Genomic DNA, 71455 nt, shown 5'->3' with positions numbered 1-71455 from the left:
TTATTTTAGTTGTATTAGTATTATTATTTTAATATTTACATTTTTTCTCCTCCCTTGTTTTTGAATACTGTTTTCAATTTAGAGTTACTATCTGATATCATATGTACATACTACTTTATTTTTTACTGTTTAGGTTGTTTCAAGTCATTTTTCTTAATGAAACAATAAAATGCATGATTAAAATAAATAAATAATTATGTACTTATAGATTAAACTACCTTTGAGCTCATTAGAGTGATGAACACATAAATGCATTCATAATTATAATCCAATAATATAATAAATATTATTCTGTAATTCTGCATTATGAGTACTTTTACTTTTGTTAGTGTAAGTATATTTTGATGCTGATACTTTTGTACTTTTTTAAAGATATTTAATGCAGGACTTTTTCATGTAACAGAGTACATTGAGGTATTACTACTTTTACTTAAAGTGAAACATGAGTACTTCTTCCACCAATGCCATTTTATGCTACTTTATACTTCTACTCTACTACATATCAGAGGCAAATATTGTAATGTTTTACTCCACTACATTTATTTAATAACTTTTGTTTTGCAGATTTAGTATCTTTTATAGCGTCTCAATTTATATTACCATTTTTTACTTTGGCGTTTTATAAAACTGTATTATAAAAATGATGGGAATGATTGGAATGTCGTTAGTTTTGCAGGTATTTCATTAAAAATTGAGATTAAAACATAGTTGAAGCTGAAGACAAACTGTTGGATCAAATCATGTTTATTAATGTGTTCAGGAAATCCCCACAGAAACAGTTTACAGGGGAACGTACAGATTTACAATCATTCTCGACAGAAGTGCCAGCTTAACCCCCGTGGTTCGACACTGAGAACGCCTGCTAACCCATTCCCCTTCAACAGGTCTACCACCAAGTCCTTCCAGGTCACCGACCAGCTACCGGCAGAGTACTCGACTTTTGTTTGTTGGTCTTTTATCGGTCGTGAAGTTACGCGGCGCTATAACGTGTAGTCGCCCGCCAACGCCCCAGACGTCTGAACTAGCTTTCCTCTCTTCGTGTCGGGGCTGTTCACAGTTAAAGAGCCTTCATATTTGGTGCCATTCCTTCATCCCCAACCAGGAACATTAGACAGCCGGATGCTTTCAGATTTTCAAAGTAAAACTGCCAACCGTTGGTGAGAAAACCCTCATCAGTCAAGGATACTTTCATATACAGGATTTGTCATACTGCTCAAATGCATTTGGTTCAGCAGTCAAAGTACAAATAGAAATGCTAAAACTAGTTACAGAAAACAAAAACACATGTAACATCTCTTAAAGGAATAACATGTGAAGCTTGTGAATGTATCAGGACACCTGTCTCAGTTAACCGGAAAAACTCTGTGTGGTAGGAACACTGTCAGAATTGTACTGAAGGTCCAAAATCCAATTGAATCCAGGGAATTAAACGCTAGCTACCCAAAATAATTGACACGAATTGCATATACTCTCAGATCCTAATTTTAAATTTAAATCGTTGGCTTTGTGCTTCACGGTCTCGCTTGCTGGGGGGGGAGAAAGGTAGTGTTCATTGGAGAACCATTGCTAAGAATAATCTGTTATATTCCAATATAATAATAATAAAACAAACAGCATGATTTTCAAATGACACCAGAATGATCGAGGATGGGCCTTTTTTTTTTTCCTTTTCTCTATTTTTTTGATTTGCTTCAACCTGATACAGGTTAAGATGCAATTTACTGAATCTCTTACTGGTGGGTTTGAGGTTTCAAAATCAAAAAGGAGGTTAAAATGAACATTTAGCATTCAGTCTACATCAGGTGAACGTTTCTAGTTAACATAGATATATACTACAGGGAGGTGGGGGTGGGGGGAGGAGAGCTTGCACCCTTGCTCTTTCTTTGCCGTATGAAAACCATGCTTCCTCTGGAGAGTAAGGGTGGGGGAGAAGGGGGGCCGTGCAAGACTTGGAGTGGGGGGGCAGGCTGAGTGGGGCGGAGGCTGAGTTTGGTGGATGGAGAGAGGGGCTTGAAAACCAGACTGCTGATTCCACAGGAGGTGTGTAAAAGGCACGCCAGGGTCACTCCCAATCCCAGCCAACATACGCAGAGACGCCTTCACACCCACACACACACACACACACACGCACACTCGCTGAACACACAAGGTACACACACGCACGCCCACACACACACACAAGCAGCACAGGCTAGAGCCCCAAGAGTACTGACGAGGGCCGAAAGCAGGAGGGGGGGGTGGGGGGGGGGGATGAAGGAAGTTGTTGAAAGAAAGAGCTGGGGGGGTTGAGAGTTGGGTTAGATGGGAGCGATGGGAGCGAAGGGGGGGGGCCTGGATCCGGTGCTGCCGCTGTGTTGGAACAGAAAAAATAAACAACAAACAAAAAACAAAACTGGTGGAATGGATCATTTCTGGTTCTTCAGCTGGTTGGAGAGCCAATCCAGGCCCTCATACAAGCCGTCGCCGCTGGTGGCGCAGGTGGCCTGGATGTACCAGCTGCGCTGGCGAAGGGCGTGCAAGCCCAGCTTGTCTGTGATCTCTGCAGCGTTCATAGCGTTGGGGAGATCCTGGAGGAGAAGAAACCGTCCGTCAGGATGCAGGTCACAAATACAGAGACCTCTACGTCTATTGAGCAATTTAAAGGGACAGTGTGGAGGATTTGGGGACATCTAGTGGTGTGGTTGCAGATTACAACCAACTCAGTATCCCACTCCTCACTTTCAAGACTGCAGTAACGTGAGCCGCCGAGTGCTAAACGGTGGTAACGTTGTTCAACTCGCTCAGAGGCCATCATTACCATAATAACACTACTATAGGAGCAATGAAAGTCAGGACAGTGGATGGCTGTACCACGGTCTAGCACTCTGCTGCTCACGTTACCGCAGTTTCACAAGTGTGTGGGAGAACTACGGTGGCCTTCAGGTAACGTTAAAGCGTGAAAGGCTCTCCTAGGGCTGCACGATTATGGCCAAAATGATAGTTATAATTAATTCAATCAATTTTGAGATCACGATTATTTATCAAGATTATTCATTGATCTTAGGGACAACATATTTTTATTGCACTTTCAGATCATAAACAGAGCACTGCTTTCACTTCCATGTTGGGTTACATTGCTGCTAATCTACAAATCTTTGCACCAACATGAGACTTAAAACAAGGTTCTTCACCTGAATTCAGAGCATTTTGCTTTCGTTGTAGAACAGAGAGCCGAGGGGCAAATCAAGTAATCTACAGTATATTACTCATCTACTCTGGACTGCAGCTGCAACATTCAGGAACGTTTTTCACAGGCTGCAGCTGTAGCGTGCGTACACAGCAGCGGTCAAAAAGTCTAAAATATCTTGAACGCCCCCTGGTGGATGGTTGTTAGTTTAGGATTTGATATGCAGTGGAGTTTTCCATAAGCGGAGCACGCATTTTTAAATGTCAATATTGCAGTTGATCATGTTCATTTAATTGTGGGAAGCCAAAATCGTAATCATGACTAATATTCGATTAATGTGCAGCCCTTAGCTCTCCATCGAGACCGTGTTTCATCTGTCCGTTCTGGGCTACTGTAGAAACATGGCGGAGCAACATGAAGGGCTCATTCTAAACTAACAAAAGTTTCAGGTGATTACTAAAGAAAAAACTATGAATATTATTTTCCATTCCTGCTCATAGATCCCCTGAAATCCTTCACAATGTTCCTTTGAGACGAGATAGCTTCTCAATCTCAGTTTTAATAGTTATATAATAAGTACTCTAATCAACAGAAATGTGACCTCACCTGTTTATTTGCAAAAACGAGCAGAACGGCGTCTCTGAGTTCGTCCTCAGCGAGCATTCTGGACAACTCCTCCCTCGCCTCGTTCACTCTCTCCCTGTCGTTGCTGTCCACCACAAAGATAAGCCCTGCACACAAAAACACAGTTCACTGTTAAGACCAATAAATACATATATCCATATTATTAGTTAAATCACAGACATGTTGCATTGAAATCATCCATCTTCTGCTTCTGAAGCCTTTTCCTTCTCACACATCAAAAGCTGTGATTTTGTTCCCTTGATAATTCATTCTGTACAAATTGTTCTCGCTGCTTAAAAAGTCTCTTTGACCTGAAAAAGAGCCAAACTCTGTGGATCTAATGTGCTGATAACATTTATTAATAACCCTAAAACATTGAAGGATTATACAGATGAACTAGATATTTAAACATGAACTGCTATAAGTCATGTACACAGCTCAGATATCAAGTTTCCTGCGTTGCAGTCAAGTGTAGAAAACAGCTCATGACAAACACTTGAATCATGTTATCTGACAACTTGCTCCTATAAATTATGTAAATGCAGCATTTTGAGGGAGCAGACACTTTATGCTTTTAGTGAAACGCATCAAATCAAACTACAAGGTCGTAGTTTTCTATCTTGTGTGATTCCGTGTTGACATTTGACAAAACATGAGAGCAAAGAGGATCTAGTCTATGTAGTGTTTGAACGCTTCCTGATTTATGAGCCAGCAGCACGGTTGGTAAATGTTTCATTATCCCTGTAGCTTACTAAACACGCAAACAAGTTATTATTATAGACAAAGTTGCCACATTGACAACACTAGCCTGTAAAGGAGCTGGCACTTGCACCAGCAACTGTACGCAGCACCACTCTGTTAAATTACAGACTGTTTGCTATGTTGAAAATATCACTAGAACAAAAGCATCATTACTCATTGAAAGCATGGCGTCTAATGGTGCCTTTAAATGTGTCGTGTTTACCGTGTTCACAAGGAGAGTCCATATGAACGCCCGGCTCTTATGTTATTCACATCGTAAGTGAAAATATTCTGAAAGCTCTGAGTTCACGAGTTGTGACGTGTTTGTTGACGTTGTCAGAAATGGCGGAGGCCATGGAAGTTCATTTTTCAGTACATAGTATCGTATATAGCTTTTCTTGGTAATTTCATATGACTGAGGAAAATGTTGATATTCTCAGCGGTCTCATCTTTTCCCTCTGTCTTTATGCCTTTACATTTCCTGCATTATGTTACCCGCTGCAGTGTTCTCACGACTTTAACCACTTGAACACCAAACATATCGTGTACACGACGTCTCATGTTGTAAATACAAATTTTGACGAGTTTCATTTGAAGGTAGCATAACACCAAAGTGTTTTTTCTCATTTTTCCATGTGGTATCAAATTAACCTCACTATTAATTTGAAAGGTTTTAACACACTAAACTGCCAGAGAATACAAAAATATCTCACTCATTCTGCACATGTTGTCTTCAAAGTTAAAGTCATACAACATTGCTTTAAAAAACAAAAGACGAAGTAGTCTGGCTTCTACTGACAGTTTTATATGATTTCATTGTTTTTTCATGGAGGTATTAAGGCACTATTTTTCCCATAGAAGAGCTGTGGGTCACGACCTTTTTGACTTGTGACCCCTGAAAACAAAGCAGCATTTACTTGTGAACCCCCATCACAGGTTATTATGGTCTCAGTATGGACATGAATTAGCAGCTCAACTGGGATTTATTTTCATCTCAGATTATTTATTTGAATGATTTTAGAGGCCTGAAGTGATGAAAGTTTTTTCAGAGAAAACTAGAGAAGTCAGAAACTTTTTTTCCTTTTTTCCTTTCTTATCCTTTTAATCATCTTGCGACCCTGAGATTTATCTCAAATCCCCACGCGGAGAAACCTAGAAGTAGAGGTTGTGATATTTTCCCGTCAGCAAGTCAATGGGTTTGTGTAAATAAGCTGGGATGCAAACATCTGCATCTTTACGTGCTGGGGAAAACACCAATATATTCTCAAGTATGGCACGCAGTTTCTGGAATACTGTTTTTGATTAATGATGCGGTTTCTAACTGTCATTACCGAAGGGATTCACACGTTCAATTTCACACTTGGATGCTCAATATGTGGATGGTGATGTTTGCTGCAGATGGATGTTTGTCTGGTGCGTGCATGAAAAACGAGAAGAAGCTAAAGCAGGACCAAATGTGTTTGGGTGGAGCTGCTCAGTCAGCTGAAATCACAACAGATTTCTGCAGGAAAAACATTTTTAAACTATTTTACCCGCAGGTTGCATCATTAGGAGGAAACACTAGACAGTATTACCCTACAGTGTGTGTGTGTGTGTGTGTGTGTGTGTGTGTGTGTGTGTGTGTGTGTGTGTGTGTGTGTGTGTGCGTGCGTGTGTGCGTGCGTGCGTGCGGATTCAATTTCAGGAAATAGTATTGGAGTCACACAATAAGCCCTTTGAGAGTTGAACAATGGCTTCTGAGTCACTGGCTGAATAATTGTCAGATCATCTTTTATGCACCACTGAGGCCACCTATGGGCAGTAACGTTCACCGACACTGCTGCATGCCAATATAAAGTCCTCCTCACCTTGAGTGTTCTGGAAGTAGTGGCGCCACAGCGGCCTGATTTTGTCCTGACCGCCCACATCCCACACTGTGAAGCTGATGTTCTTGTATTCTACAGTTTCAACGTTAAAACCTGGACAAGAGGAGGAGAAACATGGATGAGTCACAGCCACTAAATGGTTGAAAAACACATGTACAATTCAGAGTTTTGAATGCTGACAGCCAGGTATTAAAAAAACTCGATATCTAAAACAGTTTAACATTTATATAAATATAAATTAGATTGAAATCAAGTTAATTTAAACTTGTAGTTCAGTGTGAGTGTTTACATAATGTTTAAGTATTGAAAGCTGGCATTTCCTTGTCCTTTTTTTTGATCAAGTAGTTCCTGATTTATGTCATAATGTTGACTGTATTTCATTTAGGCAAAGTTCTAGTACAGCTGATTGTGTTTAGACAACATTTAAGAACATTGTTTTCTTTAGTTGAAACTGGTTTTAGAGAAAAACATGTTTACAGCCAGGCATTAAAAAGCTCAATATCTAACACATTTTACATTTCTATAAATATGAATTAGATTGAAATAAAGTTAATTTAAACCTCTAGTTCAGTGTGAGTAATTAAGATAGGGCTGGGTATCAATGCTCATGTGTCCATGAGTACAAAAACTGTCAAGTACTAAAAGGTGGCATTTCCTTGTCCTTTTTTTTTGGATCAGATAATTCCTGGTTTATATCATAAATCCTAATATTTCATTTAGGCAAAGTTCTAGTACAGCTGATTGTGTTTAGACGACATTTAAGAACATCGTGTTATTCTGTTGCATGACAAACAGGTTTTAGAGGAAAAACATGTTTACATTTATCAAAGTAGGGCATTATGAATTGTGAAGTCTTGACACTATTATCAAAAAAAATATCTGAAAATACCCAGCCCTATACACAACAAGGAGTAAAACTGGTAAAACACTCAAAAAAGACAACTGTGAAGTGAGCAAAATGGATTAATACAATTAAAAGATATCCTTACCAATGGTGGGAATGGTGGTGACTATCTCTCCGAGCTTGAGTTTATATAGGATGGTTGTTTTTCCAGCAGCATCAAGCCCAACCATAAGAATCCTCATCTCCTTTTTGCCAAACAGGCCTTTGAATAAGGTTGCAAATACATTCCCCATGGTGACGAAGCTGTCAGAGAAAAGAAGGAAACAGGGTTAGTTAGTTTCAGTGTAGAAAACGTCACGAGGGAAAGAGGAAACAAAACTGTGCCATCAAGTTAAACACCAGTCAGTGAGACTGGTATACTGGTATAGTTGTACACTAGTGGTATAATGGTATACTAATGTGTAATGTATTAATGCTAATGTATATAGTATATTATCGCACATTTTGCTAATGTATATAGTTTGTTATTCTACGTTTATATCTTAGATTTTGTTATGTTAGTTGTAGTATTTGGGTATATTTTTAGTGTATTCTAATATACTTTGTATTGTGTATACTATAGATATATTCCTCTAGTGTTGATAAGTATATTGTATTTACTGTTCTGGTGCATTGCCTGGTTAACCTGCTGCTGTAACACAATCATTTCCCAATTTGGGGTCAATAAAGTACATCTATCTATCTATCTATCTATCTATCTATCTATCTATCTATCTATACTATTGGTAAATATAATATTGTATTATTGTTGGACAGCTCATAATGGTACAAATAAATGAACAGGTTGACAGAGGTGGCATGTAACTGGTACATTCACTCAAGTAGTGTACACTTAAGTACAAATTTGAGGTACCTGTAATTGAGTATTAGGGCTGGGCAATATATTGATATTATATTGATATTGAGATATCAGGTTTTTGATCATGGTTTTGATATCATACTTTTACACAGGTATTGTTTATTCCTGGTTTTAAAGGCTGCAGTACAGTTCAGTGATGTAATTTTCTTAACTTACCAGACAGTTTTAGTTGTTCTATTATTTGCCTTTACCCACTTAGACATTTTATCCACATTACTGATGATTACTTATCAAAATCTAATTGTGTAATTATTTTGTAAAAGCACCAATATTCAACCTTACAATTGCATAGTAATATCAATAGATGTATTTGTTCAAAAATATTGTCATATTGGAATTTCTCCATATTGCCCAACCCTATTGAGTATTTCCATTTTTTGCAACTTTATTCAGATGTTGATGTTGTTAAGAGTCTTAAATACTTGACAAATCTCCCTTTAAGGTACATTTAGAACTGATTAAAAACGTGTGAATAATTTGTGATTAATCACGATTAAATACTTTAATCGATTGACAACCTTAATTATTATAGATTAAGCTGCCCAGTAGAAAATAAGGGAATTGAGATTAGCTACACATTAATACTTATAACCCAGTAATATAAAATACAAAATTCTGAGTACAATGAGTACTTTTACTTTTGGTACTTTGAGTATATTTAGAAGCCAATGTTTTTGTACTTTTACATAATACGATTTTGAATACTTTTAGTATTTTTTACACAGTAGTATTGTTACTTTTACTCAAATAAAACATATTTCTTCAACCACTGCAGGTTGATGTAGTGGGACACAATGAATGTAACATAGGAGATGTTTACTTAACCTAATGGCTTAACGTTAAAGGTTTATGTCTATACAGCTACCAGCCAGCTCAAACCGTCAACATCCAACATTATCTAACTTTTCCCTGCATTAATAGCTGTTAGCGTCGCATAATTTAAAGTGAAATCTCACTAATTAGAAGCTAAAAATCATGTATATTCAAGATTCAAGATGTTTGTCATGCCGGTTATACAGGTACAAATGTGTGAAATGCTTTTTGCTCGGAAGCTCCATTAAAAATAATAAGTTATATTACAATTACATTACAAATACTTTAAGTTATATTACAAATATGAAAGGAAATACTTTGTACAAGGGCATAATATGAATATATACAGGCATATTAAGAACATATACAGTATATAGAGTATAAGATATATTTTAGTGTGAGAAGGTGTCATATAAATTATCTATTTAAAAGTCTGATGGCCTGGGGGAAAAAGCTGCTGTCATCAACCTGCAGTGGTTGAAGAAGTATTTATATGTTTTATTTGAGTAAAAGTAACAATACTACTGTGTACAAAAAAATACAAAAAATACTATATAACCAGCAGCAGCTCCGTTGTTAACCCAGATAAACTGGACATTAATTCCACATTGATATTATATTGATATTGGGATATCATGTTTTTGATATCGTAAGTATTGTTTTTCCTGGTTTTAAAAGCTGCAGTACAGTTCAGTGATGTAATTTTCTTAACCTAACAGACAGTTCTAGTTCTATTATTTGCCTTCACCCACTTAGACATTATATCCACATTACTGATGATTACTTATCAAAATCTAATTGTGGAAATATTTTGTAAAACCAATTTTGTCCTAATATCAATAGATGTCAAAAATATTGTGATATTGGAATTTCTCCATATTTTACACAGTAGTATTGTTACTCAAATAAAACCTATACATTCTTCTTCCACCACTGCAGGTTGATGACAGCGGTGTATTTGGTCGAGTAAAAGGCCGGTTTTCTCTGAACCAAAAGGGGCCTCAATGAACGTAACATACGAGATGTTTACTTAAGCTAATGGTTAAACGTAGAGCTTTATGTCTTTACGCGACCAGCCAGCTCAAACCGTCAACATCCACCATTATCTAACGTTTCCCTGCATTAATAGATGTTAGCGTCGCATCATTTAAAGTGAAATCTCACTAATTAGAAGCTAAAACATCATATATATCCAGCAGCAGCTCCGTTGTTAACCCGGATAAACTGGATGGCCGGCTGATCAGCAGATAAGGAAGGCCTGTTCCAGCTGGCAGACTCTCTCCCTGAGACTGTGATCACTGGCTGCAGCAGGATAATGTTACTGAGTGTGTGAGCCGTCACAAGACGACAGCTAGCAGCGAGAAACACGTCGACCTCAAGCTGTAAAGACACACAATCCACCTGAAACACCGAGTAAAACGAACAGTAAACGTGTAGAGAATCATTTAATATTACAGATATGTTTAATAAACGACGTTAGATGAAGTAAAGCTGGTTAATAAAAGCAGATTACCGTTAAACCTCACTAAAGGGCGGATGCTACAGCTAATGCTAGCATGCTAAGCTACCGTTAGCATGCTAAGCTAATGTTAGCATAGTAATCTAATGTTAAAATGCTAGCTAATGTTAGCATGCTAAGCTAAAGTTAGCATGCTAAGCTAATGTTAGCTTCGTTAACGACGTCGACACATTTCGGTGATATGTTTTAAATCCGGTATTTTGAGTCCACACCGACAGTGATAACTATATATATATATATTTTTACCGTTAACGGCACCGGAACTAGCCTTTAGCATAACGTTAGCTGCTTTAAGCTAGCATGCTAACGTTAGCATCCGTTAGCATGCTAGCTCGCTAGCATCCGTTAGCTAAATGCCGCGTCACAGTAACGACAGAGAACAACCGTGAATCCGGCTAAAACAGGTAAAGAAACCGAGCAGTTCGCTGCAGTAACAGTTGGTACAGATACTCTGACATGTTCTGTGTTGAATTCGGCGGGTTTTAGAGGGTATTACCTTTATAAAGAGACAGCTTCTCGATCTTTCCGTTATCTTTCACTGTCACTCCAAAATGGCGTCTTGCGCAACCAGGGAGACACCGGCGTACATACGGGTACTTCCCACTATCAGAGGCTTGACCAATCAGAGAGTAGATGGTGTCACTGATGACCCGCCCCCCTGATGTCCAGCTGACCAATCACAGCGTCGGATGATCTCTGTGTGCACAGTGGCACAAAATGTCGAGGAAGTGAACCAACAGCAGTTTATTAGAGTTTCAGACTCAGCTGGACGACAAGAGACAAGATACAAGATTCAAGAGACAAGATTCAAGAGACAAGATACAAGATACAAGATACAATATACAATATACAAGAGACAAGAGACAAGATTCAAGAGACAAGATACAAGATACAAGATACAAGATACAAGAGACAAGATACAAGAGACAAGATTCAAGAGACAAGAGACAAGAGACAAGATACAAGATACAAGATACAAGAGACAAGATACAAGATACAAGATATAAGATATAAGATACAAGATACAAGATACAAGAGACAAGATATAAGATATAAGATACAAGATACAAGATACAAGATACAATATACAAGAGACAAGATACAAGATACAAGATATAAGATACAAGAGACAAGATACAAGAGACAAGATACAAGATACAAGAGACAAGATATAAGATACAAGAGACAAGAGACAAGATTCAAGAGACAAGAGACAAGATACAAGAGACAAGATTCAAGATACAAGAGACAAGATTCAAGATACAAGACACAAGATACAAGATTCAAGATTCACTTTACTGTCTTGCATTATAGGAAATCTGGATTGGGTGAATTAGCTACAGGGACCAAGAAACATATCCAAGAGCGTAATAATAAAACATACACTGATATTTGAATGGATTTGTAAACCAGGAAGAGACTCACAATGACCACAAAGACACATAAAATGACTACAAAGAGACCAAAACAACTACGCAAAACCACAAAACGACTAAAAAGAGACACAAAATGACCACAACGAGATACAAAACGACCACAAAGAGACACAACACCACAAGACAACTACAAAGAGACACAAAATGACCACATAGAGACACAAAATGACAACAACGAGACACAAAATGACCACATAGAGACACAAAATGACAACAACAAGACACAAAACGACCACAAAGAGACACAAAATGACCACAAGTAGATGCAAAACGACCACAAAGAGACAGAAAACAACCACAAAGAGACACAAAATGACCACAAAGATTCCAAAACAACTACAAGGAGACACAAAACGACTTCAAAGAGACGCAAATCAACCACAACGAGACACAAAATTACTACAAAGAGACACAAAATGACCACAAAGAGACACAAAATGACCATAAAGAGACACTAAACAACTACAAAGAGACTCAAAACGTCCACGAACAAATGCAAAATGACCACAAAGAGACACAAAGCTACTTGTAGATGCGTAATGACTTACAAAGTTACACAAAACAACAACAAAAAGACGATAGACAACTATAAAATCGGCATGTCTTGCTCCTGATAGGTGGTGTCGGGGGCCCTTTTTGGAGGCCCATTGTCTCATAATCTGCCCATGCATGTGGTCACAACTCCAGCTTGGGAAAATGTTGCTGATACTGGATTGTTTTGTCAGCAAAATACACTAAAGGGCCTATAAGGGCCAAAGGTATATGTGGACAGAGGTGTTCTGTTGTTTCATGGCTCGGGCTAGGCCCCTTAGTTCAATAATACATCAGAGATTAGTGTTCCTCCGACTGTGTGGCAACACTTTGTGTTTGTCTCTTTTCCTGTTTCAACATGACAATGAGTCCCTGCACAAAGACAGCTCCATAAAGAAACGCTGTTCCCAGTTTGGTCTGGCCTGCACAGAGCCCTGACCTCAACCCCATCCAACACATGTGATTTTTTGATAAAGGGCTATAAATATAAATAAAACCGACCGTACTTAAAGGTGCAGTGCGTAGGATCTGGCAGCATCTAGCAGTGAGGTTGCAGATTGCAACCAACTGAAACTCACAATAAAAACACAATGCATCTTATTTTCATGTGATTATACACCAAAGAAAACATACTTATTAATATTTTATTCCATTTCTGCCAAGAGATCCTCTAAATACTACACACTGACATGCATTAGTAAAATGAGTCCTTTCTTTGTGTTCGTTCAGTCAACCGTTTCCAGGCAGGACTCAGCCCTGTATTATCCTTTGTGTTGACATTCTGCAACTTCGGAGCTACTGGACACCTGCTGAATTTCAACAAAGATCCCTTTCTAGACCAGAACCAGGTGGATTTAAGCCACTGTGCACTGTTATGCTCCAGATGGATCAGCCTTTCTATAATCCTCACATATAGAGAATCATGTTAAAGAGTTAGAGAGATAGTCTACTAGTTGTGATGTTGTGGGTGGTGGGCCACGTTTAAATATTTACTATAGGAGGAGCTGCTTCAGCGACCACCGTTAGCTCCACATTCCTCAAACATCATTAGAAAGGAGGAAAAAAAGCCAGAATTTTAGAAATACTAAGAAATGAGTCTAAATCCCCCCCACAAAATATTTTGACCAGACATCAAAAATAAAGTCTTAAAGGTCCCATATTGTAAAAAGTTAGATTTGCATGTCTTTTTTTAATTATAAAGCAGGTTTAAGTGCTTTATAAATACTGGTAAACTATCAAAACGCTCTGTTATACAGAGAAATACACACAGCCCATATTCAAACATTGTGCGTTTGAAACAAGCCGTTACGATTTCTGTCCATTTGTGATGTCACAAATATACAATATTTAGACCATTACACGGTTTCAAACATAAACATTGTAAATGTGTCCCAGTTTATTTCCTGTTGCAGTGTATGTGATTAACATCAGCTGACAGGAAGTAAACATGGACCCAAGCTGTTGCCTAGCAACGCAATTCCATTGAAATGCACTAAAACGGAGCGTTTCAGACAGAGGGTGAATACAGGTATATTCAGGCGGACAGTATGGGGAAAATAAAGTTTTTTTTATACATTAAAGTATATAAACATGTTCTAGTAGAAACACAAAATACAAGTATGAACCTGAAAATGAGCACGATATGGGACCTTTAATTCATTTTTGCAGATATGAAGGACTCATTCTAAGCCGACGGCGTTACCACAGTTTTGTGCTCGGCGGCTCACGTTACCGCAGTCTTGGAAAGGGAGGAGTAAGTGGAGGGGTACCACTAGATGTCACCAAATCCTACACACGGTCCTTTTAAATGTTGAATATAAACACTGTCTACTTTCCTAAAGAGGAATTCCCAGACTTGACCTCAGCGTCCTCACTGGTAGCTGAACCACTGTAATAACTCATGATTTCTTAATGTTAACATTTCAAATGCAAAATATTCAAAAAGCACCAGATGTGCCTTTGTAAAGAGAGTTTAAATGAAATGTCTCAGTCTGAGTCATGTGATCTGATCACGTGGGAAATCCTGTTCTACATGTGATTCAGTCACATGACCTTTCTTTGTGCTACTTTCTTTATTAGTGTTGTAAATAGGCCGTAGGTCTGATGTCAGTCTACGGCAGCATGGGAGGAATTTTCATCAGCTTGTGTGTCTTCAATGTATCCTCACTGCTCTCCTCCCATGTTCCCATGTGGACACGATGAATGAAGGAGTCAATGATTGGAAAACAAGCAGAAGTGAGCAGCTTCTTTACCTCGGAGGTCATTTTTTATTAAGATATAAAATGTCAGTAACGTTCAAGTATTAATGTCTTGAGGGCTCACATTGTATCATGACAGTTATTCGTTGTTTTAAGCAGCTTCACTCGTTCTAAACGGCATTTAAAAACATGACAAACTCTAGTTTCCAGATCACAGAGGAAACACAGAATGAAAGATTGCCCCACAAACATAAAGGCATATAGGGCAAGATATAAATATAGAAAAATCATCTTTACAAGTAGAAAATCAGCTTTAAAATCACAACGTACCAATAAGCACTGGTTGTCCTACGTTATATTAATACTACCAGTCATATCAGCAGCACATCTTCAGGTACATGCACACACGTCCACATGTCTTTAGAACAATCGATGATTAAATTAGTGCAAACAAGGAGAGAAGAGAACAGAAATGTCCGTCTCATTCTCTCAGCTCCAGCTTGCCGTCTCTGACTCTCCACCTCCAGCGCTGACATCTGTCAGGAGCAGGAACGCAGCGCAGCCACAGACAGGACTCTCTGATCTCTTGTTCAAAGGACACCGTCTTCCTGTCCAGGGTCTCCAACGTGAAGGCTTTCCCTGAGATCTGTTAATGATAGATGAGATCATTCGGGTATCAAACCTCTCTGCTGACTGAGACGTGTCTGGAGCATCAAGTATTGAATCTGGTTCTCTTATTCTTTGATGAGATTTAAATCCAAATTCTGCCAGATCATTTATTTAAAGTTCTTATGTGTGATAACGTTGGCTTCTTTCTAGCCTTGTAGAAAAACCATACAGTATATAAGAAGCGGACGTAGTCACCGTGACCAAAGAACGTGTATTGCTAAGAGGTGAAAGTCAATGGTTTGTTCCATTGTAACTGTCTCTTACCTGATCACTGATTCCGATAGCAACGTGTCCCACTTTGACCTGCCGGCGTTCACGAATCCTCAGACACTCGCCCTGGACGTTCTCTATCCAGATGTCAACACCTGGAGAGTCAGAGCAGTGAATAACAATATAAAAACAGAAGTTGACCAGCGTGTAACATAATGATATACAGGCCTGCCATCTCACCTTCGAAGCAGTGCGAGGAGTGCTGATTGGCTGAGGTCAACCACTCCATGTGTCCGTCTGTCTGACTGTTGCAGGAGGAAAAGACTCCAGAGCTCAGATCATCAGACGAGTGATCAGACTCCTTCAAAACAGAGAGAAAGGTTTGGTTTTCATGGTTATGATTGTATCCACATGTACAGTACATCTGCATCTGTAGACACTCACCTTCTCTGAGGCATCCAGCTGTGATGAGTCCGAGCAGCTGAAACAGGACGGAGGGTCGTCTCGAGGTTCAGGGGACGGGGTCTGGATTCTGGTGCCGATGGCTACATCTAGTGAGAGAAAACATACTAGTAGTTTAGTACCAGACAACATGCCGTCCTTCCTTCCTTCCCACTAAAGCACAACACCGGTGTCTTATTTCATGTCTGAGTGCATCAGGTAAACCTTTCAAAACAATCCATTACTTCAATAAATTTGCTGTTAAAACTACGTTAGTGTAACGTTAGTTGAATTTCTGTTTTGTTTTTTACTTCATCAAGTGGCTTGATAATGCCTGGCCCCCAAAGTGAAACTTTGCCGATCCTCAACAGGCTCTGCCGCACACATGCAGACCGGTGTTACACCGAAATCTGTGACCACAGAGAGCCAGCAACACTTGAGAAAATGTGACCCCATTGTACCTGTTGTTTACTTTTCTTTTAGAGTTTTGCGAATATATCTTTAAAGTAAAAATATTAAAATACATTTATGTTTTTAACAATTTAGTTTTGTGTGTTTTCTGTGACGTATTTGCCTCATTTATTACACAGGTACAGTGGGGTCACATTTTCTGACAACAGCCATCAGAAATGGTGACCTCATGTGTTGCTGGCTCTCTGCGGTCACAGATTTCGGTATAACACCAGCGCCCGTCTCCCTCCACGCCGCCACCGAGTGAGAGAACAAGGAGCCCCGGCAATCGGTTCACCAAGATTGTCGGTTTGATCCTCGGCTCCTCCAGTCCACATGTCAAAGTGTCCTTGAGCAAGATACTGAACCCCATATTGCTCCTGAAGGCCGAGCCATCGGTGTGTGAATGAGTATTTAGATTAGATCCTGATGGGCAGGTTGGCTCCTTGCATGGCAGCCTCTGCTATCAGTGTATGAATGTGTGTGTGAATGCTGACATGTAGTGTAAACGATCTGAGTGGTCGGAAGACTAGAAAAGCGTAGTATAAATACAAGTCCATTTACCATTTAAATAACGACGCGGTCCGTTTAATTAATTGTATTCTTGTAATAAATACATAAATGTCAATTAGATGGTGATCTTCATTAGAAATGATGCACGAAAACTTTGATAAGTAAAGTTGGTGGAGTTCCCCTTTAAGACAGCGTGTTCCTTTAAATGTGCAACAGAGAGGAAAAGCTCTGTAATCACTGTGAGACGCAGTATCCTAATAAAATGTAAGTGATTCTGGACGTGTATCCAGTCGACAAACTGCTGAAGAGGAGAATGTATTACAGTTGCTGAGCTGTCGTCATGACGCAGACTTTTCCTGACTCACCGTCTCGGAGGTATTCCAGCTCCGGCTCTGATCCCCATGAATTCTCATTTGTCTGTTGGCCTTTTTGCAGCAAAGGGAAAATTCCCCGGAGAGCACGGAGATACCCTGTAGACACAGAGGAGTCCCACTCTTCCTCCTCCTCCTCCTCCTCCTCTTCATCTCCTTCCTCTTCCCAGTCCCCCTCATAGTCCCCGTCACTCTTCAGCCACTTCTCCTGATCTTGCTCCTCCTCTGCCATGTATATATCCACCTCTGAACCAGAGCAGGAGTCCCAGTCTCTTCCGTCTGCGGCGTAATCATCCTGCAGGGATTTAGGCTCCCATTCCCTCGTTAAGGAGTCGGCCTCCACTTCAGAGTCTGAGTCACCATCCGCCGAGTCATTGCTGTCCTCGTCCACTGCGGTGGTCCTCCAGGGACTCACCCAGTACATCGGGGCTGATGGTTTAGTTGACAAAGAGCAAGGGGCGTCCTCATTCTGGCTCTTGTTGTGATGCAGCTTCTCACAGGCACTTTTGACGGACCAGGGACTCAAACCTCCAACTGTGGAGTAAATGTAGAGCCTTCAGTGATGCAGGTAATGTCACAACAACAGTAAGATACTAGAGATTGAACATTTTTGGTTGAAACACTGTTTTCATACCTAAAAAAACAGACATTTCTATAGACAATGACGTCTCTTCAACGGCCAATACTGTATTTGGAGTTCCTCAAGGCTCAATCCTGGGTCCTATTTTATTTCCCCTATACTTGCTCCCTCTCGGGGATATTATTCAGAACAGTGGCATCTCATTTCATTTTTCGATCTACAGTTTTACTGTGCATTTTAAGACATAATACAAAACTGACATTCGACAGAGACATTCAAAAAATATATATAAATACCGTTTATTATCATCATTATTATACAAATAAAGATGATTCCTGAACATGTAACACGCCGACCTGCTCTGAGGGCCTTGGTGGTTTTCCTCCGGAGCTCCTTCGCCGACGCTCGTCTGTCAGGATCTTTCTGGAGTCCGGCTCTGAACACTTTGGCCGTGAAGTTGTTGCAGTTGGACGGCACCTCCCACAGAGGAGGAGGCTCATCGACAATCTGACAAACACATGACAGGAAATGTGAGAAAACCTCAGTGCAGTTCTTCCCACTTCAGGGTGAAAACATCACACTTCGCTCACCTGGAGACACAGCGGGTGGGAGTAGTAGCGTATCCACGGGTGGCATCCGTTGAGCATGTGCAGTAGCATACAGCAGCTGCTCCACACGTCCACCTTGGCGCACAGTTGATCCCCTCGTGCCACCTCGGGGGCCATGTGGGTCTCTGTGCCGGGGAACGCCGCTCCTACAACGACAAAATATCATTTTAATCTCTCCATTAAAAAACGTAGAATTATAGAGAAATGGTAAATTTATAAAAGCTACAAGTAACTCCTTCTCTTCTTTTGTATTTATAAACTGTATATACGAGTATAGCGGCAAGTCGTTCCTATAAGGTCAACAAAATGTACCACATGTTATAACTTTATTGTCTATGAACATGTTTTATATTTGTTATTTTAAAGGTCCCATATTATAAAAAGTGAGATTTTCATGTCTTTTATATCATAAAGCAGGTTTAAGTGCTATATAAATACTGTTAAACTATCAAAACGCTCAATATACAGAGAAACACACACAGTCCGTATTCAGAAATTGTGCATTTGAAAAAAGCCGTTAGGAATTCTGTCCATTTGTGATGTCACAAAAATACAATATTTAGACCATTACACGGTATTAAATGTCAACATTGTAAATGTGTCCCAGTTTATTTCCTGTTGCAGTGTATGTAAATAACATCAGCTGACAGGAAGTCAACATGGACCCAAACTGTTGCCTAGCAACGCAATTCCGTTGAAATGCACTAAAACGGAGCGTTTCAGACAGAGGGTAAATACAGGTATATTCAGGCTGACAGTATGAGTAAAATAAAGTTTTTTTTAACATTAAAGCATGTAAACATGTTCTAGTAGAAACGCAAAATACAAGTATGAACCTGGAAATGAGCACGATATGGGACCTTTAAAGGCCCTTCAAGGGACAGGTATTGGAAATTAGCAAAAGCAATAAAAGCTGTGATACATTGCATTGGATAATTGTTGTGCAATTGTTGTGCAAAATGTAAACTGTATTTGTCCCGATCAAATAATCATTAAATAAATAAACCATGTCCAGTAATGTGATCAATAAATATCAGTATTTAATGTTTATTTGGCCACAGTTTATTGGTGACTGGCCTTAACTCACCCCTGAACGCATTGGTGCTCCATCCGTTGTCATCGAGTGTCTCTGAGAGACCAAAGTCACAGAGGAATGTGTCTCTGCAGTCTGCAGACAGCAGCACATTGTCAACTGGAATAAAATCAACACGTAGGATTTAGTGGGACGGCTTGTTTTCATTTGGTGCTCATTGTGAAACAGTTGAACCAGGAGGCTGTCGGAGTGACGGGTTCACAGAGGGCCAAAGTAACATCTTCTTCTTCTTCTTCATGATCTGATATGATGAGACTGGTTAATATGATGTTTAATGGCTGAGTGAACACAGAGGGCGACGGACGGACGGACGGAGGGGCCTAATTTGAGCGAGCCCCTTCCTCTTCAATCCTCTCGGCGAGGATTACTGAGGGTTTAGGGGTGAGGTGTCAGTTTAGGATTAGGAACCAACACTGGGGATGCGATCTGACAGTAGAACCAGCAGCTAGAGGCTTTACTGGGCTGCTGACTATATCAGATCTACTACTGTGGGGTCTCATAACAAACTAAAGCTGAATCCACATGAATGCATATCAACAGCATTATAAAGAAGCCTTGTCCAAAGACTGCAGAAACACAGAAACCAGTAATGGAAGAAGTATTTAGATACTTTAAAAGCAAACGTAAGGGTACAAGTAAAAGTATTATATCACTGCTACACAGGGTGTAGAAAAAGCATGTTGTCCCCACTAGTTGGCAGGGCAAGCAAGATTATTAAACTGGATGAAGTTACACTTTTATGAAGGACGGAACCTGACTAAATAAAAATAAATCAATACATAAATAAATGACTCGATAAATAAATAAATATGTCTTTAAATGCTGCAAAAATAATATTAAAAAGAAGTGTAGCCATTAATTGATTGATAAAATGTGACATAAATTGATATTTATGTTTTAATTTGTTTAATTTATTTTTATTTATTTATCTTTGTATTAATTCCCTTATTTATTTACTCTTCCGTTTAATTTTCCCTTTTATTTATTTATGTATTTATTAATTTATAAATCCATTTATTTATTTTTTTTAAAGTTTTTTTTTAAAATTTTGTATATATTTATTTTTAAATGTATGCATCTATTTATGCATTTATTTACGCATGATTTTCCCTTTGCATTTCACCCTTTATTTATTTCCTCAAACTTCATATAAATATAAATAAATAAAAAAATTAATACAAATAATAAAAGGGAAAATTAAAAAAAATTAAATAAAGGGTGAAATGCATAGGGAAAATCGAGCATAAGTAAATACATACATTTAAAAATAAATATAAAATAAAAAAATAAATAAAAGCAAAAATAAATGGAATAAATGCAAACATAAATTTAAAAATTGCAAAAATAAATAATTCGATTTAAAAATTAATAAAAAATAAATACAGAAATAAATAAAGGGGAAAATTAAACAGAAGAGTAAATAAATAAGGGAATTAATACAAAGATAAATAAATAAAAAATAAATTAAAACAGAAACATCAATTTATGTCACATTCTATCAAAAAATCTGATATTGTGACAGCCCTAATTCGAAATTAGCAAAATGTACTCAAAGTATATAAAAAAAAAAAAGTTTAATGCCGGTTGAGGTGGAGCCAATTTAAAATAATTGATATACTTTTGGTAAATCTATAACACAGCATCATATTTTTATAAACTGATCACATGTTTTGTTTGTAAAATCTTAATCTGAAAAGTAAATAAAGCTGTCGAATAAACACAGTGGAGTACAAAGTACCATATTTGCCTCTGAAATATAGTTGAGTACAAGTATAAAGAAGCATAAAATGAGTACTTGTACTTGAGTAAATGGGATCTGGTGCTCAAAACAAGTGCAAATAAAGGAAGAGCATTATATTACCTTTGACATCCAGGTGGAGGACCTTCCTGTGGTGCAGGTGCTCTAGCGCCCCCAGTGACTGATGCAGGTAGTGCAGGGCCAAATCCTCTGGTAGGGACTTCATCTCTTTCAGAAGCTGGGCCAAACATGCTGAAGAGGTTTGGACAAATCTTTACTTTTAACACTGAAATTCACTGGCTGTAAATGTGTAATTATACTGCATACAAAGTAAAGTATTAGTGTTATTTATTATGGAAAGTGAAGGAAAGTTTACCTGGCTTCAGGTCCATGAAGAGCACAACGTTGAGGCCCTCCCTCACAGCCCCAAAGAGCTCCACAACACGAGGCGAGTTGAGAGCGCTCCACGTGCTCACCTCCTCGCTGCTGAAGTGACTCAGAGGAATCTGAGATCAGCGGACAACAATGTGCTGCAATCACTTTTAACTCAATCACCGTGTCGGTGCCGAGGAGACGTTAGGGTGGTGCATATATCCTTTTAATGACTCACTCTTTCTTGGCTTACCCTCTTGGCAGCACATGTGAATCCAGTCCTCTGGTCCCGGACACAGAGCACGTCACCGTAGGAGCCGTTCTGGATGTGGTGCAGGACGCAGTACTCCTCTCCCTCACGGTACTGACTGCTGCTGGGCTCGAGTAGCTGGAGGGTATAACAGTACATAATGACATTAAAGTAAGTTAAAGATTAGGAAGCCTGTTAAACACACCAGGGAACACCCCAATCTGTGATGTCACAGCAGGTGTTTCCTGTCTGTAGCCGAAGGGCAAAAACCTGCTGCAACTAAGACACTAAGTGCAGTACTTAAGTACAATGTAAAGGTACTTTTACTTTAATTAAAGCTGCTTTAATCAAAATCTTGTGTAAAGTGAAAGAGCTTGTTCATTTAGACAAATCACTAGACTTGACTCTGCAGTTTCTCTTAAAACTAAGAAGCGTTTTAGCACATTTGAGCTCTTTCTTTTGGTTTTCACTGATCTTATATCAGCTACGTTTCCAGCTGCAGCAGGCAGCTGTTTTTAGCCCCAGAATAAAAGGTGATAAATGTACTGAACACTACCTGCTCAGCAGCAAACAGCAGACAGAAGACTCCACATGCAGCCCTAGAAAATCAAATGCTTATATAGTACTAAATTTAAAGGACCAGTGTGTAACATTTAGGGGGATCTGTTAGCAGAAATGGAGTATAATATTCATAAGTATGTTTTCATTAGTGTATAATCACCGGATAATAAGAATCTTTTCGTTTTCGTTAGCTTAGAATGAGTCGTTTATATCTACATAGGGATCAGGTCCTCTTCATGTTTCTACAGTAGCCAGGAACGGACAAACCAAACTCTGACTCTAGAGAGAGACTTTCACGTTGTTACGTTACCTGAAGGCCACCGTAGTTCTCCGACATGCTTGTGAAACTGCAGTAACGTGAGCTGCAGAGTGTCAAACCGTGTCAAAACACTCAGCAGCTCAGGTTACCTCAGTCTGTGAAAGGGAGGAGTGAGCGGAGGGGTACTCAGCTGGTTGCAATCTGCAACCACACCACTAGATGTCACTAAATCCTACACACTGTCCCTCTAAAGCTGCTCTAATCACATTTTAATATGAACAATTCAATTTGCAATGTATTATGTGAAAGAAGTCGTTCATAGTGACAAACACATAGACGATAACCACCTGACTCTTAAAACTAAGAAGAATTTTTAGCATATTTGAGCTCTTTGTTTTGGTTTTATGGCCCACTACTTTACTCACACTGATCTTATCAGCTACGTTTGAGCCCAAAATAAAAGGTAATAAAGTCACTCATCAGCAGACAGACCCAGTTAGAGACCAGCTGGTGGACATAGCGGAGCATTTAGCAGCTAAAGAGACAGATATTTCCCCTCAGGAGTTGGTGGAGACCAAAAACAGAGCTAAAAGAGAGAGAATATTGGACTTATATTTGACAGGAAATACGACTCATCAGGAGCAGTTTGGTGTTCGTAGCTCATAATGGGCCTATGTGGGCATATTAATATCAGACAGTGTAAATGAAGTGGATGTCTTACATGGTGAAATATGAGTCCTTCATTGACAGGCGTGCTGGTCTCCCTGTCGTTCAGAGTCTGTTTGATCAAACCTCTAAAGAACGGTGAAACAAAGAGCTTTGGCAGCCGCGTCACTATGCCTCTGAGGCCGTCCAAAACTGTGTCAATGTCACTCATGTCCTCCAAACCAAAGGCACACTGGGATGCATTCACAGCGCTGGGGGTGTCGCTGGAATCTGAAACTCCCAGCAGGCTTTGAACGCACCCTGTAGAGTCTGAATCCCACTTGGAATGAGAGCAGGAGGTAAAACCGGACACCTGCATCCGGTCAAAGGTTAAACTTGACATTCTGGCTTTAAAACTATCAGGTGTTTGTGTGGCGTCCTCTGCAGCGCAGGACGAGTCTGACTCGCTCTCGTGAGTGTAAATAGAGTCAGAGTCCTGCTCCAGGCCGCAATCAGAGTCTGAGTCTCCTCTGTCGTCTGATAGCGACACATCCTCTAATCCTCTGACACACTCAGAGTCTCCATGGCTGCAGTCAGTAAACTGAGGAGGAGGCGGTATGATCTCAGCCGATGATGACGTCGTCTCTCTGCCTGTCGATTTCAGCCAATCAATCTCCTGCACCCACAGACCCTGGATGATTGGAGGTTGCTCTCCGTCCTCCTGGCTCCGTCTTCTGGGTTTCCTGCGTTGTTTCCTCTGGAGGTGATGGAGTGATGGGAGTTTGGCGGCCACGTCGAAGTCCTCGTCCTCCGTGTCACTCAGGAGGGCGGTTTCCATGCTGACAGACCTGCACATCAGAGGATAGACGTCATGTTCAGGGTACTAACTGACGCGCTGCAGGTTTAAGGATCAATACTCACTGAATGTTACTTAAAGCTCCTTAAAGTGTACATTTCTTTCTGTCATTATAGTGTCTACTCTGATGGCATAACACTAAGGCTACATCCACACTAATACCGACGACTGGATTTACGTCCAGACGAGTGTTTTAGAACCGTTTCAGAATTAATCTCCGTCCAGACGACCACGCCTGAAAACGTGTATCACATGACCATTCACTGGGTATGCATGCACCGGTGTAAACAGGAAGCAGCGCTGGACACAGGAAGTGATGCAAAGCGCTTGAATAATAGCTTCCCTTCCTGCACATGTAGGCATTATAAAACGTAGAATTTAACTGCACAACAGCTGCTAACAGCGGCAACACGGTCAGCAACGCTTGTAACTCGTTATCCATGTTGAAATTAAACTGCTGGTGGTCGAGGCTGATGCTCATGTGATGGGGCGTGACGAATCAGGGAAGGACACATCTGGACTGATAATCAAGAAGCGAACGTGGGCCTCCAGACTAAAACACAACCCAGCAGTTTTAAAACTAATACGGGGTCAGCAGCGTTTTCAAACGTCTCCGTTTTAGGAGCTAGAAAACGCCGGAGTAGTGTGGACGCTAAGCTTAAACGCAGCAAAAGTTATGCACCTTAAAATGAAAATGCATTAGTGTGGATGGAGCCTTTTAAGTCTTTTTCAAATCCAACACAAGGCCTTTAAAATGAGCTTTTTTGAGCTGAATTTCCTTTTAGACATACTGTACTGATGGTAGAGTGGATTGTATATCGGGAGGTACCTGTGCTTTTTGAGCAGCTGACATCTTGAGTAAGGGCACTGAGTGTTGGTAGGACTGAACTCCTGAAAGTCTTCTCCTGCGACAGAGAAACGTTCAGTTGCAACGTTACAGAAACTGCTCTACATGGCGGAGAGTTAAACGACAGGATTGATGTTTGTCTCTTAAATATCAGGCTAGCATCCAGTTAGCTTAGCACAAAGACTGGAAACAGATGGAAACAGCTAGCCGGGCTCAGTCTGGTAACATAATCCTCCAACCAGCACGTCTAAAGTTGACACTGTGACACGTTGTTTTTAGATGTTGGGATCGTTGGCTGAGGTGGGATAGACAGCAGATATTACAAAGCTGTTTGATACTTCTCTCTTTCTTTCTTTTCTTAACATATCAACAAACAGAGAGTATAAAATAAATAAAGCTCAGTAATTAACACGTAAGATCTCGTTTGTTTAGTCTGTAGAAGGAGGCAACCAGCGGAGACTCTGGCACATAACTCCCCTAATGGCAAATACTTGTGTGGATTAAACAACTGTGATATAGCATGTTAATAAATGAGCTTTAGAGGTGCTGATAGGTGTATTTTGTTTCCTTCGGACAGAGCCTGGCTAGCTGTTTCTCTCTGTCTTTATTAGGCTAACCATCTGCTACCGAGTGGTATCAATCTTCTCATGCAACTCTCCACCAGAAAGTGAATAAGGGTATTTTATATAAGTGTTGAAATATTCTTTTAAATTGTTTTAATTACAACCAAATAAAAGCCCAAATTGACATTTTAAGAGGCTGAAATATTCTGACTTTTACGCTGAATTCACACCAGGCAGCGGCGAAGTGTGGATCGCCTCAATTACTATATTTCTCTGCAGCCGAAAGGCGTGTTCATGTGTTTCAGGTGGGGAGAAATTCTTTGTAACGCAGGTCAGCGAGTCACAGGAGTCACAAGATCTGTTTACTGATTGGCTGTGGGTCCTCTCAGGTCGCACTTCGCCGCAGAATCGCCGCTGCTCTGGTGTGAATTTGGTGATAGCCTCTAGTTTATATTAAAAAAAACAAAAACCTGGATCCTACATGTCCCATAATGCAACTCAATAGCATCTCTTCATGCCCATTTCGTCCACTTGGGTGAGTTTATCATAAAGGTTTCAGTGCATGCTAAGAGAAAATATAAAAGGTTTTCATTCAGTAGAAAAGACGTGCTAATAAATTAGAGGTTTTTACCCAAATCACCCTAAAAATCCATCATGCATACGTTTTCATTACAGATATTACCAGTGGAAACCAACCCCAGTGATACTTTAAGACCCCCAGCCTCATCCTGCTCATTCCCATCATGCAACAGTCACTGATCCACGTACTCTCTGCCTGTGCCACTATGGAGACAAAGGGATTCTCCTCGGCCACGTGGCGCCCCTCGGTGATCATGTGTTTGGCGGTGCCGTGCTGCATCACCCGACTCAGATGTGGGGCGATGGCTTGGACCAGCGAGTCCTTCTCCTCCTCGCATCCCTGACTGTCGTCCTCTTTGCCAAGAAAGGAGAGTTCAGATCCTCCGGTGACGATGATGAACGGCGTGTTGGAGTTAAACATCTGGGGTATGGCCATTTCTCTGTCGCTGTGCATCTACGCTGTGAGAACTGGAAGAGAGGATGAAACACATCAGTAACATCTGTTTTAACCTTCTGAAGGTCAAAATCTTTAATCTCTAATCTAATATCCCAAAGACACTAAAGGACAAAATGTGAGGCATGAATTTGTTTCATCAATAATTTTTTATCAGTAACACTTTATAATAACCATCATTTGTAAATGGTGAATTGATAGTTAATTAAACCTAGTTAATAGTTATTTTCCTGTTAAACTATGAAACGATAATTCATGTTTATTCATTATTATATAACGCTATAATTTATGTTATTTAAAAAAACATTTGTTGCACACATTGTCAATCGATTAAAATATTTAATCGCAATTAATCGCAAATTAATCACTTTTTTTATCTGTTCAAAATGTATCTTAAAGGGAGATTTGTCAAGTATTTAATACTCTTATCAACATGGGAGTGGACAAATATGCTGCTTTATGCAAATGTATGTATATATTTATTATTGTAAATCAATTAACAACACAAAACAATGACAGATATTGTCCAGAAACCCTCACAGGTACTGCATTTAGCATTAAACAATATGCTTAAATCATAATATAACCACGAATGTCTGCACAAAATTTGGTGCCAATCCATTCAACAGATGTTGAGATGTTGAGATATTTCACTGGATATTTAGTACAAACTTTGACCTGCTGGTGGCGCTAGATGAAAAGTCAGAGGATCACCAAAGTCATTAGGGTTTATCCTCTGGAGACCATGAATATCTGTACAAAATGTGATGACAATCCATCGGGTAATTGTTGAGATATTTAACTCTGGACCAATGTGATGGACCTACCGACCAACGCTAGAGTGGCTAAAAACATGTACAGTATCAGCAAGAAACATCCTCTAATCATGGTAATATTATATTTTTTCTATATACTGTATTGTATTTTATTAATGTGTTTTTTCATGGTATTGCGGTCTGTAAAACTTATAAAACTTTCCTCGAGAGGCGGCAACACGCCCAGACCAAAGAGTATCTCAGCCCTGGTTGTCAGTATGTTTTAAGTGTCATTGATAATGTATCAGAGGCGTTTCCACACTAATGGAATAGCAGAAACAGCATATTCGTAATTGGCACTCGTTTGAATGTGGTGGCATTTGCCGAGGGCGGGCGTGAATGAACGGACACCAGCAGTGATCCTGGCAAGGTGAGTATAAATAGCACGCAGAGAGATTTGGCACGCAGAGAAGGCGGCCGCATGCCTTCCACTGCGCCGGGCCAGCTGTCGGAGTCTCTCTTCCTCAAACACTCGCCATGTTGACAGCGAATACTGGAGGGGATCAAAACACACACGCTTCCCACACATAGAAAGACGGTCCTCAAGTCCTCATACACAACAGAGAGATATCGTATCTGTTACGAGGACTTTCGTTTGATAATGTGAGGACGTGAAATCAACGTGTAGTTGTTTTGACCTAAAACTAAAACTCTAATTGTGAAGGTTACAGAGCTGTTGTTTAAATGCATAACGGCATGTTCTGTTAAATCTAACAGTTTTGTTCCTGTAGTGTGTGGAGAGCAACGATTTGTCCAAAACAGATTCATTCATCAACAACAAGAGTCCCCAGTAAAGAAATGGAAATCTCTCACGGTCAAACGTGACTTTAGTGTGAACAAACATGACGGACGACGGGCAGGAAGAATTAGCGATGTTAGTTTTTACTTTGCACTGAAAGTTCATGAAGGATGGATGGATGAAGTCACAGAGACACGTTAAATAAACACAAATCAATAAGTTGTTCCTCCATCTCTGAGCTCCATCTCACTACTACTTTATGCTTCACGTTTTGCATTAGCTCATGCATTAGCCGCGGCACGCCATGACGGCGATGGTCGTCCTTCCTTCTTCAGTCAACGTGGTTGTCTATTGGCTATCGTTCTCCACATCGTAAATATTGAACATGTTTAATATTTACGATATTTAAACATAAAGTAAAGAAACTTATGCCGGGTTCACACTACACGAGAATCAAGCTGATTTTGGGCCCGATTCGTCCCGACGATCGTCAGTAAAGTCCTGATTGTTTGATGCTTCTAAAGATGATCTTTCCAGATGTTCCTGTGGTGTGAGGTATGTTAAGAGTGTTTTTTTACATCCCCCGCCACATGATTTCAAATCGTAAATATTAAACATGTTCAATATTCACGATGGGATCCCCTGTTGTGTGAGGGGAACCCCGAGGACAGACGATGACGCAGTCACGTGGGAATAGCCAATAGAGAACCAAGCTGACTGAAGAAGGAAGGACAAACACCGCCATCATGGCGGCCGCGACTAATGCATGAGCTAACGCTAAACGTGAAGCATAAAGTAGTAGTGAGATGGAGCTCAGAGATGGAGGAGCAACTTGTTGACTTGTGGCAACAACACAAGTCTTTATTCAACGTGTCTCCATGACTTCATCCATCCTTCATGAACTTTCAGTACAACATCACTAATTCTTCCTGCCCGTCGTCCGACATGTTTGTTAACGCTTGATCGTGAGAGATTTTGTGAGATTTCCGTTTTTTTTAGTGGTTCATGAATGAATCTGTTAGTGTGGTGTTGTTGTTGCTTTTGGTCAAATCGTTGCTCTCCACACACGACAGGAACAAATCTATTAGATTTAACAGAACATGTCGTTTTGTGTCGGCTCGCTCACATTTTACACATCTGGTAAGATTTGAAATATCTTTTAGTGTGGGTCAGCCTTTAGATAAGACCAGATAAAGATAACATGAGGTACATAAACTAACAGAAGAGTAGAATAATAAATAGAAGAGCAAAAATGTGTACAAAATTAGTAGCCAAAGTAACAGTGGTGTGATTAATAATAACTCTAATAAACAATAACTTACTGGTATTAAAGTGACTCTATTAAATGACCCACTCTTCCCATGGTGCACCAGTAACTCCACTTCCTGTCGGCTACTCCGCTCGCCTCCCTCTGTGACCTGAACCCCTCCGACGACAGAATAAAAAGTCAGACCGACCGACCGACTGACGGTTTAAAGTTACCAGCCAGGTGAAACGTTACCTCAGTGAGTGACGATCAGAGGCTCGTCTTCTCTTCCTGTGTGTCTCAGGTTCAGGTGAGATCGCTGCAGTCGATCCTGTAGAAAGAGAAGAAGAAGAAGAAGACTGTGTGCCTCTCTGGTCGTCCTGTGTGTTAATGTCCAACTGTAACCTACCGGCTTTCTGCCCCACGCAGCCTCTGCTGATTGGTCCACCATGTGTGTGAGTTACGAGCTCTTACACCTCAGTCACCCCGACCCACTGCCCCCCCACAACACCACCACCACCACCCAACCCCCAACACACTCCAACACACCCTCAACACACCCTTCACCACCCACGCACAGCAGCCTCCAAACACTCCAGATGGATTCTGGAGATGCCCTCTGTGACATTTGGATATGTTCTGTTGTGCTCTTTTTAGTCTTCTTTCATTTTGCAGTGTTGGAATGTAACAAAGTACATTTACTCAAGTATCTGAGGTACTTGTATTTTTCCTTTTCATGCCACTTTATGCTTCTACTCCACTACACTATCTGACAGCTTTAGTTACTTTACAAATTAAGATTTCTGCACAAAAAACACATGAAGTGTTTATAAATGATGATGTTTTATTATAATTAAACTATCCAACAGTCAATATAATAGGTATTATAATTAGTATTACAATAGGTTGAGTTTGATTAATGAATATATTCAGAGTGTAATACTCTTATATAATAAAGAAAAAACAATGGTGTTGTTTATCTTCCTCTCCACAAACATATACAGTATGCTGTCCCACATAGAGATGACTATAATCTATACATTCCTATGGGAATTAACTAAATACCAGCGGAGGGTGTGTGTATGTGTGTATGTTTGTGTGTTTGTGTGTTTTAGGGGTGGGGGCACATTAAAAAAAAAGAAAATTAAGTATATTTCTTTTTCGCCCGGGTATCAGATTTGGTTTTGAACAAATTTGTGTTTTAACCGTTAAAAAGCTCCAAAAGTAAATATTATAAATATTATAAATTAGAGATGAAGTTTTATTTTTAGGTTGAGTTTGATTAAAGAATATATTCAGAGTGTAGAAGTCTTCTATAATAAAGAAAAAAACAATGCTGTTGTTTATCTTCCTCTCCACCAACACATATGCTGCCCCACATAGAGATGACTAGAATCTATACATTCCTATGGGAATTAACTAAATGCCAGCGGAGGGAGTGTGCGTGTGCGTGTGTGTGTGTGTGTGTGTGTCCCTCTCCCTGGCAACATCTGAATGAATGGGATCAGCGGCTGACCAATAGTGAGGCTGAGGAGAGAGTGTGCTCCACGTCGTCAGCGGGGTTTTTGTCCCTTTAGTCCTCTCTGCTGTTGGAGGGTCAAGTCAGCTAAACATAGAACTGAAAAGCTCTAACAGGTTATATAAAGCTGCTTCACTTACAGGAACTAATTAATTAATAAACTGTAGTTAGTTAGATTAATGCTGATGAGGAGCTTTGGAAGCACTAAAAACAAACTTCCTCTTATTCACTCAGTGTTTAGTGGAATAGTTTGACATTTTCTGAAATATGAGAGTTAGATGAGGATGTCAAAACCACTCTCTCGTCTGTTCGTTAATAGAGTGCTGGAGGGATGACGTATTTCTGTAGGCCAACCAGGAAGTTCCCTCGACAAAAAGACAATGAGATTATTCCCATTTGTTCAGCAAGATAATCTCCACAAATGAACACCACTTTTCAGATTTTTGAAGCGTGAATGCAAACACCAGAAGTAAAAAGCTAACATTATAAACGTTATAAATGAACCAAAGATTAATTCATAACGAGCTTCTTCTATACGCTGATCCAAGTTCTCTAAAGTGATGAAGTTCTTTGCGTCCTCCTGCAGCTTCAAAATGTCCTTCTCTTTTTCTTTGATGAGTTCTCGCTGCTTTTGTTCTCGCTGAACGGCAGCTTTTACCCGCTGGCGTTCAGCTTCCTCCTTTTCCTTCTGGACCCTCGACACCCTGAGTTTGAGCTGAAACTAAAATAAAATGAAACTCAAAACTACATTTTTATTTTTTTTCTAATTCACAATGAAAATAAATTGATTCACAATTTTTTAAATGATTTTTAATGTAAATAAGGTACCAGAGTTTAGAAAAAAAACACCAAAACAGACAAATAGAGGTTGTTTATACAGTATATACAGGCACCGGCCACTTTATTAGGTACACCTTGCTAGTACCGGGTGGTCTTCTGCTGCTTCAAGGTTGGACGTGTTGTGCGTTCAGAGATGGTATTCTGCATACCTTGGTTGTAACGAGTGGTTATTTGAGTTACTGTTGCCTTTCTATCATCTCCAACCACTCTGCCCATTCTCCTCTGACCTCTGACATCAACAAGGCATTTCCGTCCACACAACCCCCGCTCACTGGATCTGTTCTCTTGTTGGGACCATTCTCTGTAAACCCTAGAGATGGTTGTGCGTGAAAATCCCAGAAGATCAGCAGTTTAATACTCAGACCAGCCCGTCTGGCACCAACAACCATGCCACGTTCAAAGTCACTTAAATCCCCTTTCTTCCCCATTCTGATGCTCGGTTTGAACTTCAGCAAGTCGTCTTCCCCACGTCTAGATGACGTAATGCATTGAGTTGCTGCCATGTGATTGGCTGATTAGCTATTTGTGTTAACAAGCAATTGAACAGGTGAACCTAATAAAGTGGCCGGTGAGTGTAAGTGCCAGTGAACAGAGATTTTATTAATTTGATCTGATAAATATTATTAATTATTGATTATTAACTGGCCTCTGGCCTACTATCATTTTGCAAAGATGTCCCCTGGGTAAAGCAAGTTGAGTATCCCTCCTTTAACATCTCTTTTATAACCTATTTGAATCTAAACATAAATAACATTTTCACAAAATGTAGAACTTTAACATATATAATTAACATTAATATTTAGAGGACACATTTTAAGCAGTGGTTCTGGATAATTACTTTTTTTTGTACATAACCCTGTATTTGTGTTTGCTAAATTGCTTGCATCAAATCGCTCCAAATGACGTATTTTTAATTGAATTGATATTTGAGCTCTCTGCTGTCTCTCTACTCTACAAAGACCGCCGCCTGAGTTAAAGGGCTCTCTTTTCACAGAAGTAACCGTCCTGCAGCCGGTCAACAATGAGGCCTCACAGGAGCCGAGTCTCTGACCTCGTTTAGAGCTGAAGCAGCATGTGAGTCGCTCTTTGTTTTCAACTGAAGCAGAAGAGCAGAATGTTTGTTTCTGACCACCAGAGGGCGGATGTATTAAATAAAACCCTGTAGGAAGAGAGAGCAAAGTGGGACACACACACACACACAACCCCCCACAGCTGTGTCTCCACCCGTCTCTCTTGTATTTACTCCAGTCGTCATAACAACTTTCTGATGACTAGGAGCGATGGAGGCGGGGGGGTAAGAGGATATATGGAGGGAAAAGGCCAGAGGAAGTGTGTGGGCTTGTTGTGTGAGAGTCTGCACATCCTGCCAACTGATACAACTTCAAGGATGACCTCACTGGACTTAATTATCACATCAAGCAAACTGATATATTGAAGAACTTTATTTCCCCTCCTCTTCCTCCTCACAGTAAAATATTCCTTTTAAAGGGCTGCAAAAAATTTAAAAAATCACACATTATTGAACCAAGTATGTAAAAGTAGCAGTGACAACATGATGTGGATGGTGAGCGCACGTTAATATCAATCTGGATCCAAATTTATTCATAACTTCACAATTTCTCATGAACTCCTCTGTGAAAGCATCCACCCAATTACAGAAATCAAGAGCCGTATTTCTATACAATCTTTCAGTCTTTGGAAACTTCAAAATTCACTCTAAAAGCTAGAAATCACTCGATGACAACGTGTATCTACAGCTGCTGCAATGAAAACGCCTGGAAACACACAAAACAACGCAGTTCATCTGAGTCCCCTGCTGGTGGAGTGAGTCCTGGATTTGTTTCCTCACGACATCTAACATGTGTTGGCTCTTATTTCTTGGCTGTGTTTATAGAAATCTAAACTCAACTGTCCAAAAACGCCCGAAAATGTGTCATGTTTGTTCTTTTTCCAATGACGGATGATGAAATTACAGAAGGCACAACCTGTTCGTTCGGTCAGTCATCTTCTCATTGGACTTTAATTATTGCAAAAAAACTAAATCGCCGAATTGTAAGAAACTATTTATATCGCTGCTTTACATTAAATCAATCTTCACTTAGTTTATCCAGGGTCTTTCAATAAATCACAGACAAAATCAAATCAAAGACATTGAAGGAATATTTCACACACAAAATGACAAAATACTCTCCTCGTGTGTTGCCTTGAATTCTTGAAGAAAACTTTATTTTTCTCTCGTGTCTCTACGATGAACGGAGAATCAAAAGACGGAGAGAAGTCTTGATGAATTGAAGTAAATAAAGGCCGCATTTAACAACAGCAAAACTGGATCAAAACATCCGTTTACAAACTCTCACATAGCTCGTGCAGTTTAATCAAAGTCTCATTTATCCAGTCCTATGCTCACTACTTCCTAAACATCTCCACTAAAACCTCTATTTAAAACATTTCCACATAAACAGTCTCATGCTGGAAGTAAAGAGAAGAAACTCTGGTGTTTTTTGACAATAACCGCTGCCGCCATTTTGGACTGAAAAACGCTTATTATGGTTGCGTCCGAAATTCCACACTAACATGCTATTTAGTAGCTAAAACACTATGCGAGATATTTGAGTAGGTCCAAAACCTTAGTATGAAACCAAGAGGTTGTGACAGGTTACCATGGTTACACGTCTCCATTCAGTCATTCCTATGAAAGTTGCTCAGTGGCGGAACAAACAATTGGCTTTCACTTCTTGGCAATGTACGTTCTTTGGGTGCGCTACTCGTCTGTGTGAATCCAAATCGTTTTAAATAGTACAGTTTTAGTGAATATAGTTTTGCTGTTTTTAAACCTTTTTCACCGTTTTTTTTATTCTCCGTTCACCGTGGAGGCGTGAGAGACTAAGAGTTCCCCCTCAAGAATTCAAGGTAATACACAGGGTGAGTAATTGGTCATTTTGGTATTCAAGTATTCCTTTAAATATCAGGTCAACAACTTGTGACCATGAATCAATAAACAAGGAAATGCTGCTTCCTCACCGAGTCGGGGCCGTGGATGTTTAATAAGATTCTTCCTGGTTGGTGTAAAACATGAAAAGACTTTCTGCACACAGTTTTTCACTTGAAGCTAAAACATGAAATAACAAAACAAGTTTGAGTGAACGAGAGGCCGTCATGTCACCCGATGAGCTTCCTACTTCATTATAATGTCTTCACTGCCACCAAGTCTCCTCCACCAAAAACACTCAGGAGTGCACGGACCTGCACTTCCATGAATGAGAAACAGGAAGTGTCGTCCAGAGAACATGTTGATGTTATGGATCAAGATGGAAGAAGATCAGTGCACTTTCGTGACGGATTAGAGTCCGTGTTGGACAAAGTCTTTCTTTCTGTCCCCGGTCAAAGAGTCCCAGGTCAGCTGGGTGCGCAGAGAGCAGCCTCCAGCCTTCAGGTCACAGGAGTATCCAACAGGACAGCAGTGCTTTGAGTCGGAGCAGCAGACCGCCTGTCAGAGGAAACAGAAAACAATAGAACCATAAATATCTGGAACTAAAGGTCTTGAAATATGTTTGTGAATATAAGTAAAAAATAACAGATCAAGAATTGAATCAGACTACTGGATAACAACTTACTCAAGCTTAAGAGAGTAAACTGATTTAACCTAATGAATAACTACCTATTTGATGATTTAACACTGATTATCATTACTCATAATGTATATTTTATCCATTATCTTGATTTAATAATATGTGAGTTGCTGCCAGTTTCCCTCCATGCATGTGTAACATTTCGTTTTATTAAAATAGTAAATGGGACACAGGGTGTTCAACGAGGCAGAAAACAGGGACGCTAGAGAGTTTCTTTGGATCGTGTGACACGATGTTCACGGGTCACATGGTCCACATTCCTGAGGAAGACGAAGGTCTCACCATAAACACGCTCACCAAATCAGATATGAAGCGTTCATGTGAGTAGTAGTAGTAGTAGTAGTGTGAACGTACCCGGGCATAGGGGCAGCAGGCCCACTCCGTGGCCGACACCTTACAGCACGTCTCCTGCACGGAGCAGTGGGACTCCCCCGTGCCGTCACATGGTACGTCTGCGGCGACCTCGGCGCCTCTGGGCTCGGACGGTACCACTTTGCTCTGAGGGAGGGTGAGGGTGAGCGCGTCGTGGCTCTGCTTCTCGCACGTTCCGGTCTGCATGTTGCAGGTGTAGCCCTGAGGACAGCAGTGCTCGTGGTCGGCACAGCAAACCGCCTGAAGAGGAGACGCAACAAGAACATATCATTCAGACCGTCACTACGCTCACAGGGGAAGCAATTCAACACGTTATAGTGCTGGAAGTCATGCTGCTCTCTGATAAAGGTTTTATATTTGATAAACATATGAAGAGAATTTCAAAAACATCTTCCATCCTGATACAACACTGAAAATAATGGACAAAAAAAACAAAAACTTTTTTCAGAGGAAGGATAAAGACTTTAACTTGGTATATGAACTTATTACAATAAGCAAAACAGACTAGAAGACATGAATAGATAAATAAATAAAAGCTCAATTAAAAGGCCAGACTAACAAGGTTGGTTTTGAGTTTGCTTGTAAAAATAACATTTATTATACATGTATTAATATATACATTTATTATATATATATATATATACATATATATATATATATATATATACACACACACACATTTATTATAATATATATATATATGAATATATATATATATATATACTATTATATATATATATATATATGTATTAATAAATGTATATATTAATAAATGTATAATAAATGTTGTTGATATTTTTACAAGCAAACTCAAAACCAACCTCGTTAGTCTGGCCTTTAATATATATATATATGAATATTAGGAGTTGGTGCATCAAGACAAACAGCTGGTGGAGCTAATGCTCCATTAAGCAGAAGAAAAGGACACTACTTTCATCCATGTTGTGAAACAGTCTTTATGATTAATTTTAAATATAAAATGTCTTAGGCGACACTAGTTTATTCTTAAATGTGTGTCAAAGGGCTTTTTAAATGGACTAAAAGGCGTACTGCCAAATCAGAGAGGACTTTCTGTGCATTTTCAACCTAATTAATGTTTCTCATAGTTAATAAACTAAATGATCTTTCATCAAATTAAAAGCCTAACATGCGTATATGTGAAGTCAGAGATGTGCAGACCTTGACCAGCGGGCAGCAGCCCCACTCTCCCGTCTGCAGTTTGCAGCAGGTCGTTCCTGAAGCGCAGCTGCTCTTGTCGTCACATTTAACGTCCGTCACGGCGTCCGGCTCCGTCACGGCGCTCAGTTTGGTGAACCAGGGTATAACGACGTGGGGGCCCTTTGTGCAGGAGGAGCGGTGAGGTTCACAGGTGTGACCGGCGGGGCAGCAGTGGTTTTCAGCTTTACAACAGACCGCCTGAAGAACAAGAAGAAAACTCAATAAATCACATGTAAGTAGCTTTGTGTGTGTGTGTGTGTGTGTGTGTGTGTGTGTGTGTGTGTGAGAGGCTGTTTGAATGATGACGTACGTTCGGCAGAGGGCAGCAGCCCCATTTCTGGCTCTCGCCCATGAGGCAGCAGGTCGTGTCTTTGGGGCAGCTGGTTTGGGCGTCACACATGTTCCTGACCGGCCCAGTTGGACTGGAAACCGCTCTGGAACTGGGCTCCTTCTGCAGGGCCGGGATCTTCTGCAGCCAGGGCAGCCTGAGGCCTCCGTCGGGTTTATCACACGTCTGTTCAGCCACGTTACATTTATAACCTTTAGGGCAGCAGTGCTCATGATCGCTACAGCACATGGCCTGAAAGAAGAAGATTAAATAGCTCTTTAAGCTATTAAGTTTGGAGCGTTATTTAACCTCCTTCATGACAAGCTAGTATGACATGGTTGGTACCGATGGATTCATCAGAGTTTCTAGTTTCATATGACACCAGTATCTTCACTCTAGCTTTATAACTGATCGAAGTTGTGTTAATGCGAGTATTGGGAGTCCTAGTTAACTTCTCTCCTTCAGTTTTTATGTCCACAGGCTTCTTGTACTTTGGAATTTTTAATCAAAGAACCAGATATTTTCTAACAGTTGTTCATCTTTCGTTCTCATGATTCAACCTGGAGAGTTTCATGTCCATCCAGAGTGTGAAAGTGGTCCGGCTGTGAGTTAACTAACAGGACTTTTACATCCTGGAAGCCTTTAATAACTTTACAAGAACAAACAAACCCTCAGATGACACTGGTGTAGTTTGCCCTTAAGCTCTTCTACTGACCTGAGGTAAGGGGCAGCAGGCCCACTGTCCAGAGTTACTCCTACAGCAGGTGGTGCCTCCCGGACACATCGTCTCCTTGTCACATTTCTCCTCCTCCACCTCCGAGGTCAGAGCCGACACCTTCTCCGCCCAGCGGAGGGAAGGTAGGAAACCCGATGGGTCGTCACAAGTCTCAGCCTCCAGGTTGCAGACGGTATCATGAGGGCAGCAGTGGACGTGGTCGTCACAGCACACGGCCTGACAGGAACACAGAACACAGACCGATTTTACTGTTTCATAAAGCTTTAAAGTCCCAAACCAAACCTTGTTAAATACCAGAACATTTTCTGAGACGGACAAGTGACGGAAATCAAAAAACGCTCCAGAAAACAAATGCTGACTGTGTAGATCGCCCTTCTAAGTATCATCACTCGGGTGCTGTATTACCTGAGGCAGAGGACAGCAGGCCCAGCCTCCACTCTCCGTCTTGCAGCAGGTGGATTTCCCGGGGCACGACGTAGTCTTGTCACACTTGCTGTTATCGGTCAGTAAGGGGAAGGCGGGCACTTTGGCGAGCCAGGGCATCACGGTGCTGCCCGAGGGGTCGTCACACGTGGAGGCTTCGAGGTTACAAACGGTGCCGTTGGGACAGCAGTGCAGGTGGTCGTCACAACACACGGCCTGCAGGGAGGAGAAACAAACAAGCTGAATTACATATTTATTATTATTTAGCATCTAGTGTAATGTGCGTCTGTGCAGGAGAACTGACGTCTATTTCTGGACAATGAAACTGGAAAACGTGCAAAGACTGAATACAAGTTTGCATTACTCATATTTCTACACACGAGTGTTGCAACAAAAAAAAATTCCCCCGAGTGTCTCTGAGCCGAGATTAGGCGAGAAGCCATTTGTCGACATCACTGACAACTAAACCCTGCAGACGGGAGATGAATGGTGATCTGAGTGTATTCAGTGCAGCTGGACAGAGAGCCAAACACAGTCGGCCTGTGTGACTCATACACATCAGTATGTCGGTACCTTAGGTAGCGGACAACAGGCCCATTCTCCCTCTGGAGATTTACAGCAGGTGTCTCCATCAGCGCACGCCACGGAGTCGTTGCAGGGAACAGAACCGACTGAAAGACAAACATTATTATCAGAGCACACGAAAGCAAACTGTATTCAAAAGAGTAGCATTCCTAGAACATTGTTTAGCACAACTAAAACCCCTTTTTTTATTCCATGCATTCTTCCTTCCCTTCTTGTCAAAACCTGTTGCCTACATTACCCACAATGCAACTCAACCACCGACAGTTCAGTCAGAGTTTCAGGTGTGTTATGGTAGTAGTATCCTGGAGCCTCCAGCCTGCAGCAGAGATGAGCAGCTACAGAGGTGTCACTTCTTCTTTTCACTAAAGGCTTTAGTCACATATGTAGTAGATGCTCTCTTTTATAGTTGTCTCAACCAGATAGAACCAGACTCCCTTCTGTTTCATACCTCTAATAATCTTGCACAGGTGGAATTTGCACATTGGTTTACTACCTCATTTCATTTTATTTTAAAACAAAAACTGTAGTTTGCACACTTGCTATTGCATATAGTATGTTATTGTTACTCTGTCTATTCATCTATCTATCTATATATATCTAAATATAGCATACACTTAAACTGATAATGATTTTTTTAGGTGTCTAAAATCCGTTTTGCTGCTGCCCTACTCCATCTACTGTAGGTAATACACTGACTATGGAGAAGTACCTCTTACAAACACACTGAGAAACATCCAAACTATCCCTTTAACTGACAGAAAACAATTTTTTCTAATCAATTAAATAATTTAAATAATTTATAAAGCAAACATTTACTTGTTCCAGCTTCTCAGATGTGATGATTTGTTTCTTGACTCAGTCTTTTTTTATAAGTGTAGACTGAACATTTGAAGTTAAAAGCACATTTCAATGTGTGTATAGGTAACTGAAGACCTCACCGGCAATTAATCAAATACATAACCTACAAAATAATCGATAATTGAATTGTTGCAGTCCTCGTTTGATCAGGTAAGATGGCTCTTTATCTTCATTTAAAATCTCACCTAGAAACAATTTTATTTCTTAAAATGTTTTCTGTACTTCTACTGCATTTATTCTTTTTAATTTAATCTATTAAAATTGCTCCATATTTTAATCTTAATTATTTGGATTTTACATCCGTTGGTTTTATGTGTTTTGTGAAGCACTTTGTAACTTTCTTTTGAAAAAAGCTATGAAAATAAAGTTATTAGTTTGGAACATAAACAGCATCACAGCCAGAAACCAGAATTTATAACTCTCATATGAAAATCATTAAAATGTATATCTGGAGTGATTAAAAGAAAAACATGCAGTAGCATTTAATTGATCTCTCTTTGAGGTTCAGTACCTGAACCACATAAGATCAAAGTGCTGAAAACTATTTGATGCCAATTAAATATTGAATTTAAAGATCAAGAAGGTGTTGGGCAGTGAAAGTTCTGCTTTGATAGATTTCCCCTGAAGAAGACAACCGCCCCTCTCTGACCTTTTCTCTGTACGTCCAGCAGCTCCGTGACAGCGGCGGCGGGGATCTTCACGGTCATGGCGGTCTCTCCCCGGGCGGTCACACAGGCGCTCTGGGCGACGTCGCACTGGGTGCCTTCAGGACAACAGTGGACTTGATCTGAACAGCAGACGGCCTGGAAGAAAAGAGGAAAGTATCTTAATCAGTGTCAACGTATAGAAAAGATTAATCATAATCTACTGCACCGTGGCACAATGACGGCTGTGGGAATGCGGTCCTCATTAATGTGCAACTTTCATATTAATACATCTTGTATTTGCTTAAATGAATCAGATAATTGTTAATAAACAGCTGCTGTGATTTGAAGGAAATGATTCTCAAGAGTGTGATCTAGTTTGAGTTTTCAGACAGAACTGAGTGAACGGTGGCGTCCTGAAAATATCTTTAAATCTTATTTAATGTTATGCTTTTTCAAAACTGTTACTTTTGGACACTGACTGTTTATTGGGCATTGTTAACAAAGTAGAACTTGTGGGTTTTTCCTTTGGTTTTATTTATTTTTTTATATTTTTCTTTTGCTTTTTTACTCTTATTTTTGTTGTTGCATTTCAATTTTTTATGAAGTTTATTTTTGTCTTTAATTTTATTATTACATTTTATTTTAATCATGTTTCATTTCCTTTTTTTCCACCCATATCAGCGTACTATTTATCGTAAATAAATGTACCTAAATGATCGACAGATGAGCCGATTCTTCTGCTGTTTCTGACACCTTTTTCCCAACTTTGTTTTTGGGAAATACAGACGTAAAAATATCTTTCCGTTTGTTTTAAAGTGGAAACAGACAACTACCCCTCCCCCCATAAAATACATATTTAAACCTTTTTTAATGTTATGTTGATGTTAGCTCCAAACTGAGGGTCTTCCTTTGGTTTTCTTTATACTTTTGTTTTACTTTTTTTCTCTTATACATTTTTTTTAATTTATTTTTGTCTGTAATTTTATTGTTATATTTTATTTTAATCATGCTTCTTTTCCTTTTTTTTTTCATCCCACATCAGCAGATTTGTCAGCCTTTTGATTGTAAATAAATTGACCTATATTATCAACAGATGAGGTGACTGTCCTGCCGTTTTTGGACACCTTTTCCCCGACTTCTCTCTCAGCTTGGTGACTTAGTGCTACAGTGATATTATGGCTCTAAACACAGTTGTACATATTCCAACAGTTTACCACAACGACTTCTACACAAGATAGACTCCTGGAAATAACCCATCAGAATGAATGAATGATTAGGACTCTGGGTCTTGCAGGTTCTGGTTTGTTAGTTCAGGTGACTCACATTGGGCATCGGACAGCAGCCATATGTGCCGTTGGTCATCTGGCAGCACGTTGTCTGGTCAGGACACGATGACTTCTTGTCTGGACAGTCAACTGACAGGACGAGAAGTCAGAGCAGACACCAAACGATCAATACAGATGTTTCGATCAATCTAAAATAGATCCAATCCGTTCTCAGGTATATCTGCTCACCGTCGTTGGGTACAGCAGCGATCTTCATCAGCATCGGCACGCTCGTCTCACCAGACTTGCAGACCCCGTGCTCCAGGTCACATATAGTGTTGTCAGGGCAACAGTGGAGATGATCGCTGCAGCACATGGCCTGTTCATGAGTCAAATATCAAACAGAGAGTCAGAAAAATAATTAAAGTTTGTGGGTTTAGTAGGAAATTCCAGTTTTTTTTTTAACCGCTGAGGACACCAAACAGTGTTAAAAAAAATTGTTGAAATACTCCCAGGGGCATCACTGTGCAGCTGTGAAATGAAAACAACCGTGTGCAACAATCCACTGTGAAGATTTTAATTTGAGCTTCCCGGTAAAACAGTGCCTGACTTTGACATTAAAACTCGCTCAAATGTTATAACATCTTAAAACAAGCAGTTTTTCCAGTTTTCATATTATTATGTGGCCTGATTAAAACCACGGTAGGTAACATTCATTTTAGCTGCAACACAGATAAAGATGAGATGATGTTGGCAGCGCTGTTTGAAAGAAATGTAATATGTGATATTAAATGTTACTAATCTAACAGACAGATTATTACATCTGCAACATCCCTACCATTCTTTAATCTTGTTATTGAAGTAGCATGTATTAACAATGTATGATGTTGACTCTTATCCAGCCTTCAAGTCATGTTTTAAACAAGTACAGCCAAACATGAACATCGAAACAAGGTTAATCTAAGCATTTTTTTTATCTTTAATAAACCAATTAGTAACATGGATATCTCTCTATAATGGCGCCAAGACTGGTAAGATTTTCCCTCTGCACAAATTACTAGTAGTTAGTATTTTGTATGTGTGTTTTGGTCAGAACATATGAACAGATTCCCATTTTTTTTGGTGAATAGACAGACCAAGATACAATGAAACTGATATTTTTCTACTATATTTGCAACGGAGTCGTACTGAATGTACCTGTGGGTAAGGGCAGCAGCCGTAGTCTCCACTGGTTAGCAGGCAACATGTGTAACTATCTGGGCAGCTGCTCGCTCCACCAGGACACGTCACTGAACCGACTGTAGAAGCTACAGAAAAATGAGGGAAGAAACAAAGTCATTACATTAGTACAGTGTCATCAGCATACAGCCATAGAATCACAGATGGTTTCAGTGTCTTGCCATTTAAAATGTTTCTTCTTCACATGGGATTTTTCAAGTAGACCTCAGACCTGACATAAGTACGTCATGACTATCTACATGAGGAATTCCCCACCTGGACTATTCTCCCTCCTCCTGGCAGGCAGTTTCTCCAGCATGGGGAAGGACTCCAGAGAGGCAGCGACACACTTTGAGTGAGCGATATCACACTTTGTTCCTTCGGGGCAACAGTGGAGTTTATCCTCACAACAAACCGCCTGTAGAAGAGAAGAAAATCATTTCAGACACATTGTCAGAAAAACTCATTGTGGTCATTGTCCAATGACCACAATGACCCTGATGAAGACCTTTGTTGGTCGCAACATGTAGGTCATTTTAAACAATTATTGTCATGTCAAATAAAGGCATTTTAATTGTGTTCAAACACTACAGCGTGCCTTGGATTATTTTTGAGGAGGACTTGCATTTTGTACTTTTTTGAGACCATATTCCAGCCATGCAATGAGCCCTTCACATGACCTCAAATATATCTGTACTGGCCGACATATACACGGATAAGTTTCAGCTGATATATCTCTGCGGTTGATTTATTGGCAAGTCTCTAAAGGAAACAGAAATATCTTGATTTGCAGCAGAAAAGTTATTATTGAACTTCAAAGTAACTAGTGAAACAGTTTCTGATCCAGCGGAGCAGCTAGAAGAGCAGCTGGCAGCATCAAACGCTGACCAGCTGACCATGTAACGTGTTTCCTGATGTGAAGTGTTAGAGGTTTGTGTTTTAGTAAGTCATGTACATCACCTTAGCTAATGGACAGCAGCCCCAGGAGCCGTTAACAAGCTGGCAGCAAGTGGTTTCTTCGGGACATTCAGACTCCTTGTCCGGACAAATGACTGCTTTTACTCTCTCCTCGAGCTGCAACCATCACACATCACAGCCCACGCATACCAATGACAACAACACAAACAACAACATGTCAGTGACAGGACTGCAGATGTATTCACTTTATTCTTTCCTACACATATAATTAGTGTAAACAAATTCCACTGACATTATTTCAGATCAGTTATGGTCATGAAATATATTTAGTACAATTGTATAGCAAAACCACGGACACTTAAAGTCCTGGGCTAGTGGCCCCCCTAGAGATTGTAATGTTCATTTCACTGCAAACAAAACATCTAGAGAGCTGAAACCATTAGTCAATTGAGTGAATTGAGTGAAGCAAGACGCAAAACGTTACCCGGTACACGCCCAGGAAATTGTGATGGGCAGCTTTCACCATTTTCTGAAAACTTTGCAATCACCTGGGACAATCTCTCTTTAAATTCTGCATCTCTGTACTCCTATTTCTGTATTGTAAAGTGCTTTGTGCTGAGAGACGAAGTAAATACACTTAATTTTCCTGAAGCAGCAACAATATGTTTGTTTTCTGTGGCACCTTTAGGCTGTTTTTTCCTCTTATTTCTGAAGTTCTTTACTTCTACGTGTCATTTATGTTTCCTTTGCACTTTGTACCATTTTACATGTTACGGTCTAAAAGTGCATTTCAGTAAAGGAGAGCTTATTGTGCATAATTTTGTTACTGGATACCAGTTAAGAGAGATAAGCATCAACAAAGTGCAAACGCAGCAGATATGTCGACACGTGATGTCTGACCTACATTCTTCAAATAATTACATTTGCATGTCTAAAGGGTGAAGTTGAGAAAACAATCAGTGGCTGCCAGAACTTAATGCTCCACAGATTCAACACATAGCTCAAACTTCCCACATAACAAAAGTCTAATGAGCTCAGAAGAGACGGTAAACAAAATAATGACACGTGTTGGACTCAACAAAGCCCTTTTGTTGTAGTTACCTGAGGGACGAGCAGGGCCTGTTTGGTTGGAACACGCCTCATCCAGGGCAGGGAGACGGTCTTATTAACACATTTGGAGTGGACGAGATCACAAACCGTCCCCTCAAAGCAGCAGTGGAGGTGGTCTGAACAACACTCAGCCTGCAGGAGGATTAAAAGGAAAAGAGACGGTGAGAGACGACAAAAGGTTTATTGAAAAACACAGAACATGGAGCAGCAGAGTTCACCGAGTACACACCTTAAATTCTCTATTTACTATGTAATATAGACTCCTCCAAACACACCCTAATCTAGAAAACCTAATGAATGCATGGTACCATGTCATGCTAGCACACTTTTGCAATTCATTTTAAATAATTAATTAATTTCTATTTATGATTTATGACTAGAACAACTTGACACACAGTGCTGAGCTGCATCTCAAATTACTCTTCAGGTTCTCAGCTTTCAGATGATGTACACCACTTCTATGTGACGTCTACTGTTGACCTGCTATCTCCCCCTAAAGACCCCCTGGACCCCCCTAAAAGAGACAAAAACCAGCTCTATTGTGGGTCTCAGAGGGTTAATACTTGTATTTAGTACCTGTCAAATGGCAAATCAGTCACTTTAACTTTGTATCAGCAACAAGTCCATTACTGAGCGACTAGTTTAATATAAATAACTCCCTCCTGTGTCAGACACGTGATGATTGATGGTAACTCACATGAGGAAGTGGACAGCAGCCGTATCCTCCCACAGTGTTCATGCAGCAGGTGTTTTTGTCCTCACACATGCCTCCATCAGGACAGACCAGCGCTGAGCTCAAACCCAGCAGAGCCAGAACCAGGATCCCCATCTGCAGAGTCTGAGGAGAGGAGCAGGAGAGGAGAGAGGAGAGAGAGAGAGAGAGAGGAGAGGAGAGGAGAGGAGAGGAGAGGAGAGAGAGAAGGACAGGAGAGAGAAGATGGGGAGGAGAGAGAGAGAGAGAGAGAGGGAGAGGAGAGGAGAGGAGAGGAGAGGAGAAGATGGGGAGATGAGAGGAGAGGAGAGGAGAGGAGAGGGAGAGGAGGAGGAGAGGAGAGGAGAGGAGAGGAGGAGGGAGAGGAGAGGAGAGGAGAGGAGAGAGAGGGAGGAGAAGATGGGGAGATGAGAGGAGAGGAGAGAGAGGAGAGGAGGGAGAGGAGAGGAGAAGATGGGAGGGAGAGGAGAGAGAGGAGAGGAGAGGGAGAGGAGAGGAGAGAGGGAGAGGAGAGGAGAGGAGAGGAGAGAGGAGAGGAGAGAGAGGAGAGGAGAGGAGAGGAGAAGAGAAGGCTGTCAGCATCGTAGCATGATGCAATGTGGTCTGACAACATACAAAGATCCTGAACTTTTGTCATCAGATCTAATCTTTTTGGTTTCTGGGTTTCTTTCAGGTTGTGAGAAATAAATCAATATAGAGAAAGATAACAAAGATAAATATGTACAGCAGCTCACCAGGAATTCCTTCTGATAAACTGGATTTCAACACTAAACAAACACATCTTTGCTGGAAAGTTCACGTCCCTCTTTTCCACGTATAGCAATCATATCTTTGGCATTTCATATCCCTAAACAACTGCTGCACGATGCCAAAAAATCACTTTCTAAGATTTAATTAATATACAGTTTACTATTAAGGATTGTTGTTCCTCCAGCAATACTTTTGTAATTTAAAAGCTGCAACTAAAGATTATTTTCATCATCGATTAATCGTTTAGTGACAAAAATGGCATTCACACTTTCCCAGATGTCACGTCGGTAATATCTTCAATCTGCCAGCTTCACCTTACTAACAGTCTAAAACTTAAAATATTACATTCTTTTGTCATATAAAATAAAGAAAAACTGCAAACTGTAACATTTTAAAAGTTGAAACGAGAATATTTGTCATTTTTGGTTGATAAATAAATGAAACAAATAATCAATTATCAAAATAGTGGTTGATTTTTTGTTATGTGAATAATCGATTAACTGTTTAATCGTTTCAGCTATAGTAGATTTGTTGAATCAGTACGTGGCGTCAAATAACTGCTTCAGTAGTTTGAAAGAGGTCCATTGAGAAACCGTGTCTGATAAACAGAAAATTGCACAGTTCAAGAAGACAAAAAGGTTATTCAGCGCTAAAGAGAACATTATCTTAGCTCAATTTTTCACTTTTCATGACCAAAAAATGCCGAGTTATCAGTCAACTTAAATAGAGCTGTAGAAATGTGGCAACTAATGAAGAAAGAAACACACCTGAAATAAAAGTGAAAAAAAAAACTGAAGTGAAGATTGATTTTCTTGATTGATTGATTGATTGATTGATTGATTGATTAGTTGTTTAATCTAAAATATGTCAGAAAAAAGCAAAAAGAAAGAGTTTCCCAGGACCAAAGTGATATCTTTATATGTCTTATTTTGTCTCACCAACAACTCCAAACCCCAAATATTCAATTTACAATGATATTAAACATAAAAAACAGAAAGTTGGAGAAGTTGGAAGCAGCAAATGTTTGGTATCTTTGCACGAATCAAATTGATCCATTATCAAAGAGGAGAAAACATTAATATCTGGATGGACATGTGTGCTGCTTTCTGCATAATTTATATTATATTATTATAATTTAATATTATAATTTATATTATTTATCAGACTCTGCAAAATAACTTTATAATATTATAACTATAATATATAATTATATTATAATTAATTATATATTATATTATTATAATTATATTATTTATCAGACTCTGCAAAATAACTTAAGTTATCAACAAATGTAGTGGAGTAAAAAAATACAATATTTCCCTCTGAAATGCAGTGGAATGTAAAGTAGAAAAAAATTATAATATTTAACTACAGATACCTCAAATAGTACTTGAGTAAATGTACTATGCATTATACTATTAATGCAGTAGTGAGTGTACTTTACCATTATTAGCAGGTGACTTGGAGACAGGTAGAATGAGTTCAGTTGTTATTAACAGACAGCTCTGTGCTGCATAATCCTCTAACAACCTAGAGAACAACAAAATACACCATTAATCATCATTATACACCATGAAACTGTGATAAATACTCCTCTTACAACCTAAACAACAACACAAATACACCATTAAACACCATTAATCATCATTAATCACCATTAAACTGTGATAAATACTCCTCTTACAACCTAAACAACAACACAAATACACCATTAATCACCATTAATCACCATTAAACACCATTAATCACCATCATACTGTGATAAATACTCAGCAGGATTATAACACATATTGTACTTAAACTTAACACAAGAAACGTTTAGTTTACAGCAGCTGAAATCAGCTGTTATCTCAACATCAGCATCAGACATCAGCATCTTTCTACAAACCAGCTGAACCAGACAATAACAAGCTAGCTTAGCATGCTAGGTGGCTAACAGCTAAGCTAGCTGTTTGAATGACTTTGAGTTTCTGAAGGAACAGGAAGTGTTGTTCTTACCTGGTAGGTTTTACTGCAGTAAGTCCAGCTTGTAAACATATATCGTCGGGTGTTTAGTGTTTAGTGTTAGGAGTACAAAGAAGAAGAAGCAGAAGAAGTGAAGCTGTTTATAGTCAGACTGAAGAATCACATGACACACAGGAGCACGTGACTCTGCAGCTCTTAAAGGGACAGTACACTGGAAACACATCACACAATGCAATCATTCATTCAGTTCATTTACTCTGCTACTGGACTTTAGGTACTTATACTTACTTATACTTTACTACGTTGTTCTCCTACTCCACTACAATTAAGAGGAAAATACTGTACTTATTACTCCACTACAATTAAGAGGAAAATACTGTACTTATTACTTCACTACAATTAAGAGGAAAATACTGTACTTATTACTTCACTACATTTGTTTGATAACTTTAGTTACTTTTCATATTCTAATTAAAAATATATATATATATAATCAACAAATAAGACTTGACTGATCCCCAGGGGGAAATTCACAAGCTACACAGTAGTATATAAAATATATATAAAATATAAATAGAAAAAGAAATTAAAAAAATAAATAAATTAAAAATTAAATTAAATTAAAAAAAAATATATATATATTTTTTATTTATTTATACATAAAATATAAATATATATATATTTTTTTAATTTTTAAAATAAAAAATAAAGAATAAAAATAAAAATAAAATACAAGTTGCAATATTTAGGAGTTACGTTGTTCTCCTACTCCACTACAGTTCAGAGGAAAATATTGTACTTATTACTTCACTACATTTATTTGATAACTTTAGTTACTTTCCATATTCTAATTAAAAATAAAAAAATATATAATAAACAAATAAGACTTGACTGATCCCCAGGGGGAAATTCACAAGCTACACAGAAGTATATAAAATATATATAAATCATCATTTTTCTTATTGATCTCCTTTTGCTGAAGTAGCACCTGAAATTATCCTCCGGGGATCAATAACAGTTTATCTCATCTATGTAGCTTGGGAACCAAAGCTTTTCATTAATTATGGTTGAAGAATATGTGACATTAAAATAAACATCAAAAGATGCCCTATTGTACACGTTGAGATGTGGATTGCAAAAATCAATTCCACTAGAATTACATATTAGTTGAGAAAAAAATACTTTCCTGTCCTAATTTTATGATGTAATGATGCCACAATATTTTAGGTAATATAAAACGATTGCCTTTGTTGAAAGATGCCACACAAATAAAATCAAACCATAGAATATAAATAAAAAATGTTTCTTCAACACATAACTTCTCTATCAAAATAAAATCACAAACGCCGACCGACTGTGGGAACAAATTTATTTCTATGTTGTCTCATGTACAGAAAGAATCAATTTACAGTTTACAAACAACTGACCGGGTTTATGAAGCGGGTTTATGATTTACTGCACAGGATGAAGGCCTACAGTCCAATCCTCCTCACCCTCGTGTGTATTTGTACTATCGAAAACAAAACCAACAAAGTGGTTTAAAGTGTTCCTCTCGGGGATTCACTTCTGTCCAAAACACAAGTTCACAAACCTTTTTTTCTCATGTAGAACAGAAACAAGCAAGGATAGCCACAATTGCACAACTCATAATAATAATAATAATCATTTACAGCAGTGGACACGACAGTTCAGTAGGAATCAATTCATGTTTTTTTTCTTCAGACTCTGAATTACATCACATGTTCAGTTTGTACTGTAGGCGACCGACACGGCGTATGAACAGCAAGCAGATGGTGAAAAGGACCAACAACTTTACACAGCCTTCACTTCATCATTATCTGCAACAAAACAATAAAACATCTTCAAGTTTTCTAAAGTGGTGAGCTTTTTAATCTGCGACATGTCACAGTTGTTGCTGCGTCACAGAGGCAGTGGTGATGCTAGTATTGGCGGGGGAGAGCGAGAGGAGCGTGTTGGTCAGTATGTTATCGTTGTAAACATTTACGACCGGAAGTGGATTTTGTTAGAACTGGATGAAGGAGGAAAAAAAGTCAGTGTTTCTTCACGAGTTCATTTTGGCAAAAACACGATTCATCACAATTTTTGTGCCAAACATCCTAAAAAATAATTAAAAACACCCTATTCTACACATTACATGCACGTCGTATACACATAAAATCTCATATACCATTTACAAGTTTGGTGAAAAAGAGGATTAGATACAAGAAATTATGATATTAAAGGACGTCGAGAAAAGTTGTCAGTTTTTTTGGCAGGCATGCTCCCCAGAGTGACGCGCTGTTGTTGCTGTTGTTGTTGTTGTTACCACGATGCAGTGTGCTTATTATTTAGTGCCTGGTGACGACGGACTGCATTTTAAAAAAAGGGACCTGCATGCCTATCACTGTGAAAGAAGGCACTTACAGGAGAGAAGTGGTACAGGCCCCCGTCTGGAAACAACCCCTGTAGATCTCAGCAGAATATTAAATAGGCTTCAAGTAAAGTGGTGTTTTTGCTGTTTAGACTCGCCCACGTTTTCTTGGCGATTAGGTGGTTGGAGCCCAAAGAACTGCGGGGGGGTTGTGGGGGGCTTTAGGTGCCTTCTGTTTATTTCATACATTCATATGCATGCAACCTTTCTAAACCAAAATGGGAATCTATTTACACAACAGAAGCCTCCGTCGACTAAATACGACAACAGGAGCAAAAAAAGGCCAAATTTTGGCAGAGAGGATGACGATAAAAGATGATGCTCAACATTTCAAATCATTACTATCTGAATCATCGGAACACATGAACACAGCACAGGAGGGAGGGAATCAAGTACATCCCTGAAGGAGCAAAGTTGGACTTTTGAAGATTGCATTATCCGTTCACAGGGGCGAAAGAGGGAAAGTGATAATCAGGTTTCACACATATTCAAGCTTTGGGAAGCGGTTTCCTTTAAAGAAAACTTACTCTAGTTACAGTTTCATGGGGAGGAAACACAGGCGCACATCTTCTACCATCTATGTTAGCCTTTGTGTAGTTTAAAGGGATAGTTCGGGTGTTTCTCAGTGGGGTTGTATGAGGTTCTTCTCCATAGTCGGTGTGTTACCTACAGTAGATGGAGTTTGGAGGAACAGACAGGAGCAAAGTAAAGTACTGCTGTGGACGGAGGCAGCAGCTAAACACATTTTTAGACACCTAAATGCTATATTTAGAATATTTTCACTGCTTTACCTCACAGCTATACATGATATCTATGATGGGGATCTAAAGCTGTTGTTTATGCTTTCTTCAAAATAACAAGACTAGTTTTACCTCTCAGAACGCAGGAGTTGCCGGTCCACCGCTTCCTCCATCAGTTAGTTTGTTTGTGTTATTGTGTGACTTTTGTTAGCGTTGTCTTGGTTAGACAAACTGCATAATTTGCAGTTGAAAAAAGGTAATAAGTCGCTATATATCTTATCGTAATACTTTTGCATATCGCAAAATGTTTAAAATCGCAATAAGATAGAATCCAGACTTAAGTATCATGATAATATCGTTTCGTTGGGGCCTCTGGTGATTCCCACCCCTTCTCAGATCAGTTATTTTGTTTGTGTTATTGTGTGACTTTGATATTTTAAAGGGTTAGTTCGGATTCACCAAAGTTGTACACAATAACACGAACAAACTAACCGATTTAGGCAGCGGTAAACCAGCGACTCCTGTGTTCTGTGAGGTAAAATTACTGTTTTTTTCAATGGAGTCTGGTGGCTTTGAAGAGAGCATAGATGGATACGACGGCTTCAGTTCCCCGTCAGAAAGGGCTGCCTGATAGCAAGTTAAAGCGGTGAAAATATTCTAAATAAAGGGGTACATTTAAACTGATATAGATTTTTTTAGGTGTCTAAAATCCTGGTATTCCCGTCTGTTACTCCAAACTCCATCTCCTGGAGGTAATACACTGACTATGGAGAAGTAACTCATACAACCACGCTGAGAAACACCCAAACTATCCCTTTAAGTTCAGGGAAGGAAATCTAATTCACCCATCAATCCCATAAAAAACGTCGCCCACTTCAAAGTACTTGGCAACTATCAATCAATCGATTATCAAATTATTAGTAAGTGCTTCTTTCTTCTATTTTGCTCTATAAAATGGCTATTTCCACAGTCAGTATATGCGATGGCTCAGACGATGGCTCAGCGGTGTGATAGGTGACAGAATTCACAATAAACTGGGTACGTTTGGGTATACGATAGATCATCTCGGTGGGAACCAGTGAGAGGAACCGACGGTGAGACGACGAGAGTAAATCAGAAAGTGCAAAAAGCACCTCACCAGAAACACACGGGTCAAAACGACGACGGACCGGTGAAGCGTGGTTGTGCTTATTGTGATCTCTCTGTCGGTGAAAACATCTTCTACGTTTGAAAAGATTGTTAAAAGTGTTCAGTGAGTTCGGCTCACTTCCTGGGGTGGAAGACCATGAGGGGCCTGTCTTCGATCTTCTGCCAGGGGCTCTTCTTGTTCTCGTCCTTGTCGTCGGGGTCGTCCTCGGGGCTGGTCATGGAGTCGCGGCGGTTCTCGCTGTTGCTGCTGCGGCTGCTGTTCACGCGGCTGCGTCCTCTCCTGGGGATGGTGGATCCTCGGGAGGACGGCCCTTCGTCGAGGAGCGGGGTGAGGGAGTTCTCCTCGGGTGAGACCGGGCGTCCCTCGCTGCTGCTGGGCTCGCTGTGGTCGGGGTACGCCAGCTTGGAGTAACACTTCCCGCCGCTGCTGCTGACGCCGTGGCCCTTCCGTCCTCCCGTCCCCCAGCGCTCGTCTTTTCCCTTCCGGTTCATACCTGGCTTGCGTTCTTGGGACTCCAGAGGTGGCTCAAGGTTGACGTCTCGTCCAGCGCTGCTGGGGCCACCTAAGAATAAACCGCCGCCGCCTCCGCCGCCACTGAGGTCATTCCCAGCATCTATGTAGGAGTGGCGCACATGAGCGTTATTCCGTCCATCCAGGGAGATGAACCACGCCCTCGGGTGCTGTTTAACGCCCAGCTCCAGCAGCTTCTTCTCAGTCAGAGCCTGCAGCTCGCCGTTCATCTGAGCCATGGTGGAGTCGTTGAAGAGCACAGGGATGGTCATGGGTCCGCCGGAGGAGTCGGACGCCCAGCTGGGATCCTCCGAGTCATCGCCTTGGGATCCACCTTGCTGTTGGGAGTGGTGGTGATGGTGCTGCCCGCCTCCCATCTGGGCGCCATCTTTATCTTGGTCCTTCTGGTCTTTGCCGTCTTTAGAGAACTCGGAGGGCAGGCGCATGTAGTGTGCCGGGATGACCAAGGTGGGCACCATGCTGCGGTACATGTTCTCCTTCATCTGGTCGATGGAGCTGCAGAAGATGATCTGACCCGCCTGGGTGTTGAGGGAGGTGGGTCTGGCGAGGCCGTCTGCAGCCGTGGCCGAATACTCGGGCGGTTTGTCCGTCTGGCTCGGCACGTAACCTTGGAAGCGAGGCGGGGACGGCGGATCGGAGGAGTACCCTCGATTGTCGTTGGCGTTGTGGTGTCGGTGGTATTCGGACTCCTTGCCCTCCATGGGGCTGTAGCTGCGGGTGTAGTCTTCGTGCAGCAGAGGGTTGTCCAGGTTGTTGGTCTCCGTGGCGCGGGTCACCTTCATGGGGAAGCTTTCGCCCCGTTGGGCACCTGAAGCGTTTTTTCCCTTGGCGTGTCGCAGCATGTGAGCTGGAACATGCTTGGTTAAGTCCTCCCTGGAGCTCTGGTAGTCTCGAGACGGGGTGATGTCAGATTTGTCGTTAGAGGCGGCGGACTCGGCGTGGCCTCCGCAGATCAGATTCAGGCGTGACGTGGACGTTCCCTGGTCTCTCTTTGCACCGTTTAGATTGGGCGTGTGGGGTTTCCCTTGCTGGCGGCGAGGTTTTAAACACTTCCGCCTAAAAAAAGGTAAAGAGACACCGAAGGTCAGAAACGAAAGAAACACCTGTAATCTGCTGGGGATTACAAGAAGAGTCTAATCTAACATTTGTAATTATCACCGTCATTTTTGCTTTGAATAGAAACCTAAAAGTGAGACCTGCGCCTACGCTCCCCACACCTGCAGTAGTAGAGCAGCACACAGAGCAGGATGAGCACCAGCAGGGCCAGCGAGCCCAGGATGGAGAGCAGGAACAGGGTGTGGTAGGTGGTGATGTCCCTCAGGCCTGGATGAGACAGACCCAGTCCTGCAAGACAAGTCAAGACAGAGAGACGTCTGAGAATCACTCACTGTGTTGGTCTCTTAGTCCCTGTTTGTCCCTTTGGTTCCTACTGAAGACGTGAATCAGGGGTTCTCAAATCTCATTTATATTCAAGGTCAGAAGTCTGGAACGATTGGCGATAACAACAGAACATCATCACGTATTGTAGAGCTGCAACAATTAATCTTTGCTGCTCTAAAACTGTAATAATGTCTCACTGAAAACAAATCTAAAATAATAATAAATAAATAAATAAATAATAATAAATAAAATAAATGATATTAGTTTCATTTTAAAAAAGACTTTACTAAACCAGCTGCTCACTATAGTTTTTATCAAACAAACAGGATGAAACGGTACATTTGTTGGGGACTATTTTCAGCGGCGGATTAATCCACATGTGGTGCTCTAGTGAGTATTAGTGGCAGCAGGACGGTGTATGAGGGACTGTGAGTCTAAATAAACTACAGAGTTTGTTCATCGTGATGAAGAAAGATATAACCCAGTTGTTAACAATAATACAAATGTAGAATATCATCAGCCTCATCCTTTTTAAGTTGGATGTTTTATTGTTATGTGCTTGAACTTCTTCTATGTGATGCTTCTATCACAACAGCTTTATGAGAATATCAGCAGATAAAATCTGTTCCAATACGCTGTTATGGACTTCATTAAATGAAGCAACACTCATTCATGACATTCAGGAACATCTGCTGGCTCAGCAGCAACAGGGAGGATGAAAAGCAGCAGAGCAGAGGCTGGAGATGAGTTATACGCTACCTGAAGATGAAGGGAAGGCAGCTAACCAGTATCCCATCTGAGGAACCACCACGTTCCACACAAACTGATGGCCGTCCTTCTTGATGTAGCCCGTCCCGTTCCTGACCCACAGTCCTGCAGAAATATAATCACTGTTATTCACATACTGCACGCTGCTTTACAGTTTAAACACATCCGATACCTCTATTATAGAAGATACCGTACCCGTCTTAGGCTGATACAGCCAAGCAGGAACACTCGTGGCCATCCTGTTGCGGGTGTCGGACGGCAGCGGCACGGAGACGTGGATCGGATCTGACACCTGGATCTCCTGGCCGTCTTTGTCAAACAGCTGAATGCTGACCACGGCCAAAGCTGTCAAGTCTGTCCACCCGGTTTCTGCTCCTGGAGAGAAGAAGTCACTCCCATCAGCGTCAACACATCCTGATGATTCAGGATTTTTTGAGGCCGAAACATCACTTTTGATATATTAAACACTCTTTACTGAGCAGTAAATTGAGATTTCCAACACTTGTGTCTGTAGAAGAGGAGATAAGGAGCCGCTGCTCCACTTCCAGCTGTGCTGTAGCATTAAGATTTCCCTTCAATATAAATATAATCCCCAGATGCCCCAGTAAAACAGACATCATCATCATCCTCGACACCCACCTGAGCTGTTGGTCTCTTGCCCCAGGAGGAACGGAAACCCGCCGATCTCATACTGAGTCCTGGCCGTGGTCAGCGAGGCGGACAGCGCCGTGTAGTTGGAGTTGGACGGCAGCTGGAGGGACTTCCTCTGGAGCTGCACCAGCGGCTGGTTACGAGCTCCTGCAGACAAACGAACATCAATCAAACAACACGACAACAGAGCTACAACCTTATTCACCATTTTCTGACATTTTAATAATCGAGAAAATAATCGACAGATTAATCGACAATGAAAATAATCATTAGTTGCAGCCCTGATGTAATGAAATCATAAAATGAGTAGAGATGAGTATCGTCAGGATTTTATCAATACTAGCCTGCTACTGTTATCAATACTTTAACGGTTCTTTTTCATTACTAAATAATTGCTTTTTAATATTTGAAAAAAGACTAAAATCAGAACAGGATTAGAGTTTATTCATATTATAAATAATCAATGTTGTTTCTAGAGCAGCAACAGTCACTATTTAAACTCAATAGGGCTGCAACTTACAATTATTTTCATTGTTGATTAATCAGTCAATAATTTTCTCCATTAATCGATTAATTGTATAATCTATAAAATGTTGATCAGTGTTTCCCAAAACCCAAGATGACGTCCTCAAATGTCTTGTTTTGTCCACACCTCAAAGATATTCAGTTAACTGTCATAGAGGAGGAAAGAAACCAGAAAATATTCACATTTAAGAAGCTGGAATCAGAGGATTTTGGACTCAAACAGATTAAACGATTATCAAAATAGTTGGCGATTAATTTAATAGTTGACAACTAATCGATTGCAGCTGTTATCGGCAATCGTTTGGACCTCTGACCTTGAATATAGACATACTCGCCAACCCTCCCAATTTTCCCGGGAGACTCCCGTTTTCATCTCCCTCTCCCGCTTTCCTCCCGAGGTCACAACTCTCCCGTATTTATCCCAATTTATGGCAAATTTTCACACCTTTTATTTTCCTTTTCGTTATCTCATCCTGTTACTGTACAGCTGTACAGCGTGTTAAAATGTATATATAAATGTATATAAACCAAATGTCTTTTCCCAGCAGAGGAGAGCTGCTTGCGACATCGTGGCGTGGCACAAGCCGTAGTGATGTCGTTGTTGCATTGTGTCTGACTTTTTTTTTTTTTTTTTTTTAATTACTCAGATCAATCAACATCAAAGTAGTAACATCATTTTAATTTTTTTAAAAAATTGAATTAATCGATTAATCGTTGCAGCTCTAAAACTCAATACTATCTCACTGGAAACAAATCTAAAATCTCAATGAAATAAATTATATTATATATATATATATATATATTATATATATTATATATATATACATATATATATAATATATATATTATAATATTTTATATATTATTATAATATTTTTATTTTTATTTTATAATATTTTACATTTTTAAAACAGCTGCTCACTAGTTTTTAGTGAACGTTACTCAAACAGGAGGAAATAGTCTTTTGTTTGGCATCGGATTACATCTTAATGTCTCTTAAAAGGTGTAAACACTGGTATTTTATTGTTTTACAGATACAAGGAGGTGGATGTGACTTTATTTGTTAAAAACTGTAAAAAAAAACAACTCTGCTGCAGCTGCAGCTGTTGCTATGGCGACGGCAGCAGCAAATAACACAGGGTCATGTAAATGTTAAGCAGTGAAAGAGACGGAGAGCGGAGATGAGAGGGGAGGAGAGGAGGAGGGCATCTATCTTCACTCTCTGCTGGAGACAAACTAATTTAAGACGTGATGACAGAATAACTGTTGACGGGTAAAACAGACGTTCCCAACACAAACGAAAATAGCTCCGGCGTTACCCAACAGGTCCATATTTTAAATAAAAGTGTCCGTCGTGATTCATAATTCTTAAAAACTGGACGGATAAATGGAGCCTCGGCTCCTTGCAGTGAGCTCATAATCCCTCGTAAATCCAGCGTGTGACAGGATAAGTGAGCGTCGTCAGATATTCAGAGAGATAAATGTGTTGTTTTCTTTACCTGGAGAGCCAGACAGCACCTGCAGCACGTCATCGTACAGAATGAGTGTTCCTGGCCGCTGGACCAGCAGGTACAGGCTGACTGATGCATACACTGGAAAACAGAGAGGAGACACTAAAGTTAACTCGGCAGGTTTCCAGGTGTAACAACAACGCTGAGACGAGAGTTCTGCACAAACCTCCAAGTTAACTTTAAGACCCGTTTCACCAGCTAAAGTCTAGTGAACAAGACACAATTTGAGAATTCTCAACTTAAATGAATAATAAAGAACAGAAAAGGAAGCTGGTACATGTAGTTATTATAACTTAAAAGGCTAAGTTGAACAGTTAATAATAAGTTAATAATAAGTTAATAATTTATTTATTTATTTAAATCTGTTTTACTCAAACTAAATGAGTTTCTCCGTTATCAATTACTCAAACTGTTTAAGGCGATCACTTGCCTTAAGTAAAGTCAACGTCCTCGTTAACAATGTATGATGGAAAACCTTTAGGCACAATATGGATTTTAATTATTTATTATTATTATTATATCGTGTTTTTTTTTTTTAAAAATATATTGGTTTTAGTTTTAAGAAAGACAAAAATGGTATAAAAGAAAAAATAAAAGCAACTTATTCTACCACACTGATATAAATGAATGAATTAATAAATAAATAAATATTAAAAAAAATTAAAATGGGAAGGAACATTTTTTTTTATTTATTCATTAAAATATATTTATATAAAATATATTTAAAATAAATAATAAATAATCACTCAGTAATTCCTGATGATATAATTAATAATTAAATTCATGTGACCTGGACTTGGATAAGCACCAGAAAGCAATTCAAAATGATTAATTCATTTAAATCTTATTTATTTTTTTATTTACTAGTGACAGTGTTTGCTGCAGCTCTGATGGAGCTGACTGAAACTCCATAAAAAAATAAAAATAAAAATAAAAATAAATAAAACAGAAATATTGATTTATCCATCCATCCATCCATCCATCCATATGCAACCGCTTATCCCGTTAGGGGTCGCGGGGGGGGCTGGAGCCGATCCCAGCCGACATTGGGCGAAGGCAGGGTACACCCTGGACAGGTCGCCAGTCCATCGCAGGGCTGGCGACATATTGATTTATGTCACATTTATTTTATCAATTAATTAATGACTACATTCATTTTTTATATTATTTTTGCCACATTTAATGACATGTTTATTTATTTATCGAATCATTTATTTTTTTTATTAATTTATTTTTTATTTTGGCAGGTACCGTCCTCCATACCGACAGAGTCATCAGGAGGAAAAAGAAGAGAAAGTGCTCTTCACGCTTCATAAACTGAACGTTCTTCCTCGCTGACTTACGGGGGATGCGGCTGGAGTGCCAGGGCACCGAGTTGGTGACGTAGTCCTGTTTGGAGGCCGTGATGATGACCCATGTTCCCGTGCGGTATGGGAAGCTGACCCTCAGGACGCCATCGCTGCCCGCCCTGCTGGGCGCCAAGATGGTTTGGTTGCCGTGGACTTCCACCTGAGCGCCCGCCAGCGGTGACAGGTCGCTGTTGTCGAACACCTGGACTTTTATTTGCACCTCTGGAAAAAAAATAAAAACACAGGTAATTATATATATAGCTGAAACTATTAGTGGAGTAAATGATCAATTAATTAATTAAGAAACCCTGAAATAGAACCTTACTTTTTGCCTTAAAAAAATTATTGTTTGATTATCTGTAAGTAATCAATTAAGCTTGTTTCAGCACTAAAAACAACAGACTTAATATTATTTTCAGGGAATATAATTGCAGTAAACAAACAGTATTTACCATTCTGTAATAGTTTTTTTTATTCCATTCAGTCCAAAGTGAGTGGAATAAGACTTTGTGTAGTTTAGTATTAAAGCAGCAATTAAAATCGAGTACGGCTCAATTTACCAAGGCACCCTTGACTGTCCTACAAGGACAAAATCAGTATGCAGCACTGTGATGATCTCGTCTAAAATGACCTTCAAACTGAAGGGAATTCAGCATGAAACAACCAGCAGGCGTCCGGTCCCACAGGACAAATAGTTCAACATAAAAAAGTTATTATTAATGGATATTTTCCTATTATTGTTATTATTTGTCTTACTTATTTTGTAACCTTTTGTTACTTTACTTTGTCTTATTTGGGGGATAATCATGCTTTCAGTTCGGAACTACAGTTCCCATAATCTGGGGGCTTTGCGGGATGTAAACAGCAAGAATGATGTTTTTTTTTTTTAGCTTATATTTATGTTTTGGCAAATTGGCACCATTAAAAGCATGCTGAATGATCTATTAGCACTTCCTGTTTGCAGTGTACCCATTAATGTGCTGACAACTATCACTGCATTACTTCGATACTGAAGAAAACATAAAAACATGATGATCCTCAAGCAAGTTCTGCAGTTGTAAGGAGCGTCTTTTTTTACTATGATTTCTAAGCAGATTGATGGACGTTTATTTAAGATGGACATCAGAGATAATGATGTTTTACTTATATTTGGGGGATCATCATGCTCTAGTTTTGGAACCACAGGGCTTTGGGGGATGTAAACATGTATGGTATAATATTGTTGTTTTTATTCTTCTATTATTTTTTTACATTTTGCCATATTGGCACCATTAAAAGCATGCCGAATTATCTATTATCACTTCCTGTTTGCAGTGTAGTCATTAATGTGCCGACAACTATCACTGAATTACTTTGATACTGAAGAAAACTTAAAAACGTGAAGATTGTCAAGCAAGTTCTGCAGATATAAGAAGCGTCTTTTTTCCTGATTTCTAAGCAGATTTATAGACTTATTTAAATTGGACATCAGATATAATGATGTCATCTGGAAGTGTAAGTCACACTGAATTTAAAAATATATATATATATCACGTCTTTGTGTTCAGATTTGACTTTGTCTTTTTCATTTTGACGCAAACTTCCTGTTGTTTTTTTGTGTCTTTGCCTGCTGAATGTGTTGCAGACTAATGGTTCCCAGCAGTGATGGATTATTACAATGATGATGTTTGTAGTCATCAGAGACACACCCATCATAAATCCCCCGCGTGGCCGTGTCATCCTCCCGTGCTATTCAGCCCCCCAGAACATTTTGTTTCTCATCTTGCCTCTCTTGGACGGCGTGGATGTGGGTCACGCTGGGTTGGGACGTTTCCATGGCTACACGCTGACTCTCCAGAAGGCTGGCTGTGGTTGTTGTTGCTGCTTCATCACACGGCTCAGACCCCGCAGCACTACGAGCTGTCGCCATCTAAAACCCTCCGAAGGCCTCTCGAGACAAACCCCTCCATGCAGAACTTCACCCACTAATGGCTGCGTTCACATCATAAAATGTATGTGTGTCCATAATCCGTTGTGTGCATGTGTAAACGCTGTTATCCATTACCATAATTGGTTCAATAAAGGCTCCCTTGTGTGTGTGGAGAGAGGATTTCCTCAATCTGGGCTTGAAGCAGCTCCATTGACAGAAACACTGAGAGTCACATCAAGAGGCTGGGAACTCAGAGAGCTTGAATATAAATTCAGCTGAGATTTAGTGGAGTTTAAACGCTCCGAAAACTCAGCGTAAACACGTCTTTGGGCCGAGATAAATCCTCATAACGTAAATTAATACGGAGGTTTTCAAAGTCAGGAAGAAAGAAGCTGATATTTTGTGAGAATTTAGTCATTGAGCTTTTGTCATTTTCTTTAAATATAATCAACAGTTATTATTATCTATATCATTATCAACTAATCTACAGACTATTTTCTTGATTAATTGATTAATTGTTCATTTTAAAAACATCAGAAAAAGAGTGACAAGCGATCCCCAAAATTCAGTGTACTATCAGGGGTTTATTTCACAAGTTTCAACACAATACGATATCAATACTGATGTCACAGTCTGCCACGATACAATTTCAATTCAATTCAGAAGCCTGCGATCGATATGAGACAATATTATTTTATAGCCCATTTAACACTAAAATACGATTTGACAATTTATAAAAACAATTTATTCTTTTAAATAAAAAGAATAAAAGAAGTAGTCCTCCTGTTTTTCACTATAAAGTTCCACATTTCTCATGTTTAAAAGTGCAAATGCTTTTTATCAGTTAAGAATTTCAAAATAAGGGCGTATCTTAAAGATCGATATATTGGATTGTTGATCAGTTAATCAGTATATCGATCCAGATCGATGGATCGTAACACCCCTATGTACTATCATAAAAAGACCGGGCTGGGAGTAGTACATTTTTGGCCTCGCTGGTTAAAAAATAATAGATTTGATTTGGCTTAAATGATTAATCGATTATCAGAATAGTTGCTGATTGATTTTCCTGTTGATTGACTGATCCATTAACAGCTGCTGCCGTGCAAAATTGCAGATTTCTTGAGACGATAAATTGCTTAAACAAACATCTTTGAATCGTTGCGGCTCAGGAGAGGAGATGTGCTGAGCTTTTCCTCCGAGGTATCAATTAATTGACGATTTAATCAGTCGAGCGGCAGCTGGGGAGCAAAATCTATTCCAATTTAATCTAAATTAGACTCCAACAGACAAACAAAGGACTGAAATACTCCATTACCAGTAGAAGCCTGGCACTAAAAATGTAAGAGTATTAGCAGTTAAATGTCCTTAAAGTACCAAAAGTAAAAGTATTCATGCCAAACAAATAGACTCTATTCATTATCATCAGGGCTGGGTGATATACTGTAGGTTATTTCATATCTCGATAACGATATATATTATGATATAGCATGTTTTCTGGTAGTTCAACAAAATCTGTAACATTTAAGAAGCGCTGGATTGTTTACACGATATTATTACACGACTGTGTTGAATACTTGATTCTGATTGGTCAATCACGGCGTTTTGAGGTCTGTAATTTCTGTGTAGCAGACCGTTGCTATGTAGAACAGACTGTTGCTATGTAGAACAGACTGTTGCTATGTAGAACAGACTGTTGCTATGTATAACAGACCGTTGCTATGTATAGCATACCGTTGCTATGGGCGCAGCTGATGTCGGACTCTGGCGGACCATTTTTGTGTCAAAATATTGATTTCTTCAGTAAGTAGCCGTGTAATAAGCGGGATAATGTGCAGCTAGCGGGTCATTGTTGTGAAATAAAACCCCCTTAAGGGCGATGAGAGACCCCGATGCAAAATCTATTTGATGTGTGTACGTAGACACAAATTCCCCTTTTTTTCGTGACGCTTCAGCACGACTTTCACGTATTTTCGAACATATTTTTTGTGTGTTTTTTTCCTATGAATGTCCAGCGACACGTGACGCACGTGTCAATTTCCGCCTCAGTCTTTTCAAAATAAAACTACTTAGTTAGGTTTAGGAAAAGACGGCGGTTTGAGCTAAAATTAACTCCAGAAGTGGCGTTACGAAAGTATGAAATTTAATAGTAATACTATTGTCGTGTTCAAGCAGAATGTATATCTTGCAGTAAATCTTAAATCCTTTGTGATCTGTTCAGCAGTTTAATGCATCATATTTTAATAGTTTATAATATGTTTTGTATGTAAAATGTCAGAGAAATGTAGTGGAATAAAAAGTACAATTTGAAATGTGGTGTAGTAGAAGTATAAAACAGCATAATATGAGAAATACAAGTAGAGTACATGTACTTAGTTACAGCCCAGTGTGTCTGTGTGTCTGTGAACCATCCATGCAGCTCTAAATAGCTTGAAGCATGAATAATGCAATGTAATTACATAATGTCCTTCAAAATACACACCATAATATAAACACTGCTGCTTATTACTGCTGCTACATGCATGTTTTTATTCATGCAAAATGTATTTTGGGGGGCTTTCTGAGAACATACATAGATGTGTGTGCAGGTTTGGTGTCATTGTTGTGCAGAGAGCAGAAAGAAAGAGACATGCAGGCCTTCATAGTTACCAGCAGGTTATAGGCCTGACATCACCACAGCACGCTGTATCTAAGGCCTTTTAACACCACACATCTGGACTGTAGCACCTCTGGACTGCATCACATCTGTACTGTATCATTGCACAAACACTAGTGCATGCACCTCATGGATATTGATCAATGTATATAGCATCAAACTAGCATTATATGAAGCAGATAGGACAATAAACATCCTCTGATATGCATCTCCTGATATCAGAGCTCAGAGCTGCAGAGAACCGACGCTTTTTGCAGACAAAAGCCCTAAAGAGCAGCAACCACTCCCATCTCCTCCTCATTGTGCTGCTGCATGCGTGCATCCCCCTTTATTATGGCGAAGCTTACCGAAGGATCCCTGATCTGGAAGAGATTTGGCCAGAGCCTCCCGAATCGAGCAGATCGAGACGAAAAAGAGGAGCAAACGAGAGATGAAGCTGGCTGGCATCCTTCAAACTACATCTCTAGTCGCAGCTCGGAGGCCATGGGTCCATATTTCCTCCTCCAGCAGCTCCAGCAGCTCCAGTGGTTTAGTTTACTGTGATTCCTCCTCTCACATTTAGCTGTGAGATGCTGCTCTTTCTCTCTCTGTGTGGGCTTCGCCTTGTTTTTATTGTCTGAGGAAAAATGTCCAATGTTTCCATCTGCTGGTCTGCACAGGAACTAAGAGTCTGTTATAAAATAGACATACAATAAAATTGAATAAAATAAGACAAATTAAATAGAATAAAATAAGTGATTAATAAAATAGAATAAAATTATACAAAGTAAATACAATAAATAAGTAATTAATAAAATATAATACAATTATAGAAATTGAATACAATAAAAATAAAATATGATACAATTATACAAATTGAATACAATAAAATGATTGATTGATAAAATAAAATAAAATGTAAATACAAATTAAATACAATAAAATGATTGATTAATAAAATAAAAATAAAATGTAAATACAAATTAAATACAATAAGTAAGTGATTAATAGAATAATAGAATATAATACAGTTATACGAATGAAATACAATAATAAGTGATGATAAAATTAAAATAAAATATAATACAATTAATCAAATGAAATACAATAAAATAAGTGATTAATAAAATAACAATAGAATAGAATAAAAATATACAAATTAAATACAATGAAATAAGTTATTAATAAAATAATAAAATATAATACAATTGTAAAAATTGATTACAATAAAAGAGGTGGTCAATAAAATAACAATAAAATATAATACAATTATACAAATTAAATACAATAAAATAAGTGATTAATAAAATAAGAATAAAATTTAATACAATTATACAAATCAAATACAATAAAATAAGTGATTAATAAACTAAAAAATAAAATATAATACATTTATAAAAATTGAATACAACAAAATAGGTGATCAATAAAATAACAATAAAATATAATACAATTATACAAATTAAATACAATAAAATGATTGATTAATAAAATTAAAATAAAATGTAAATACAAATGAAATACAATAAAATAAGTGATTAATAAAATAACAATAGAATAGAATAAAAATATACAAATTAAATACAATGAAATAAGTTATTAATAAAATAATAAAATATAATACAATTGTAAAAATTGATTACAATAAAAGAGGTGGTCAATAAAATAACAATAAAATATAATACAATTATACAAATTAAATACAATAAAATAAGTGATTAATAAAATAAGAATAAAATTTAATACAATTATACAAATCAAATACAATAAAATAAGTGATTAATAAACTAAAAAATAAAATATAATACATTTATAAAAATTTAATACAACAAAATAGGTGATCAATAAAATAACAATAAAATATAATACAATTATACAAATTAAATACAATAAAATAAGTGATTAATAAAATAACAAAATAGAATACAATTAGCCAAATGAAATACAATAAAATAAGTGATTGATGAAATAACAATAAAATAGATTAAAATGATACAAATGAAATACAATATATATATGACTACTTTACGATTAATATTTGTGCACATCCTGCACAAAACTGTACAGCTCTTTCATTCTAATAAACAGCTATATTGTGGATATATGTAATATGATATTTTTATAGTCTTTTTCATATTTATATTGTAGTTTTTCTATCCTATATTTATGTTCTTGACTTTTGCAGTACTTTATATTTTTATTTTAAATTTCTATGTTTTTATTTCCTCTCAATATGTTCCTTGTAAGTGAATAACTTTATTTGCCAACATAGCTCTATGGAAGTATAGTTTTGAGGTACTTGAACTTGTTTTTTTCCATTTCAATCTACTCTAATAAGTGAAAGCAGCAGTAAACAACATTCTTGGAACTCCATCACAAATAAAAGTCCAGTATTTAAATGAAGTTAAAGTACAGAAGCACTTTCAGGAAAATGTACTTAGAATATCAAAAGCCCAATAATATAATATATTGTTGGGTTATTATTATTATTGACGTCATTGAGAGAAGAGAGTTAATGTTGTAGCTTGTTTCAAGAGGATGGTATGATGCAGACACATGCGGTGCGTTGGGTATTTTATAGGCCAGTCGCAGTATTTTTATACTCACAATATTTCAATTTAACAACTGTACGGTCAGAAAATAAATAAATAAATTCAGGGTTTCCTAATTGGCATCATGACTGGGTTTTTTTCCTGGCAGTGTGGTGCTTTAATTGAATCAACATTTAGACCTTTATGTGTGGAGATAAAATTTACAGACGACATAATCAATAATGAAATTATGAATAAATAAAATACTTTGTGCCAGGTGTTCGGTGGAGACACATTCAGTCTGTCCAATATTTATTTATTTATTTATTTTTACAGGAATAAAAGCAAGACTACATATTATATTCACATTTTCTGCCTATTGGAGTTTTGCATTTAATGCGCTTATCAGCACAGCAACATTTTATTTTATTCCATAATAATGTATTTATGGGGTAAAGTAAAGTATATTTAATAATTTAAGTTTAATTTGAATTATTTACGTACTGTTGGGTGGTTAAATGTATAATAAAGTAATAAATAAATCACGTTTTAGATGCAGATTATATGTTTTGTGTGTAAAATTTTAATATGCTCAATGACAAGTAACAGAAATGAGTAAAAGTATAAAGTAGCATGAAATACAAATTCTCAAAAAAAGTAAAAGTACCTCCAAATAGTTCCAATGTCTGTAATGTAATACTGCATTATGAGTACTTTTACTTTTATGTACATCTTTCTGATAAGGTTTCTACTTGTGGAGTATTTATAATGATGGTAGTGCTACTTTTACCTCAGAACGGGATCTTACTAAATTTAAATATACATTTATTTATATTTAATTAATTTAATTAATTTTAATAATAAATTTAATATGTAATTAATTGATTTAATTTTAATTTATTTAGCATTTAAAATATGTATTATTCGTTTATTTATTTGGGTAGTAAATTGTAGTTTTGTAGTCTTAAACGTCCCTCTGAGGTCTGTTTCTCACATCACAGCTGAAACTCTGAGAAGAGACGACTGCAGCTTTCTTTCTACCTACGTTCACCGCTGGACAGCAGCAGCTGGTAGTCATATTTATGACATTAGGCTTATTTAATTAAAATGTCATATTGCACAAGTATTTTATTCCTGGCAATACGGAGAGGTGTTTTCAGATTTATCGTAGCTCGCTGGTATTTCATCACAGAAATCGTCTCTGCTGCGTGTGGAGCAGCTTTAGTCCACTGACGATCAATAAGAGTAACGTTTGAGAACATTTTGCTTAACTCAATAACAAAGAAACTGGAAGGTAAAAATAAAATCTGGTATCACTTTAAACCCTATTTAGCCGGATATAAACACAGAATTGTTTTTAACACACTATAATGTAGTCGTAATCAGATATAAGTACATTTATAGCCATACATACTTTTACAACACATCATCATTTTAATGTTTTCTAAATTTAAACTAAGAGTCTGCAGCCGTGCTTGACGCTCTGTGAGGCTGGTCGACACAGTGATGCTTTAACATCAACATGCCAACACGCTCACAATGTCAACGCTACCAAAGAAGGTATATTGCTAAGAAGTGAAAGTCAATTATATGTTCCATTGCAACACCAGCGCCCAGCAGCAGACCTCTGCCTCCGCCATTTTGGACTGTAATCGAGTCGACTACCATGATGACGCCAGTTAAACGTCCGCCTCCAAAGTGCAAAAGTAAAACAATTTTTTTCTATTTTATTGTCATAATTGTAATGTCTCTATGGAAATGCCCTGTGTTAAACAATACAAATATTATAAATATGCATACTATTATAACTACTAGCGCTACTAGCTACTGGCCGATAGCCGGTTGTTTGGGAACAGAGACGTTAATAACATCCACCACGGTACAGGCTTACAGCATACAACCCATGGGTGGATTAGAAGATAATAAAAGTGATGAATTACAGCCAATATATCCGTTATTGCAGCCGCGTACAGCTAGCAGGAAGCTGGCAGAACCGGATATGTCGTATGAGCGTGCAGGGCGGTGCAGTCCCGTTGATTTACCTAAAAAAAAAAGATCCTCCGATTTACAGACGTCTTTTTATACATCCATGGCCACAGACTGATTGGCGTTTACAGTCCAAAATGGCGGCAAGCAGTGCTACTGCAGTGGTGTCTAGCGGCTTTGGTCGCCAGAGTGCCGCCTCTTTGCTTCTAGACTCTTTGACGCTATACTGTAACATGCTGATGTTTAGCAGGTATAAAGTTTACCATGTGGTGTTTAGCGTGTTAGCAGAATCTTTGCCAATTCTGAACCATATTTCATGGCAGTCCATCCAACAGTTGTTGAGATTTTTCACTCGAAAGCACAAATATTAACTTCATGGTCAAGTCGGGGATTCACCAAAGTCAGAGGGATTCATCCTCTGGGGATCTTCCATCTAATAGTTCTTCTAGATACTTCAGTCCGAAAAAGAGTATCAGACCAACAGACAGGGGCTTGGTTCCAATCCGCGTACTTCCGTACTTACACTTTCTATTTTGAGTGCGTAAGTGCATTCACACTGGGAAGTACGGCAAAATGCAGTGCACTCAAAGTACCCGGATGTTGTACTCAAACGGTCAGATCGTTGAGTGTGGAACGCTGGACACTTTTCACACTCAATTGTCGCCATCTTGGCTACGTAGTGGAAGGGGCGGGACCACGACCACTATTCAAACATACGTAGATAACAGAATAAAACAATGCAATACATAAACATACCAGTGCATTTTCAGCCAACAGGAGGACACATCGTAGGCGACGACGTTGGAAACGTAATTTCCACTCTACCTTCATTTTTTTCTTCAACAAAGCAGGCAGATATTTTGGCAGGTGGTGGACGGGTAAAACCTGAAGGAGGCAGCAGCAACATAAAGGATGCCAACTGCCGTAAAACCCCGAAGAAGAAGATATTTTGGCGGGTAGCGAGCCACAGTGAAGGGTGCGATCCTCATTTCCGGTCAGTGCAGCGCAGAGTATTCGATTTCAGACGACCCTACCCCGCTGAGCTTTACGCACTACTCAAGTAAGTACAGAGTGCACACAGTGCACTACATTGAAGTGTACTTCTGGAAGTACGTGGATTGAAACACACTGAGACTTTGCACATTTCTAGAGCCGCATTGCTAGCGTGACTAAGAAAAGTTGAACCATACTGAGTGTTATCTATAATGCACACCTGGAGGACAGGTAAGCAGCCAAGTTGCAACCATGTGGAGAAAAAAGAATCCCCTCACCATGTTAGCACTGAATCAGTCTCAACGTATCATTTAGTAGTTATAGTCCTTGTTTGTTGCTCTTCCCTGTTAAAGCCTCTGAACACCCACACAGGTGTTTTCAGTTCTTCTGGCTGATTGGACTTCTGCTCAGGTTGAAGGTGGGAGGAGCTTTGATGGGATTTTATTAGGTCACAAATCTTCATCGACCAATAAGAATGAGAAAGGTGTAATTTGTCCCGCCCTAACAGGTTCAACAAAGCTAACAGGTGTCACTCGGTTAGTCTAAACACACCCACACAGTCCAGAGAAGAGGTCTAATCAGACAACAGATTAACTGGAAACACCTGTGTGGGTGTTCAGAGGCTTTAAAGGGCTTTTTGGGGAGTTGTTTTTAATCTGGGTCATAAAAGGCCAGATGGTGTCTGATGTTGTACGGATTGTAAAGCCCCCTGAGGCAAATGTGTGATTTGTGAAGTCTGAAAGCTTTCTGAAACTCTGAGTATTTTATTAGGCTCGTTGGAGATGAACCGCGCCTCGCCTGGAAAGTAGATGAGCTCAGGCGGAAGCAGCAGGAGGCGGAGACAGAAAGCTGCGGTCAAGTCGGACAGTTTCCAGCAGCCTTCACAGAGTTTACAGGAAGTCACAGTTACATCCTGTTAGATCCGATCTGTAGGCTACTTGTAGTTTTCAGACCACGTTCAGATTTATTTCTATTTGTTTATAAATATATGTTGAAATGTGCGTGTATCTGGCATTGGATTCTATCCTTATTTATTTTTATGTCTGCCTTGTAAAGCACATAATGAGCTCTCACTTCGATAAGTGCTAAATAAATAACCTTCATTATTATAATTATTATTATTATCAAGCACACAAGATGTGTTTGTTAACAGATGAAACCTTCATTGCACAACTAATAACCTACAATCTAGTGTTAAATATTATAATTACACGGAGAGTTCGGACTTTCTACAACACCCGGTGTTTGTTGTCAAAACTAGGAGCCAATCAGCTCTTTGATCAGGCAACAGCCAGGTGTTTCCCATCATGCACTTGGTCTTGCAGTCGGTGGAGAGCAACTGCGGCGCCTGGCTCTAAAAACTGCGGCCGCCTTGATCTCGTGAGGTTATCGTTGCCCACGTGGTCATGACATCAGAGCAAGTTGGGACACAAATCTAACCAGAGTGCATTGTGCGCTGATCGCCGGTGATCGATTCTGTGCAGGTCCCTCTCATCTCCAACCAGCCTGTAACCCAATAAACATACTGATGACTTGAGCTCGACAACAATTAGTGCAAAATAAAAGTAAATGAGTAGACGTGAAATGTTATAACTTACATCTATAAGTTGCGGTGATTACCGCGACAGCTGCTCCATCCTCGGCCGCCATTTTCACAAGTTTGAAAGCAGTCATGGTCCCTCGGTGGTCCCTCCCTTTCCGCTGCGTAGCCAAGATGCCGACCATTGAGTGTGAAAAGTGTCTGGCGTTCCACACTC

General features: G+C 39.3%; 4 protein-coding genes across 12 annotated transcripts; all 4 read right to left on the bottom strand.

Annotated features, from left to right (window-relative positions):
* Positions 1-726: 726 nt before the first annotated feature.
* arf2b (ARF GTPase 2b) lies at positions 727-11128 on the bottom strand. Its single transcript, XM_074620534.1, has 5 exons — positions 10988-11128; positions 7386-7543; positions 6379-6489; positions 3773-3897; positions 727-2567 (listed from the first exon to the last, which is right to left on the bottom strand). The coding sequence occupies exons 2-5, from the start codon at positions 7531-7533 to the stop codon at positions 2406-2408; spliced, it is 546 nt and encodes a 181-aa protein (XP_074476635.1). The 5' UTR covers positions 7534-7543; positions 10988-11128; the 3' UTR covers positions 727-2405.
* Positions 11129-14694: 3566 nt separating this feature from the next.
* Positions 14695-29982, bottom strand: map3k14b (mitogen-activated protein kinase kinase kinase 14b). 6 transcript variants are annotated; one of them, XM_074620249.1, is made up of 16 exons: positions 29925-29982; positions 29771-29846; positions 26451-26729; positions 25102-25177; positions 23493-24264; positions 21940-22089; positions 21706-21835; positions 21453-21581; positions 19586-19690; positions 18481-18644; positions 18187-18397; positions 17305-17844; positions 15980-16086; positions 15776-15896; positions 15590-15690; positions 14991-15302 (listed from the first exon to the last, which is right to left on the bottom strand). In XM_074620249.1, the coding sequence occupies exons 3-16, from the start codon at positions 26713-26715 to the stop codon at positions 15138-15140; spliced, it is 3036 nt and encodes a 1011-aa protein (XP_074476350.1). In that variant the 5' UTR covers positions 26716-26729; positions 29771-29846; positions 29925-29982; the 3' UTR covers positions 14991-15137. The 6 variants fall into 6 exon arrangements, with proteins under 6 accessions (XP_074476354.1, XP_074476350.1, XP_074476349.1 ...); XM_074620253.1 differs by lacking the exon at positions 29925-29982 and having other exon boundaries at positions 14695-15302; positions 18247-18397; positions 21955-22089; positions 29771-29908; XM_074620248.1 differs by lacking the exon at positions 29925-29982 and having other exon boundaries at positions 29771-29908.
* A 3316-nt stretch (positions 29983-33298) lies between these two features.
* On the bottom strand, positions 33299-48789 carry grnb (granulin b). 3 transcript variants are annotated; one of them, XM_074618918.1, is made up of 17 exons: positions 48642-48787; positions 48088-48173; positions 45879-46019; positions 45173-45313; positions 44114-44227; positions 43430-43571; positions 43133-43242; positions 42185-42314; positions 41994-42085; positions 40673-40826; positions 39154-39251; positions 38563-38796; positions 38137-38373; positions 37404-37673; positions 37055-37291; positions 35858-36115; positions 33299-35361 (listed from the first exon to the last, which is right to left on the bottom strand). In XM_074618918.1, exons 2-17 carry the CDS (start codon positions 48088-48090, stop codon positions 35215-35217), a joined length of 2508 nt encoding a protein of 835 aa, XP_074475019.1. In that variant the 5' UTR covers positions 48091-48173; positions 48642-48787; the 3' UTR covers positions 33299-35214. The 3 variants fall into 3 exon arrangements, with proteins under 3 accessions (XP_074475019.1, XP_074475018.1, XP_074475020.1); XM_074618917.1 differs by lacking the exon at positions 48088-48173 and having other exon boundaries at positions 48642-48788; XM_074618919.1 differs by lacking the exons at positions 38137-38373; positions 48088-48173 and having other exon boundaries at positions 48642-48789.
* Positions 48790-49960: 1171 nt separating this feature from the next.
* On the bottom strand, positions 49961-70097 carry fam171a2b (family with sequence similarity 171 member A2b). 2 transcript variants are annotated; one of them, XM_074619518.1, is made up of 9 exons: positions 69977-70097; positions 64557-64879; positions 59639-59866; positions 58284-58376; positions 56248-56406; positions 55804-55983; positions 55600-55713; positions 54657-54804; positions 49961-54516 (listed from the first exon to the last, which is right to left on the bottom strand). In XM_074619518.1, exons 2-9 carry the CDS (start codon positions 64654-64656, stop codon positions 53043-53045), a joined length of 2496 nt encoding a protein of 831 aa, XP_074475619.1. In that variant the 5' UTR covers positions 64657-64879; positions 69977-70097; the 3' UTR covers positions 49961-53042. The 2 variants fall into 2 exon arrangements, with proteins under 2 accessions (XP_074475619.1, XP_074475620.1); XM_074619519.1 differs by having other exon boundaries at positions 54678-54804; positions 69977-70095.
* Positions 70098-71455: the final 1358 nt, after the last annotated feature.

Source organism: Sebastes fasciatus, chromosome 20 (assembly GCF_043250625.1).
Source record: "Sebastes fasciatus isolate fSebFas1 chromosome 20, fSebFas1.pri, whole genome shotgun sequence".
In the NCBI taxonomy this organism is placed as follows: Eukaryota; Metazoa; Chordata; class Actinopteri; order Perciformes; family Sebastidae; genus Sebastes; species Sebastes fasciatus.
Note: the sequence above shows the minus strand (reverse complement) of the source record. Positions and strands in the feature narration are given on the sequence as shown.

Coding starts and splice junctions, on each gene's coding strand:
- arf2b (XM_074620534.1), bottom strand. CDS start 7,533: ATGGGGAATGTATTTGCAACCTTATTCAAAGGCCTGTTTGGCAAAAAG. Junction 6,490..7,385: donor CACCACCATTCCCACCATTG/GTAAGGATATCT, acceptor CCTCTTGTCCAG/GTTTTAACGTTGAAACTGTA. Junction 2,568..3,772: donor TCGTTTTTGCAAATAAACAG/GTGAGGTCACAT, acceptor CTTCTCCTCCAG/GATCTCCCCAACGCTATGAA.
- grnb (XM_074618917.1), bottom strand. CDS start 48,680: ATGTTTACAAGCTGGACTTACTGCAGTAAAACCTACCAG. Junction 42,315..43,132: donor GCTGCTGCCCTTACCCACAG/GTACATTCAGTA, acceptor ACTCATGAACAG/GCCATGTGCTGCAGCGATCA. Junction 36,116..37,054: donor GCTGCTGCCCGCTGGTCAAG/GTCTGCACATCT, acceptor TCTCCTCTTCAG/GCGGTTTGCTGTGCCGACCA.
- fam171a2b (XM_074619518.1), bottom strand. CDS start 64,656: ATGCCAGCCAGCTTCATCTCTCGTTTGCTCCTCTTTTTCGTCTCGATC. Junction 59,867..64,556: donor TCCAGATCAGGGATCCTTCG/GTAAGCTTCGCC, acceptor TTTTTTTTCCAG/AGGTGCAAATAAAAGTCCAG. Junction 56,407..58,283: donor GGTGCTGTCTGGCTCTCCAG/GTAAAGAAAACA, acceptor GTTTGTCTGCAG/GAGCTCGTAACCAGCCGCTG.
- map3k14b (XM_074620249.1), bottom strand. CDS start 26,715: ATGCACAGCGACAGAGAAATGGCCATACCCCAGATGTTTAACTCCAAC. Junction 22,090..23,492: donor AAGGACTCATATTTCACCAT/GTAAGACATCCA, acceptor TATACCCTCCAG/CTACTCGAGCCCAGCAGCAG. Junction 15,303..15,589: donor CTATCGGAATCAGTGATCAG/GTAAGAGACAGT, acceptor TATCATTAACAG/ATCTCAGGGAAAGCCTTCAC.